At 49.2% G+C, this 70,312-nt stretch overlaps 1 protein-coding gene across 1 annotated transcript; it reads left to right on the top strand.

Moving 5' to 3' along the window:
• The first annotated feature begins 10,800 nt into the window (after positions 1 to 10,800).
• Positions 10,801 to 58,871, top strand: SMAD6 (SMAD family member 6). Its single transcript, XM_064157909.1, has 4 exons — positions 10,801 to 12,527; positions 14,629 to 14,685; positions 16,817 to 16,894; positions 57,771 to 58,871. Exons 1-4 carry the CDS (start codon positions 11,744 to 11,746, stop codon positions 58,310 to 58,312), a joined length of 1,461 nt encoding a protein of 486 aa, XP_064013979.1. The 5' UTR covers positions 10,801 to 11,743; the 3' UTR covers positions 58,313 to 58,871.
• Positions 58,872 to 70,312: the final 11,441 nt, after the last annotated feature.

Genomic DNA, 70,312 nt, shown 5'->3' with positions numbered 1-70,312 from the left:
CCTAACCTGGCTGTGGGGATTTGTTTTTTTTAATGAAACACAATTTTTTACAATCATAGAAACATCTTAAAGGTCATCTGTTCCAACTGTCCTGCAGCCAGTGGCGACATCTGCACCTACAGCAGGTTGCTCAGAGCCCCAAACAACCTCACCTGGAATGGTTCCAGAGGTGGGGCATCTACCACCTTTCTGGGCAATCTGGGCCAGGTCTCACCACCCTCACTGTGAAAAAATGTCTTCTATCTAGTCTGAATCCCCCTCTTTTAGTTGAAACCAATCATGCCTTGTCCTGTCACAACAGTTTATCATCTTTCCTCCCAAGTGACTCTTGTCTTTAGCTGACCAGCTGCTGGCCCCTACCACACAGCTGGATGAAGCTCAGTGAAGACAGAGATGGTACCATGTGGGACAAAAGTTGGACAAGAATTGCTGGGGGTACTCAATCCTCAGCTGAGCTCTTCTGCACTCCTCCTCTCTCTCTCTTGTTGCCTTTTTGGTGTTGGTTCACCACATCTGATCTCCACACGTTAATCATTATTCATTCACTAGCTGAAGAAGAAGAGGCTGAGAGTGCAAAACCACTGAGCTAAGATCAAATCTGTTTTCTTTCAGATAATGTCACCAGGTGTCTTCTCCAGTCAGTGCTCCATCCTCTCGTTTTCATCCCAAGTCATGCTGGGACAGCTTGATGGGAAGCCTTCCACCAGTTACAGAGAGCAGGCCAGTTTTGCATCCCTGTGCCAGGTTGGCTCAGGTGTGGGCTGGACTTGGGTCTGGTGGGGAAGAGCCAGCACACAGGGTCAGGCAGGCAGTCGGGCATGGTCCCAGGTGAGAACTGTGAGAAGGTAAATAAATGGTCAAATTTTGGCTGAGATCTGTCCACTGAGGGTGATAGGAGCTACGCCAGTTGTCCTGGTTTGAGGACCCTTGACACCAGTTTACACCCTCTGTGGACTTGGCTGCTAGAGACGGCTGGCACTGAAGTACCAGAGCAAGCCTTTAGTGCCATAAATCCATGCTGAACTCTGAAAAACCCTGGCCATGACTCCAAAGGGGTGATAAAGGGTCTGCAGAGGAGACCTGCACCTCCAGATCTGCCTGACTCAGGAGTTGTTTTCTCCAGGTAGAAAACAACAGGTCTGTGCCCACATGTGGCCATGCTGGTGGCTGGGACAGTTGCCCAGCAGGCAGATGTGCTGCTGGCATCCAAGGGAAGAAGCTGATGCTTCTGATCATCTCACAACATCCTGAGATGTTTGAGCCAGCAGTTTCCCAGACAAAGATGACTTCTCAGCATAGTTTAAGGTAAAGTAGGACCTGAGGGGTGCCTGCTCAGAGAGGGGGTTTCTCATTCCATGATGTGGCAATGGGATGGAGAAGATCTGCTGGAGAACCAATTAGCTTCCAATCAGTGTCTCCTTTCTCAGCAGAGCCAGCCTCATGTGCTGGGCGTCTAAGAAGTAGCTGTGCTGCTACTGGCTCAGACTGCAAACCTCTGTGTCCTCGTGTCTGTTTGAGATGATTTGCTTTCAGTAACACCCAGCAGTGCCAATGACTTCAGGGTCAGCTCCTTTCCTCTCTAGTCCTGCTTTCTATTTGCACATACTTCTGCATGAGCAAGCCCTGGAGATCCTGCAGATAGCTGCCAGCAGAGATGCTCAACATCCAGTTGCAACACAAAAAGAGATGCAGTTTTGGTACTTCAGCAGTGATTGCCTCTGGCTACTTTCGGTGCAGGCTCAAAAGAGAAGACAATATTCTCTTTTTCCCCTAATGATTTTCATATCCCCACTTTGAGGTTGAAAGAAATTTGAGGAAGCATCAGACCAGTGCATGCTGATCTCACAGACATGTCCTGGGACCAGCCTTTGAAGCCTGCTTGGTTATTATTTTGTATGTGTGTATGTGCCCATGCTACATTCAGCCTCCCCAGCCAATGACTCAGTCTCTATTTCTATTCTCTTCCCATTTCTGTTCTTGCTCCTCTGAAGTTTTGGTCAGTGGCAGCAGCTTTTGCTAATGTCTTGTGGCTGCTTCTCTCAGAGGTATTATTGGAGATGCCTACAGAATAACAGTGCTGCTCTTTAAGACACTGCTGCACCACTGCAGAAAGTATTTACCCAAGATGTGGTAAGCAGCTCTTACTGGAGTGAGTGGCGTCTGCTCTGAAGCGGACCAGACGCCAGTCACTTCAGCAGAGAGCTGCTGCAACAGAACAAATTGCCCAGGGCAGCAGATCTTGGGAAGGGAGAAAAGCCAGCAGCCCAGTCTGTCTGTCTTTGTGTTTTCTAAGGGAGAAAAATTATCTTTTTACAAGCCTGCCCTAGTTGGCTCTGACCAGCTCTTCCCAGAAAATACCATTGTAAATAGAAGAGCAAACTATTGCATAAATGGACAGGTTGCCATTTATATCTGACCTTTCTCAGAGCTGCTTTGATGTCTTTGTCAACCTATGCTTCCTTCTTCTCCGTGGTTTTAGCTCCTGCTTCTGGGAGAGCACCACTGGACACAGCAAACCTCTGTTAATATTCATTTTTGACATACACATAGACTCCCTCTGTGCTCTGGACCAGTTCCAAGCAGAATTGTCTTTTCTTTAATCCTGTCCTTCCAGGGAACTTCCAGGTTTGAGTTTCCAGATTGTGAGGATGAATCTCTCCTGGGCTGCATCCCCAGCAGCATAGGCAGCAGGTGGAGGAAGGTGATTCTGCTCCTGTACTCTGCTTTGCTGAGACCCCCCACTGCAGTGCTGGGGCCCTCTCTGGAGTCCTCAGCACAGCAGAGTCATGGAGGCCACAGCAATGCTGAGAGGACTGGAAGCCCTCTGCTGTGAGGCCAGGTTGAGAGAGATGGCATTGTTCAGTTTGGAGAAGGTTCCAAGAGACCTTCTTGTGACCTTCCAGTGCTTAAAGGGGCTGAGAAGAAAAGATGGAGTGATAGGACATGTAGTGATAGGACAAAGAGCAATGGTTTCAAACTGAAAAAAGGGAGGCTTAGGTTAGATATGAGGAAGAAATTAATCACTGCAAGGGTGGTAAGACCCTGGCCCAGGTTTCCCAGAGAGGTGGTAGATGCCCAATCCCTGGAACTATTCCAGGTCAGGTTATTTGAGGCTCTGAGCAACCTGGTCTAGTTGCAGATGTCCCTGCTCACTGTTGAGGGGTTGGACTGGATGACTTTTAAAGACCCCTTTCCACCCAAACCATTCCAAAATGTTAGTTTATTTTAAGGCCACTGGGCTTGGCACATGATGCACTTTTGTTCCTTGATCAGTGTGGTGGCCCCATGCAGGGCTGAGCTGCTTATTCTTGACAGACCTTTTCCAGCTCCAAAATGACAATTCACCAAAACCAAGCAAAAAAAAAAAAAAAAAAGCAAAGGGCAGTTTCAGAGTGGGTGTTATCAGCCTGGAAAAGGCTCCAGAAAGGCAGACTGTCTCCACAGGCTGCTGAATAAATGCTGATAAAAATGACAAACTCGTGCATGTTTGTTATGGGTGGTGTGGGTTTGAGAAGTATCTGGTGGAGCAGCACAGCAGGATTTTAGTGGCTGCCCCTGGAAAAGAGAAGAAGGAGGCAGAAGTAGATGTTATGGATTTCTGTGGGCCTAGAAATCCTCAAACTGCTCTGTGTGGAGACAGATGGCTTAGACTTGCCAAATGCATCTCTCTCCCACTTGGGTCTCAGAGGCTGCACCATCCTTGGACTGGCTGCGTGTAACTTCTCCTCCCCATCCACTTCTCCATTTTGCACTGGTACCTCCTCTCCTTGTGTGAGTCCTGGTACCCAGTGACAGTGTTCATACTGCTGCAGGACCCATTGGAGGGAGGTTGCTCATAATTGAGCACAAGACAGAACATCCTCCTAGGTAGAGCTCTAGATTAAGGCTCAGGAGTCAATGTTTTCATCCTCTCCATTCACATGTCTCATTTTTTCAGATCACCAGTCAAAAAGACATAGAAAATCACATAAAAGGCATCAGGAAAGACTCTGAAAGGTGTCTTGGGCAGCAGAAAGCTGTATAGGCTACAGCAGCATGCCCTCACCCATCTCCCCACCATGCCTGTGAAAGGAAGTCTTGGCCCACTTCATGAAGCTCTTCTTCATTTCAGTGTGCAGCTAGCTATGCTCTGCTGAAGGGTTTTAAAGGTGTTAGAGACTGTGTAGAGATAAGTGGTCTTCTGGGAAGGGCTTTTCACCACCATTGGGAAAGACAGGAGATGTTGCTGCCCCTCCTTCATGTCTCCCCATGTGCCCTACAACTGACCCAAGAGCCAAGGTGTCCCTTTGGCTTGTTCTCTCCTTTCAGATCAGCAGGTGCAAGTGGCTTGGATGGTGTAAGAAGTCTGTGTTCATTGCTGGGATACATGCTACTGGTCCAGGATCCCGTGGGAAGCTACACCCTGCAGCTCTCTCTGCTTCAGCATCCTTTGCCCTCATTAAGGCTGGCAGAGAATTACTTCAGGCTGTGTAGCCACCACTGGTCCAGCCCAGCCAGCTTCTCACTGTGAGTGAGATGCACTTTCTGCAATACTCCCCAAAACTTCTCATTTCACTTTAACCTGCCTGGGATGTATAATAACAAAACTTCACAGCAACTACATGGTCCTAGCTGCTCTTTATTCCAGATGGATCAAGTGTGTGAGTATTTGTCCCTGGGTGAAATGACTCCACATGGCAGTGGGACCAAACAAAGTCTCTCTGGCTGTGTTTGGGGAGCAAGGCAGCTTGAGATGGAAACACAGCTTTTCTTGAGGGGAAACACCACCTTTCTATGCTGTGGAGCCTGGAACTGGGCTTGGATGAAGGCAGATGTTCTGTCTTACAGAACCTGAGATGCCAGTGCTTTCCCTGGATTGCAGCAGGACTTTGCTGGGATGGCTGAGTTTGCTTTCCTAGGGAATGAAAGCAGCATCATGGGATGATCTTGTACTCACGGTACTGGTCTGACTTGTGGCTCAGTCCCTGCTCCTTCTGCTCCATGCCAGGGAACTGAAAATAATACCTCATGTCTCAGAAGGGTGCTGTCATTTCCAGGGTTAAAGTTTAACTCTTTCTCCTTGAATTATTTACACAAATTGGTCCAGCTCCATCCAGAAGAAATTTAAAGCCCATAGAGCTGGGTCATCTCCTGCAATGTGAGAGTCTATATCCCTGCTCCCTAGCAAGGGGCCTCTCCTGGAGAAGTGACCACAGGGATGAGTGGCATCACCCACTAACAAAGACCTGCTGGGAGATGGTTTTACCTCTGCAGGTTTGACTAGAAATCCAGGCTTGAGCCCAGGCATCCTTTCCAAGCAGCACTTCATGGAAAGTCGTAGTTTGCTACTAAAAAGAAAGAAAAAAAAAAAAGAATGCAACAACAAAAAGTTTTGGTTTTGCCAAACTGACATTTTCTGACACAAGAAAACATGTTGTCAGAAAAGCTTCTCAACCACTCTGCTGGGAATGTGCTCTTTGCCATCAGTCCCCAAGGCTGCAGCGCCGGGGTGTTGAAATGTTACTACAGCCCTGGAAACTGTGAGTCAGCTTGTCCCCACCCACAGCAGATACTCGTGGGAAGGGCCTTGAAAAGTCTGGAAACTCAGCAGCTCTTGCCTTGTGCAGTTTCCATTAACCCATTAACTTTAATTTCAGGTCTGGTGAAATGCAATATTTGGTGAATTTCTATCAGATTTTGTCCCTTTTCCCTCCATCCTCTTCCTGATTCTGATCAATTTTGAAGGGTGTTTCATTTCAACTCATCACTAAGCAGTTTGGCTGCATGGACTCAGATCACCCCCTGGAGCCCTGTGGGACAGGCTGGACACGGGCAGCAGATGCAGCACCTGCCATGGTATCATCAGCTCCACTGTGGATTCAGATGAAGGCACTGGATGGGAAAACTTTCTTGCCATGGTGGAGGCAAAATCCCAATGCAGATGTTGCTGACTGTATTGCTGTGCAGGGACATAAATGTCTTGGGCATCTCCTGGCAGGGAGGAGGGTCATGCAACAGTGTCCCTCTTCACCAGACGTGTGGCTGCTCTGCTTCCTATGGGGATGCAGACAAAGGTCCTATGGGTGCCTGCCATCCCTGCCAGCAGCCTGTCTGCCCACACCAGTGGTGGCCACAGCATGTTGTCACACACATTGGGGCTGCCTCTAGTGAGTCAGGATCTGGGTGTGATGCATTCAGGCTCCATGTCCAAGCCCTGCTGTGGTGGGGCATGCAAACCCACTTCCAGGGTGTGAGGTTGGTGGGACATGAGCTATACTCAGGCTGTCTCAGAGCCACATGCAAGCTGCATCTATGGCCAACCAGAAAACAGGAAGGTGTCAAACCCCAGGTCTTATTAACTCAGCATACAGTGCTGAGAAACAACCCCTGCATTCCCCTGACACACAGCCTCACACAGGGCCCAGGAGCTATGGGCAAAGCTGGCCACCACCCAAGTCTGGAGGAGCTGGGATGGACTCTGCGGGGGTACACACACACCAAGGTGATAGGGGTAAGATCACACCTTCTGCACAAAGGGATTTGAGATGCCAAGGTCTAGAAGGAGGGAATCCAGCAACTGAGAAATTCTCCATGAAGGAAAATTCTTCAAGCTTTTATTTTTTTCACTCTAGATTTATCAAAATGTCATATTTTACCTTTTCCCTTTTTTTCCCATTTTGAAGATGATCCAAAGTGCTATCAGAGGATAACATTTGCAAGAGTAAATTGAAAAGTCAGTCTGAACTGGAAAATCACAGCCCTGTCATTAAAACAAAGGAAATGGGACATTCTGATGTTGTCAGAACTTCTTTTTTTCCCCCTCTGGTTCCTTTCAAAAATCAGCTTCCAGCAAAGCCAGCCTGATTTTATGAGGCTTTTTCATTTCTTGGCAGAGCTCCTTGCTCTGGCGCAGCAGTTTTGTGGTGGTTTCTCTGGCTGGGCTCATATGATTTGTGCTCCCATTGCTGGGGTTGAAATGAGGGAGGGATGTGTCCCACAGCCTTCACACACCCTCAGCAGCAAGTCAGTGAAGTCCTCATCTCAGCCCTATTGTTTGAGGCATTAAAGTAATCTACAAATTATTGCAGGACCCCAAGGAGTTGGCAACATGTTCCCCAGGAGCAATGCGTCCTTGTGGCCAAGATGGCAAATGGCCTCCTGGGGTTCATGTAGAAGATTGTGACCAGCAGGTCAAGGAAGGTTCTTCTCCTCTACTCTGCCCTATTGAGGCTACATCTGGAGTGTTGTGCACAATTCTGGGCTTCACAGTTCAAGAGAGACAGGGGGCTCCAGTGGAGGCTACAAAGATGCTGAGGAGGAAAGGCTGAGGGACCTGGGGCTGTTGAGCCTGGAGAAGAGCAGCCTGAGGGGATCTGATCAACATTATGCAAGAGATAAAGGCTGGGGGGCAAGAGGATGTGGCCAGACTCTTGTCAGTGGAGCCCAGTGACAGGACAAGGGGCAACAGGGACCCAGGAGCTTCTACCTGAACAGAAAGAGAACCTTCTTTGTCGTGAGGATGCTGGAACCCTGGAACAGGCTGCCCAAAGACGTTGTGGAGTTTGCTTCTCTGGAGAGATTCCAAACCTGCCTGGCCATGCTGCTGTAGGTGCCCCTGCTTTAGGAGGAGAATTGGACTGGATGATTCCCAGAGGTCCCTCTCAACCTCCACCATCCTAAACCATCCAACTGTTTAAAACATTTTATGTGGCAATTATTCTGTGTTTTAACCTCTGCATCCTCCTCCTTACCCAGAAACATATAAAATACTAGAGACTAAAAAAAGAGCAGAAAATCAGGAGATTATTTTTCCTGACTGAAAATCTGGAGCACAGTAATCCATGCCTGCAGGTCTGGGCTCTGCAGATGCCTTCACAGAACTGCAGAATCACCATGGCTGGGAAAGACCCCTAAAATCAGCAAGCCCAAACAACTTGTTACTATGGAGAAGAGACCCACCCCCACCTCACTCCAGCCTCCATTCAGGTGGTTGTAGCAACCATGCTGGTAGCTCTGGCCTCTCTCCCCACCACCCCAACTGCAGTTGGGCTTTGGGAGGAGGTCAGTGCTGGTGCCCTCCCGGCCACCCACGGTTCTGCTTGGGCCCAAGAGGATTTGGCTTTATAAAGTACCTGAGAGATCCATGTCAGATAAGCCTGGCAGGCTTTCAAAACCTTTGTGCCAAGACCTATAGAATGCTTTCCAGAGCATCTCCCAGGAATGTTTGCTTTAATGACAGGCAGGGAAAAAAATTAAAAATAAAGGAGGGAGGTGGGGAAAGGGCAGAGAAAGAGCACATTGCTGTTAATTACTAGAAATCCTTTAATAGCCAACATTACTATAAATTATACGTGCATTATGACAAGTACAATTGAGGGCTCTGTTTTTCTTGCCCACGTTACAGCATGGAACAATGTCCTCTTGTTGCAGGAGCTGAAATGGATGGCACTGTGGGTGAAACTGGGACCTCTCCATCACATACCTGTGCCCGCAGAGATGGTCCCATGAAAGCTCCATTGTTCTTCTGCCGTATTGCACACGCTGTGATTATATAGCGTGGGGGTACGCAGTCAGACGTTGCTTGCTGAAATAATAACCTGTCCTTAGTCCCAGCAGTGCTGTGTTTAAGATTTATTTATATTTAAATGCTGGTAATTGCACATCGGTGATATAATTGTGATGGCAGTTTGCAAATAGCAGACTGGATGAAAAAGCATCAGCTGCATTTAGAGAGGTAAATTGTGGGGTCAAGCAAGACAAGGTGATCCATGTGGATTTTAGATGAATATTAGAACCCCTCTGGAGCAGCCTGGGGATAGGTAGGGATTCTGCATGGCTCAAAGATCCAGGAAACCCTGATTTCTGCTTCTGAAAAATGAATGATTTTTGCAGCCCCTCCATGCTTTTTAACTAGAAAAGGGGGAAAAAAGCTAGAGAGCATCTTCCAACCCCAGTAGGATGCTGGCTGACTTGCACAGAGCTTCAAACTGTGACCCAGGCATGAAATGCTGCTGGGCTTCAGCAGGGCCGTCACAGAATGTTGTTTCCACACAAGTTGAGTCTGTACCCAAGTAGCAAAAAATCACAGAATAATGGAATTGTTTTGGTTGGAAAAGACCTCTAAGATCATCAAGTCCAACAGTCAACCCACCACTCTAGCCATTAAACAATGTCCTAAAGTGCCATGTCTACACGTTTCTTGAACACCTCCAGAGATGGTGACTCTATCCCCTTCCTGGGCAGTCTGTTCCAACACGCAACCAGCATCACCTGTTTTGCTTCCAGTTTGGTCTCTAGGTAAGGAAGAAGTAGATCTAAGGTGGACAGCACTGCAGAGATCATAACAGCCAGGCATGCCAATGGCAGAGGCAGCAGGTGCCTTCCAGGACACATGATATTTTTGACATTGCATTTTTAACAAAGCAATGCACATGTATAAAAAAAAAAAACACCCAAAAAGGGCAAGGGAGAAAGAACTTTGTCCCTGGTCCTACCAGGACCAAGTCAGCAGGGACAAAAGTAACCCCAAAGTCAAGGATTGTGGAATCATAGGATCACTTTGGCAGGAAAAGCCAACCATTCACCTAACATTGCCAAGTCCATCACTAAACCATGTCCCTCAGCACCACATACACGTTTAGTCCTGCTAGTGCAAACCTGAGAGGTCTTGACTTTGTATGTAGTAGCTTGGAATCCCTTTTGCACACTACTCCAGATTGCCATTAAAAATACGGTGCTAATTTAGCCAAGTGTATTTAAATGACGTTCTGGGCGTGCTAGTGTAGGTTTGGGGAAACAGGGATGGCAACAGCTGCCCAAAGACACCAAGAGAAAACCGTGGAGCTTTCAAGTTGTCTACAGCGTTGGCTGAAATAATTTTATTGTTGTATTTGGTTGGGTTTTTTTTTTCTTTCAAGTCTTGAGAAATAAATGGCCAATATTGGGAGTTGCTCATTAGTAAATCAGAGAATCACTTAAGTTGTAAGTGACCTTCAAGATCATCGAGTCCAACTGAAGTTCTTCAGTCGGTTCTTGGGCTGATCCTTCAAAGCTCCTTCAACTCGGCGGCAGGTTCCTGCAATTCACACCAAGTCGCTGCCCACGACTCTAAAAACGCCGCATTTTAGGCGGTCTAATTTAATGTTTAACTTCTCGGGGGTGCACTCCCACCCGCAGCTCCCCACCGCCACGCTTCTTCCACCGTTCTCACCTACCCCTTCTTCCACGGGGCTCCGCTGCCGGCGACCGCCCGCGGGTCCGCAGCCGTAGCACGCCGCTCCTAGCCGCCCCGAACCCCCGCGGCGGCGGCGGCAGTGAGCACAGGGACCCGAGGCGGCGCGGCCGGCTGCGCCCGCGGAATGTCTTTCATTCACGGGCACGCCGCGCTGGGGCGGGGAGGGGGGCAGTGGGCGGTACCGCTGAGGATCGCTAGCCAATCAGCTGCGGCGCTGGGACGCGTCACGCGGAGACGAGCCAATGGACTCGCTCCGGGCCTGAACTTTTGCCACGGCGGACAAGTTGATACATCGCGGGGGTGTGTCCCGCCGCGGCGGCTCCGGTGGGGGGAAAGCGACCTTAACCCTTCCGCCGCCATGACCTACTTTCCCCCAGGCGGGCAAAACTCCCCTTTAACTGCGGTGCAGGTCGCCGTACCCTCCTCTCCCTTTGACTATCAGGCGACTGCAAGCAGGGCGTGAGGAGGGATAAAGCGGTGGGAAGGCGAGGCGGGATAGCGGCGAGGAGCTGTGGTGGGAAGGGGGCGGGGGCGCTGGCGGCGTGCGTGGCCCTTTAAGAGTTGGGAAAGCGGAGCCGGTGTTTGCGCAAGGCCCGGTGCCGCTGGAGCCGCCAAAGTGTCTAGACTGGCACATGATGGGCGCCAGCCAATCGCGCCGCCGCTCGCGAGGGGGCCCCTGCGCGCGCGCCCCCCGGCCACACAAAAGCCAGCGGAGGGCCGGGCGCGAGCCAGCCGCGCGCAGGGGAGCGCGGGGGGACACCGCCGGAGACAGTCGAGTGGTGCCGAACCGAGCCGGACAGAACCGGACCCAGCCGGATCGGACCCAGCCGAACCGCAGCAGAACCGCGTTGTTCTGTGCTCTGCGCCCCCGCCGCACCGGTCCCCCGCGCCGCTGGGATACGTACAACTCACGTGTGCTGACACCGGCCTTGGCTCTGCCTTCTGCTGCTGGGTTTTGCGGGTTTTTGATTGGTGTTGCTCATTTTGGGGCTTTTTTCGTCCGTTTGCATTTTACCGATTTTTTACTTTTTTCTTTTTAAACCGGATACCTCCCGAGCGCTGGTTCCCCACAGGGCTGCACCCGCCCTCCACCGGGGCGCTCCTGCCGCCCTCCCACCTTGTATGGTGGGACCAGCAAGAGGCGCAGCCGAGCGCTGCCCCGGGCTCTCCCCGTCCCGCTCCTTCGCCGCTCCCCGCCTGGCCCCGCGTTGGCAGCCGATGTAGGGCACGGCGCGGCGCGCCCGAGCCCCAGCGCCGCCACGGGAGCGGCCCCGCAGCCCCCGCGGCGCCGTCTATGCCCGAGCCGCGCTCCCTCCCCGCCGCCTCCCCCATGGTGCGGCCCCGCCGCGGGCCGTCGGCGAGTCGCTGGGCAGGACCGCGGAGAAACCGCCGGTGCTGCGGACAAGCCGCAAAGGCGGCGGGTCTGAGATGAGATAAAAGCAGCGGCGGCGGAGCCAGGAGCCCCGCGGAGGAGCGGGGCCGGGGGTTGGCGGCGGAGAGCGACGCGACCCCCGGCCGCCTGCCTGTCGTATGTTCAGGTCCAAACGCTCAGGGCTGGTGCGGCGACTTTGGAGGAGCCGCGTCATACCGGACAGAGACGGCGGAGATGGGAGCGCCAGGAGCGGCCACGACCTCGGAGCCACCGGTACTTTCAAGATCGCGGAGAAAAACCCTTCGGCGGAGATCCGCGCGGTAGCGCGCAGCCTGCTGCGGGAGGCGGCGGGCGAGGCGGCGACCCGCGGGGACCCCATGGCGGAGGAACGACGCGGGGCCCGGCTCCGCGCCCCGCCGCGGCGGGAGGGAGCCGAAGGGGCGAGCCCGCGGCGAGCTCAGGAGAGCGACGGGAGGACGGTGACCTGCTGCCTCTTCAAAGAGCGAGAAGCGGACGGCCCCCAGCCCTCCCCCGCCGCCGTCCTCCTCGATCCCTCCAGCCTCGACGGCGCGACTGACGGCGGTTCCCCGGAGCGGCGGGGCCGGGAGGCGCGGTCGCGGTTGCTGCTGCTGGAGCAGGAATTGAAGGCCGTCACCTACTCGCTGTTGAAGCGGCTGAAGGAGCGCTCGCTGGACAGCCTGCTGGAGGCGGTGGAGTCCCGCGGGGGCATGCCCAGCGGCTGTGTGCTGGTGGCCCGCACCGAGGTGCGCCTGGGGGGCCAGGCGGCACCCCCACATCTCCTCCTGGGCAAGCTTTTCCGCTGGCCTGACCTGCAGCACCCGGCCGAGCTGAAGCCCCTCTGCGAGTGCCAGAGCTTCGGTGTCGCCGACGGACCCACTGTGTGCTGCAACCCCTACCACTTCAGCCGCCTCTGTGGGCCAGGTGAGGAGTGAAGAGGGGGTGGGGGCGAGGGTCAGGATCCTTTCTCTCCCTTTGATTTGGGACATTGGAGGTTTGGCCTCTTTCTCTGTTTGTTTGACCCCTTAACGGGCAGGATTGCCTTGACCCCGTACAGTACCGGGACGAGCCTCCTCCGGGGGTCCCCCAGGCCGGCACATTACCTCCTTTTCATCCCGGAGCGATTTCCACTTGTGCTTTAAAAACCCTTTCTAATCCTCCCCACCGCCCCCCTTGCTGCGGAGGTTCCCCTGCTGTTTAGGTGCAGAAAGGGCGATAATATGCGGTTTGCATCCTGCTGGCGCCAGCCTGGCTCGCCGGTTATCGGAGCGGCCGCGGGGCCGGGCAATTATCGCCGCCGGCTTAAAGCCGCAGAGCCCCGCCGGTCGCACTGGGACCCGGGCCGGGAGGGGATGCTGGGGATGCCCCGGCCACGAGGGACCGTGATACCCGCGTGGAAGCGGAGGAGATGCAGGTCATACATTCCTCGGGGTTTTCTTATTCTGTTACCGTGGGCAGAGGGATCCCGGAGGACACAACCTCCTGCTGACGGTCCTTGTCTTGGCAGGAGCTTGGAGTTTTTTTGTTTATTTTGCAATCCGGGATCCTGCCTCGTTTTGCATCACTTCTTTGAAAGAAACTTCGTTGCTGGGCGTGCTTCCCTCGAAGATCGCTAGAGGCTGGAAGCAGCTTTTTTTTCCTCTCCCTTGCAGCAGATGTGCTTTTGTAGGGAACTTAACTCTATAAATTTGTAGGAAATTTATCTGAGAAAGGGACAAAGTTTCCAGCTGGCTTTCTTGCAGCGGTGGTTGTTTCCCAGCCGTTTATTCGTACGAGCCCTGCGCAGGCAGTAGTAGAGAGCAGAGCTTTTATCAAGTGGCTCCTTATCATTTTTGATAGTGGGTGTCTGTGTCAGCGCCCCACCCGCTCCAACTGGGCGCTGGAAATGACAGCAGGAGCCTGGGAAAGGCCTTGATGCCCATTACTGCAAGTGTTTGCACAGCTCGCTGTAGAGACCATCCCTGTTTGTCACCCACTTCATACCCTGTGAGAAGTGCATCTTACTGCTTGCTCAGGGGAGGTGAGGAGCTTTTTCTTAGAAGCAGTAAGTGACCATAGGTCATCCCAGAATCATCTCACGCTGAATGTTAAAGTTGTTCTGGATGTGCTAACCTAAGCTGGGTTGCACACCATCTAGGTGTGAACTGAGGAGCAAACCCCTGTGTCAGTGGTCCAGGGTCAGTGTTATTATGCCTTTCACAGATTCTCAGGGCAGCTTCTCACTGAAGTTCAGTGCGCAGTGCTGGTGCCATGACAGAGCCCAGCTGGCTGCACACCCCTCAGTTTTAGTAAGTTACAAATCAAGACCCATATCACTGCCATAATCCAGAAAATTCTCTAACCAGTGTACAAAGTGGATGGAGGACCTCTGGGAGCCTTTCACGTGGTCTTGACTCTGAGAAGGGCATCAGAAGCCAGTTACATGACCTGATTCAGCAAAGTGCTGCTGAGGGCTTTCTTGACTTAAAGCGCATGACTGCTGATGCGCTGCTGCTTAAAGCCCAGCATGTGCCTGGGAGCTTTGCTGGATGGAAATCATGGCAGGAAAGGCTGGGCACTGTTGCAGGATCATGGGATGCTGGTTGGAATGGACCAGAGCTAGTTTTGACGGCTTGCTGTCTGAAGCTGGCCTGGCCAGTGTTGTCAGGCTTCATGTGCTAAGAAAGGAGTGCCTTTTGGTCACCCATCACCCTTTTCAGTCTAATGGAGCATGTGAAGAGCTTCTATTAAGTCTATTTGAGCCATGGTTGTCATCACGAACGGTGAAAGAATCCTCTGGGGAACAATGTATCAACTTGCGTGCTTTCTGCCATGGGTGCAGGGATGTGGGATGGGGCTGTAGTGCAGAACTGCAGCACTTTGAAAGATCAAGGTGGAACCCCCATCCTTCAGAGGTTTGTAAAACCCTGATCTTGAGTGGCTTCCAAGTGAATCTTTTTCCAGTGGATGTTTGTAGCTATGGAAGAGTTTCTGCTTTGGTTAATAAACCACACACAGCACTAATACACAGTTCTGTCTCTTGCAGAGTCTCCACCACCTCCCTACTCTCGGCTGTCTCCTAATGATGAGCAAAAGCCACTGGGTATGTGTTTTCTCGCTTTTGATCTCCTGGCAACTTTTCAGAGTGCAGTTTTGGTACTGGTTCTAAGACACGTCCCTATGTGGCAGGTCAGGCAGAAGCCAGCAAGTTGGGATTTTGTGGCTGCTCATTATTTCTGAGCAGGCGTCAGCTGATGGGCTTTCAGAAGTCGCTGATGGCAGTTTAATCCTAAATGACCCTGTGGACACATGCAGATTTAACTAAATAATAAGAAGCACTGTTTTGAATGAAGGCCTAATGAAGGATTTCCAGACGTCGTGTTTTGTCTGTGTGTGTAATCTGCGGGGTGCCTAGAGGGAGTGGGAGCTCCCGGGGCCGTTTCCGTAGGGCCATGGCTGCACCATGGTCATTACAATGAGGTGTAAACCCTTTGAAATGCAGTGCTGTGTGGTTTCTGAAAGGCCTTTCACTTTTCCTCGTGGATTACAAAGGGTGTTTTAAAATGAAGTTTAGCTTTGGAGTCCTTACCACCCGAGAGGCATGGACCTGTTGGTGTGTGTGGGGAAGAGGAGGCCACAGCAATGCTAGGAGGGCTGGAGGGTCTCTACCGTGGAAACAGGATGAGAGAGTTGGGGTTGTTAGCCTGGAGAAGAGGAGGCTCCAGGAAGATCTTCTGATGGCCTTTCAGGACTTAGAAGCAAATCAGAAAGTTTGGGTATGTCATGACAGGAGAAGGGGTCATAATTTTAAACTAAAAGAGATGGTTTAAACCAGATAGAAGAAAGGTTTTTTTACTGTGAACGTGGTGAGACCCTGTCCCAGGTTGCCCAGAGGTCATAGCACCTCAGCCCTGGACCCATTTTAGATCAGGTTGTTTGGGGCTCTGAGCAACCTGCTGTAGTTGCAGACGCCCCTGCTGACTGCAGGGGGGTTGGACTAGATGACCTTTAAAGGTCTCTTCCCACCCAAACCATTCTATCATTCTGTGAAAGCAGCTTGGGGAGGCTGGGTACGAGGTGAAGGTTGCTGGATAACCATAGATCCTCATCTTGTGTGGTGCACCTTGGCTTGGAGATGTTTTGAATTAGCACCAGTGCGTCCTGATGGTCTTTTCTCAGCACCCACTTCCTGCTCAATTAAAGAAGCAAAAGACACAAGAGGGTATCCCGCTAACATCTTCGGTTTCTTGCTGGGCTTGGTGTAGCTGTGGCCACAAACAGAGCGTGGGATTCCGCCCTTTGTCCCTTAGTCATTAGCTCTGATTTGCAGAGGGCAGTGACCGCGGCGAGCCAGGGAGGAGCCAGCAGGGTTTGCCAGGGTGATAGGAGCGGGGCAGCCATGCCTGCCTGTCCCACCCAGCCCACAGGGAAGGCGGGAGCTGCCCGGTGCCAAAGGTGAGTCCCTGCCCTGCCAGCTCTGGGTGCAATGCAGCTGCTCCTGCACCCAGTGCCTGCTGGAGGGACTAGCTCCATCACTTCAGCCTTGCAGTGACTGGAGTGTCCTGCAGAGCAAAATTGGCTGGTCATGGAGTTCTCCCGTTTTTGCTTTTTCATTTTTCTTAGATGTGAAGTTAAAAAAAAGAGTTGTGCTTGCCTGTGCTCCCTTTTCTGAGTTAATTCCCTCCAGAAACTGCTTGTGCTGCCGGGAGAGATGGTAGCAAGTGACACGTGACATTACTGAACCAACAGCCAGGATTGAAATGTGCCTCACTGGCTTGTTTGATTGGAAAAATAATAGTTAATCTGTGAGCAAACAGTTGAGCACTTAATTAGAGGGGTGTAAGCAAGGGAGAATAACAAAGACTCTTAACTTGTTAAAACAAAGTTTCCTTTGCTTCAGCAAAGAGGAAGGAAGGAAGCAAGAATAAACAGCTTCAAGAATTTTAATGGTGATAATTAAGTATAGTAACTATGAGTTGTTTAGAGGCTTGATGTAACTTTATCCAGTAAGCACCAAGTTCCTACTTGTTTGATCAACTTAACTGCAGTTATTTTTGTGGTCGGAGCAATTCAGACTTTGCATTTGCATGGTAGAGGTACAAAGTTAATCCTTTCTTTCTGGCCCAGTGGAGAATTCGCAGATGATGGGAGGCTGAAGAGCCACCGGTGCTCATGTAGCACTTGTAGCAGGAGGACTAAAAGCACTTTCTAACTTTTTATTTTCCCTTTTCCAGATCTATCAGATTCCACGTTGTCCTACACTGAAACGGAGGCTACAAACTCTCCCAACATCACACCCGGAGACTTCTCAGGTTGGCAGATGTTTGCACCTTCCCACGCCTGTCATCCGTGCCGGGGAGCTGGTGGCTGGGGTGGGAAAGGCTGGAGGAGATAGAGAGCTGCGGTCCTGCTCTTGGTTTATCTTCTCAGTGTGAAAAGGAGCGGTTACTTGAGTTGATTGTTTAGTCTGCACTCAGCGTGTTGTGATACGATGCCGTTTGTGGAATGAACGTGTTGGGACAAGCAGGGAGGTGGCCATGAGGCCACTTGTATACCCTCTTGAAATCACCTAGACCTTGCTTGAGCTGTAGAATTGTGCTCTGATGTGGAACTGAGCTGTACTCATTACCCCTTCGTGGCAGTGAGGTAATTTCAAACGATGCTGCTTTCTGGTGCTTCTTGATGAGTCTGTCCAGCTTGTGCTACCTGGCAGGTCCTGACATTATGGTACAAAAACCTGCTTTCATGTGAGCAGAGTTCTCAGCTACGATGCCATTGAAGCTCCCGAACAAAGCTTTGCTTAATTAGGTCCTGGTTTTAGCTCTGCCCCACCCCTGCAACCTTTCATTCATTTAATGGTACTCTGTGAGGCTTTACCTGCAAACAGGCAGAGTTGAGTCTTTGATTTGTTTGGCACTGGCGTCTTAGTGATGGTTTCACATCCTTTCCCTCCCGGTGTCCTGTCCTAGACCAGGGGCTGGGTGCAGGGAGAGGAGGGGGGATGTATCTAAAGGATCAGGTTTCATTTCTGTGGAAGAAGCTACCTGGTTTATGGTTTCAGAGTTCAGATACAGGCAAACCTTCACCCAGTGAAGCCCCAAATGCTTTCTTCAGTGGTTCAGGTGGGTTTTGTGTTGGGGTAGGACTCGGGCACCTCAGAGTTGAGTTGCTGGATACTGATTGGTTTATTGCTTTCTCTGGGGGATGCTCTAAGTTGATGGTGTTGGAGATGACTCTTGGTGAGGTCTATTAGCCACAGATTTTCTTTTATTCTCTGCTGGTTTGGTGGGACCAGCAGCTTCCTTGTGGTGTTGAAGCCCATCCTGGCTCTGCAACACTTTAAAGCCTGTTTAAACAGCATGGTGCTGCGGTGTCACGGCATGGTGATGCGTTCCTCTGGGGACTTTTCCTTCTTACTGGTTGTCCCGCCGAGGGCAGCCTGCATTCCTGCCTTGCCTTTGTGGTGCTGCCTAGTGTCCATAGCAGGGGGGACATAGCTGTCGATAGCCAGGAGTTGGATGGGGCTGTGCTGTAATAAATACAACTTTGCAATTCCTGGGGCCGGATATGAATCCGTAATGCTCCCCATACCCATGGCTTTCATTGTCACTTGATAATTGCCCTTAATTGTAGCAGCCCAGTTGGAAAACTGGAGTTCCTGAGGATGTAATGGTTTAGCTTCTCTCGCAGCAGAGCCCTTTATGGGACATCTGGTGGGTTTTCTGCAATAGAAAGGAGATGTTAGCTTTTCCTTGAACAATATAAGGGTAACACGTGACCAAGCTCCTACTGCAATTGGACACCTCCTCCCCCCCGCGCAGTTTCCAGTGGTGTAACTAATTTTAATAAGAGTCTGGGGCTCTGTGATTTATTTTTCCCTAGTGCTCATGATTGCTGAAAGAGGATAAGAGCGTTGCTGAAGTTAACCCATACTTGTCGTCATGGGGAAGTAAAAGGAAGGAGACTACTTAGGCTGTATTCTCTCTGCCCTGTTTCAGTTTGTTCTGCATTTCGACTGACTGAATAGATCTGCTGGAGGTGTAGGGCTGTGTAAGTGATACACAAAGCATGTGGTCTGCCCTGCCTTTTCTTCTGTGTACCAAAGGAGCTCAATGTGTGTTGAGCTCCTGCTCAAAAAATCGGTACATTTTGGATCCAGCATCAAGCCATGATTATTTATTGCTTCAGCTTTGATTGTCAAAAAGGTTTTTCCTACTAAACCCACAAAATTCAATTTTGGGAAACAGAGAACCATTCTTCTGCTGGTACTCATTTTCTTGAACTTCTAAACAGGAAGTTTTAGCATGAAGTCGAAGATCATCTCTGTCATGTGTAGAAGTTTAAAAACCCCCAACTTCCTCTTTTTGAAATAGACCTTTTCATAGCTATAATGCTGCTCTTAAAAACAGGAACAAGTCTTCAATGAGCTAGCAGCTCTCTAGAAGATTTGTTGTAACAGTGCAAACTGGAAGCAGAAGTTGTGAGCAGTTGTGTGGATGCAGCCTTCTGTATCATAAGCTGGATTGGTGGATGACACTCCAGAGTCCTCTTCTGAGGTTGGAGGTGTTAGGGTCAACAAAATGAAGCTGTCTGTCTGTGGACCAGTGTCCAGCCACAGCATTTCCCTAGAGAGCAGGTTTTAGGAGCACATGTAGTTGGATCGAAGGTGATCTTGATTGCTCAGTGAGGCGCAGTGGCTTGGGAATACATGGGCGGGTGGGAAAAGGCACTTGGAGACGTTTGATCCCAAAGTTTGTCTTCTGAGTGTTCACATTCAGGCTCGTTGGAGTACAAAGGGGGCTCCATCTTTGCCTCATTAGAAGTATTTCTGAGCTGGAGAGTGGGAATGAGGCAAACCTGCTGCTTTGGGAGTTGTGTTTTGAGCCCAGGTGGTTCCCATGCTTGCAGCTTGTGTTTGTCCCCCCAGTACCAGCAGAGCCTTGGCTCAACATCCCCACCACTGCTCCAGTCAGAGCTGGGGAAATAGCAGGGAAAGAACAAAATCCAGCAAGGCAGAAACAAAAGCTCAGCCCTATGACTCATAATTGGTGGAACATTTGTAGTAATTTTTTTCTCCCTTCTCCTCAGACTTGGCTCCTCTACCACATGCCAAGAAGCTGCTGTACCCGTTAGACTTGCCAGGCTTGTAGAGGGCTCTGCTGCTGCAGGAACTGGTTCAGTAAAGTGGGGACGTGCTGGAGCACACAGTGTGGGACCATGGGCTTTGAGATTCCTTGCCTTTCCCTAAAGTCCACAGGGGTATCCTTCACCTTCCCTGGGAAGTACCCTCTCTTCAAGACCACAAACCCCATTCCTCGGTGCTCCCCTTGCATGGCAGCACACTGTCACTTTGTTTTTTTGGTTAAAAATGCTCCATGAATTCCTGTAAGTAGCAGCCAGAGTTCTCCTTAGTGCTACTATTAAATTAGGGTCAGAGAATGGATTGAGTTGGAAGGAACCCTCAATGAGTGTGGACATCTCCAACTAGATCAGATTGCACAAGGTCCCATTAATCATAGAATCGACCACATTGGAAGAGACCTCCAAGCTCATCTAGTCCAACCTGTCACCTGGTCCTATCCAATCAACTTGGACCATGGCACTAAGTGCCTCATCCAGTCTCTTCTTGAACACCTCCAGGGACAGCAACTCCACCACCTCCCCAGGCAGCCCATTCCTGGGCTGGAGTGGTGTCAAATCACTCTCTCTGTGAAGAACTTCCTCCTAACATCCAGCCTATTTAGCTGGGCCTTGAATGTCTTCAAGGGTGGAGTATCTACTACCTTTCTGGGCAACCTGTTCCAGTATTTCACTACCCTCATTGTGAAGAACTGCTGCTTGAAAGCCTTCTCTAGGTGATGACTTGACCATCACTCATGGCTTCTGCAGGTCTGGAGCAACTTACCACCCTCTAGAGAGTGCAGAAATGTTGGGACGTGGGTTTTCTTAGGAGCAATAATAACTGAGGATGAGTAGTGAGCTGTAGGAGCTGAAAGGTCATGGTGGGTGCATCTCTCACCGCTGCCTTGCAGCTAGGTCTCCAGCCACAACGCAGAGGTCCCACACTGGCTGGTTGTCTACTGAAGATCCTTAACGACAACTGTTTCTGAAGCAATCAGTGCCAAGCTCTGGTAAGAGCTCTTTTTTCCTCAAACTGAGCCACCTGTCACTAGAGCCTACCTCATGCGTCTGCTTATTACTCCTTGCTGCATTGGAACTCACACCAGTGTTGGTATCTCTTTGTTGGTATGGGAATTCCCCTTCTACTTGGCACAGGTGAGGCTGTGCATTGAATCCTATGTTTGAGCCACTCACTACAGGAAGGACATTGAGGTGCTGGAGCAGGTCCAGAGAAGAGCAAAAAAGGTCGTGAAGGGTCTAGAGCACAGGTGTTGTGAGGAGCAGCTGAAAGACTTGAGGCTGAGGGGAGACATTCTCACTTACAGCTTCCTGAAAGGAGAGTGGAACCAGGTGGAGCTTGGTCTCTTCTCCCAAGGAACAAGTGATAGGACAAAACAAAATGGCCTCAAGTTGTATCAGGGAAGGTTAAGGGTGGACATTAGGAAAAAATTCTTCCCAGAAAGGGTTCTCAGGCACTGGACCAGGCTGCCCAGGGCTGTGGTGGAATCACCATCCCTGGAGGGATTTTAAAAGATGCTGAGGAATACGGTTTAGTGGTAGTGGTTTAGCAGCAGCAGCGGGATTGTGAGCTCTAGGTAGATGGTTGGACTCGATCATCTCAAAGGTCTCTTCCAACCTCAGTGATTCTCTGATGCTATGCTTTTATGCCTTTGTGAAGCGCTGTCTGTGAGGCACAGCCCTGAGTTTGACAGGGCTTTCCAGAGGGAAAGGGTTCCTTCCTGAGTGGGGATGTCTGTGTTCAGCTTGCCTCCCTTTAGTTTTACAGCATGCCAGAGGACTGCATCCTGTATCTGACTGGTCAGGCTGACACCTGGAATTAGGGGATGCTATGCACTGGGCAGATTCAGGTAGGAGAAGTGAGGGCAGATTGGTGCTGAGCAGGGCACCCAGGAGAGAGCAGAAATATGCTGCTGGAGAGAGAAGAGAGCTGGGAACATGGGAAGAGCAGAATGGGGACAGTAGTGGGGTTTCACCATCGGCTTTTCAGGAGGCCAGGGAAAGTGCTTTAGATTTTTTTCTAGACTTACTAACTTTTTTCAGACCTTGAAATCAATTCACTTCCCGTGTGCTCAGATTGCTTAAGAGTTTCAGCTCTGGTGAACCCATTTGTAGCTGGAAACATGCATCTGAAAGAAGAAATCATGAGTTGATGGTTTGCTGGAGCAGTGATTATCTCCTCTCCGCACCCCAGAGCTGTGAGAAGCTGTTCCCAAAAGTGAAAGCACACAGGAGTCTGCTCCGAGCAGCAGTGCTGAAGCCTGGAAGATGTGTTCCATGAAGCAATGGGGTTTGCTTAATGACTTACTCTGTTACCTACTCTGAAGTTGGTGGAACATAGCTGTGAATTAGTAGAGGAGAAACAGCCTGAATGCTCTGGAGTTTATTTTAGTGATCTTGGAGTTTTATTCCAAGGCTTGGGAAGATGGAGAAAGTCCTCGTGGAGTGTTGATGGTGCTGGGAGTGTTGGATCTGGGAGCAGGGTCCCCATACCCTGAAAAGGAAGAGCGTGCCTACCCATCCTGGCTGATGATTCAGCCCTGCTGGAGTGGTGCCACAGCTCCAATGGGAGAGCTGGAGAGCCAGAGGGTTTTTTCTGCTTCCAGCAATATTTAGGATGAACTTAAGGAAGCATATTTTAAAACCCACTGAATGGAGAAAGTGAAGGTCTGTCTTCCTCTTCCCCCCCCCCCCCCCCCCCCCGGAATAACAGTCTGCACAGATTTATGCTAACAAGGAAATTTATGAAGATCCTGTGTGTTAGGAGTAGGGGAAGAAAAAGCCCATTAAATATTTAAGGCGGATATGTGTGGAAACTGGGCAAACATCAGCCTCTCCAGATAGGAGCAGGGGTGGGGAAATTACCTGTTAGCAGAGGAGAAGAAGATTTATTTTCCCCCCTCTCCTTGTTAATAGGGCAGCAGTTTCTTCTGGGAGTGAAATGTTGGGTGTGAGGAGTCTGAGGGAAGACCTCATTGCTCTCTGTGACACTGTGAAAGCAGGTTGGAGGAAGGTGGGGGTCTGTCTCTTTTCCCTGGTAGCATGTGGTAGGGTGAGAGGAAATGGCCTGAAATTGCGCTGGGGAGGCTTAGGCTGGGTATTTGGAAAGACTTCTTTCCTGCAAGTGTGGCCAGGTGTTGGAACAGGCTGCCCAGGAAGATGGTGGAGTCACCATCCCTGGAGGTGTTGGGGGGGATGTTTGGACCTGGCACATGAGGACATGATTTAGTGGCTGGGGTGGTTTTTATTTGATGATTTTCAGAGATCTTTTCCAACCCAAAGGATTCTGTGATTACTTCTGGCTTCAGTATGTCTCAGTGCTTGGGCTCTTTCCACAGCCCTGGGTGAAGATGCTGGGTTGAGATGGCAGGACCATGTGCTGGGGGCTGCAGTTTTTGTCTGACTCAACAGCACCATGGAGTATTTTCATCCTTTCCTCCTCCCATCTAATTGCAGGAACATAAATCCATTTAAAAGGCAAAAAAATAAAGCCCAAGCAGAGCATATCTGTGCACCCAGTTTAATCACAGACAGATGTTTGTTTGGGCCGGTAATGGTTTTGGTTTCCTCCTCCTTTCATATTTAACTTTAAATTCTTTCTCTGGCATGTCTTACCCCAATGCAGTCTAGAACAATCAGGGTTTGGCTAAAAACTTTTCTTGTTGGAGGAGAGAGCCTGTTGCCAAGAGCTACTTCTTTGATGCAAAAAACTACATCCTGGAGGTGCTTTGTCAGATGTTTTTATATTAAACATTTTTCCTCCGTAGTTTTAGTTTGCCAGTGGGAAATAGTGCATCTGTTTTCCAGTGTGCACAACTCTTTGCTTGGTGTCAAGGTTTTCCCCACGTGGCCACGGATGGCCACAAGGATCTGCTTTGGAGAACAGCATCCTTCCCAAAGGTTGAAATTCAGAACGATGACCTACCTTTGCTTTGGGTTTGTTCATGTGCAGCTTCTGGTCCTGCCTGGGGTGGTCATCAAAGGCAGCTTTGGAAACGACAGAGTGAAATACAGAATTAATCCCCAAAAGGGAACATAAGGAAGCTCTTGGAGACAGCATCCCTGGGCTTTCAGTGTCTGTCCTTTTCAGAGAGGCACAGGTGTGCTGTTTTATTCCTCAGCAGATGTCTTTCTGGCTTGATGATAAATCCAGTGGAGCCTGCAGATTTACTACAGGAGGGCTGCAGGTCTTTCTCATTACATTTGTGCTTAGCACAGCAGGTGACTCAGGTGGCAGCTCCTGGAGTTCCAACACTTACTTCTTTTTGGAGCCTAAGGGGAAGGAGTCATTGATCCTGCAGCCTGGTGGGCTCCGGCTCCACCTTTTGTCCAGAGTCTATTGTTGATGGCTCCACTAGCAACATCACCCAGCAGAAAGAACTCTGCTGGAGTTGTGAATATGCAGCTGTTGGAGATGTTGAATTTCTGGAGTGTGCCCAAAGAAGGGCCACAAAGCTGTTGAAGGTTCTAGAGCACAGTTCCTCTGAGCAGGGGCTGGGGGAAATGGGGTTGTTCAGCCTGGAGAAAAGGAGGCTGAGGTGAGACCTTCTGGCACTCTACACCTCTCTGAAGGGAGGATGGAGCCAAGGTGGAGGTTATCTCTTCTCTCAAGCAGTATGTGATAAACAAGAGGAAATGGCCTCACATTGCCCCAGGGGAGGTTTAGGTTGGACAGGAGGAACAATTCTTTCCCCTTGAGGGTCATTAAGACCTGGCCCAGGCTGCCCAGGACACTGGTGGATTCCCCAACTTCGGAGGGATTTAAAAGCAATGTAGCTGTGATGCTGAGTGACATGGTTTAATGGTGGCTGAGTAGTGTTGGGTTTATGGTTGGCCTTGATCCTAAAGAAAAAACCTGAAATGGTTTTGTGTTGCCCAGAGCATTGATGCTTAGCTAATGCACCTGTATTAATTGAAGAGAGAGCACCCTAGATCAAAACTAGCAAAGTTATTCCCTGCATGTGGTTGTGTCTTCACTTAAACCCTGCAGGGCAGCTCAGATTGGGCCACCAAACCCAACATTTGTAGTGCTGAGGTCTTCAGAAGCTTGCAGGTGAAGATGGTTGGTGATAATACACCTTCATGCCAGTGGTACCCTGTCCCCTTTGGAGAAGCAGGAGAGCTGCTGATGACCCAATCTGTGCAGAGTGTGAGACTTGGGAAGGAGAATGATGTTTCAGCAGTGCCCATGCATCTGTAGAAGGGTTTCTAAAACAAGTGACACCTGTTCATAAAATATACCCTACAGGTTATGAGCTTGCAGTGGAAGCCTTTTGTTTGTGGAATTAATTCTGGGCTGAGCCAGGGTAATAAAGTGAGGAGGAGAAATTAATTTGTGAAGGATGAGGGGCCACTGGGGAATTGTCTAGAGTTGGGAAAGAGACGGTGTGTGCTGAAAGGCTCTGCAGGGCAGAAAGGAAGTTTCTTCTGAGGCTTTGCATCCCGTGTAGTGACAGCATCACCAGCCTCCAAAAATAGTCTTCCAGGAGGGAAGATGTCTTCTGGACTGGGAAGTGAAGTGTCCCTTTGTTACTGACTGCACAAATGACTTGTGAGAACAATGAGGTTCTCAAGCACATTGATGGTGCTGAGCAGGGAGGGCAGGAGGATGCTCCCATGGCATCCTATGTTCAGCTAGGGCTCCTGTGTCACAAGGACCTGCCTACTCCAAGGGACATCTTTAGTTGAGACAGTGCTAGTGGTGTTCATCATCCAAGCTAGTGGAACAGTAGTCAACCCCTGTCTTCCCATGTGTTTTTCCCCTGTAAGGAGCCAGGGAGTCAGTGATTTTTCCCAGGGTGGATGTTGCAGAGCTGTGAATGGAGCTGGTCTCCCCTGTCACCATCCATTGCTTCATGTCCAAGAACATCTTTGCTCTTTGATTATTATGATGCTGCTGCTTTAACCCACCAACACAGACAGCGCTTATAAGCATAGAATCAGTCAGTCAGGGTTGGAGGGGACCACAAGGATCATCTAGTTCCAACCCCCCACAAAGATGTGGACAGACATAGCTGTACATAATCCCAGAAGAAGGTAGAAGAGCAAAACTAGCTGTTGAAGCCTTAGGATCATGTCTGGAGTACACAGATGGGCTGCTGTACGAGGGACGGAAGAAAGTTGGTCTTGTCAATATTTGGTCCTGTGCCTATTGCAGAGGTTAAAGCTGCTTTAGAAGTGATCTTTGTGCAGGGACACAGCTCCCCAGCTCAGGATATTTCAATGTTGGAGCCAGGCAGGATGAGGACCTGAAATGGAGATACTATGAGCAGTGTTTGGGGAGCACCAGTTCTCTTTAAGGGAATACACTGGATTTCTCAGTATGTTCTGCAGGGAAGGAGAAAGAGTTGCTCTTTCTCTTCTTCCCTCACCTGGAACTGGGCTGGCTTTTTGCAGCAAACCAGGCTGTTTTCAGCCAAGAAGTTCTTGGAGTAAGTGCAGCACCCAGATAGAACATGTTTTTGTCTGTGGTTCATTGAGTAGTTATGATGTTTGGCCTGGAATCACAGAATAATCGCATCCCTCACTTCTCCAGGCACCTAAGCATCACACTTTAGGAAGAAAAAAGGGAAAGAAAAGAAAAAAAAGAAACATCAGGAAGTAAGCAAGTTACTTTAAAGTAAATTAGTTTAATCTTTGTAGCCAAACCATTACATTCTTGCACCCTATTAGGAGCTGGAAATGGCTTTCTAGGTAGTAAAAAGTTCTTTTGATGTCACTCTGCTTGTGTCTTTTAAACAGTGTGTATCCGAGGGTACTTCTTTGTTTGAACTTCGCTTTTTTTCCCCTCTGTGCCTGTGTTTTGCTTTTTATCCAGATCTGCTGAATACTGGGTGCAGTGTATTTATTGTGACCTTTGAAAACGACGAATGTTTTGAAGGAGGAATTTTGGCTTCTTATAGGGACCTGTAGAGAGAGGTTTGTATTCACAGTTACAGTAAGAGATTATTTTTTTTTCTTGGTGGCACTTTGATGAGCAAGAGGTGTTTATAGGCTTGATTCATAACCGAGTTACTAAGGTTTTCCACGGAAATAACTTATTAAATCGGTGGCACTCGCCGAAGCGATTGAAGTCTGTAGATGTTGCTGCTCATCAAAGGCACCTCCTTTCCTGGCCTTCCAGTACCTAACTCAGCGTTTTACCTCTGGAGAATGCTTAGGCCTGAAAGGGCTGGGGGGGTGTGGGAGCCTGGGACGTGTTTTGAGTAAGGGATAATAAAATAAATAAAAAAACACAAAGACAAACAGGGAAGGAGGAGGAAGAGTGTGTGTGTGGGGAAAACCCTTCAGGAAAAACATCCCCTGTGGTTCGGAGCCGCTGATGGTTAAACCTGGTTTTCTGGAACACTGCTTATTTGTATGGATTTGACTTTGCTGCTCGACAGCTGAAAAGTACATCCCTTTACTGCTGCTGGCCAGGCTGCTGCGGGCTTTGAAGTGCCTCGAGCCCCTGGAACCACAGGTTCAATTTACTGGCAAAGGAGACTCAGCTCTTTGTCCTTCCAAAGTGCTTGGGATTGAAGGGGATTAGGCATGTGGCTGCCGTGATTCCCAGCCCTGCCGCGTGTCCTGCCGTGCTGTGAGCTCTGCGAGGGAGGAGCAGAGCCTGCTGCCTCCCTGTGCTCTGTGGGGATTGAGGTGTTTGGTCGCTGAGGATGAGGAGGGATGCTGGGTCATCAGGGTCCCACTGCGCTCGTGGGGTTTGGATGGTGCTTGGCCCAGCAGCAGGCTACACTCATTCCCTCCTGTTTTACACCATTCCCTATGTTAATTCCACTAGAAATTGGGTGTTCAGCCTGGAAAAAGCATTACTGTGGGAACTGAGCACTGAGAGGGGTTGATGAGGAATTGTACAACACACTGCAGAGCGCTGGGGTCTGGGCTTTGGATGCTGAGAACTGTTGGAATTCCTGTTTGCTTGGGTTGTTTTTTTTCTGTAAGAACAAAAACATTTCACATGGAAATGCCTGTCTTGGCTGACCTCTGCAGAGCTGCTAAACACTGACTTGTAATGGCCTTTGCAGCTCCTGGGGCTGGAGCAGGGATTAAACGGTCTCCAGCCTTGAAGCTCTGGAGCACATTGCTGCCCTGCTGCCCCCTTCCCAGAGGTGCTTTTCCTTTGGCGAGAAGCTGAGTGTTGCTTCAGTTCCTCATCTCTGGCTTTGCTTATGGGAAAGCACCAGGAGATAAACGCAGTTAAAACCCAGGCCCTCTTCCCAGCTGAGCGCCTCTTTCATCAGCCCCTTTTCAGACATTTCAAGGCAAGCAGCTTGCACTGTGTGGTTGGTTGAGTTCCTTCAGCCATGCCTCGCAAGGCTCGAGTTCTAGCCCACCCCATCCTGCTCCCCATTGTTCCCAGTGCAAACCTCAGACCAAAGCCTTCCTTCCCTCCCCAAACGGCAATTCTTGCAAGTGTCCTTGTGTCACATTTGCTCTCCCAGCTGGGCACTGATGCTCAGCTGGACCCACTGCAGCTTGGTCATCTCCCTGCATGGGCTTTGAAGAGCTGGGTGCTGCACTCCCCTTCCTCTGCCTGCATTTGAATTTTATGAGTTCAAACATGTTTCTCCTCCTCATCAGCTGAAGAGGATCAGTTTCCTTTTTACTCAGTTTGCCTGTGGTTTAGAGAGAATAGAGGAAGAGTTGGAGGGTTTACCCTGCTGCTGGGGCATCTCTTCATGCAAGGAGGACCACACCGGGGATACCTGGGCAGGATTTCTCACAGCAGCAGCAGCAGCACTGCGGAAGGGTTTGAGACACAATGTGTCAGTTTTATCTACATATTCCATTAGCAGGAGTGAAATGTGCCAGCAGAAAGGCTATTTTTCAGCTCTTTCCATTTATTAAGGGCTCATTTGCTAAGAGTTTTCCATTCAAAGAGCCAAAGAATGTTAAAGACTTCTAAAAAAATGCCAGTGCTTTGTGCTTTCACACATGGTGATGCAAACCACTGTTGTCTAGTTAATAAAGAAGAAAAAGCACTGAGTAAAGGGTTTGAAAAAAGCCCTCTAGACATGTGCAGGGAGATGCAACACTTGGGCGCCTGGCTGGGGGCTGATGATAGTGCTGTGTTGTCTGTACATTTGGTCCACCTGTCTCCAGAGGGTCCTAGAGGAATGGATGTGCTGCTCAGAGCATGTCACTTTTGTTTCCTTTCTTTCCTCTTTTTTATTTGCTTCTGGCTGTTACAAAGCGTGGCCTATTCGAGGGTGAGCTCCTGGTGCTGCAGTCAGACAACAGACTGTTTGTGAGAGCCCCGTTGGCAAAATGAGAGTTTGTCTACTTGAAAGAATGAGGTGGTTGACTCATCTCCTCAAGGAAGGGATGTGGGGTCTTGGGAGCATCCCTGCCTCCCTTCTTCCACCACAGAGGGAAGACAAATACGGACAGTGGTGGCTGGTAGTTCCCTTGATGCTTTCCCTTGCTTTGGAATTGAAGACACTGGTCCCTAGTGATGCCTCGGACAGCACTGTCACATCTTCCCCTGAGCTCTAGCACACACAGTAGTTGTGCCCTGAATTCTTCTTATGAGTTATCTTCATTACTCTTTGAGCTCTATCTGAAAATGAGTTATAATAGGTGATTTGGTTGGTTGGTTGGTTGTTTTCCTATTCTCATCCTTAATATCCAGAGAAGCCATCGACAGAACCTGACTTTGTGACCTGTTGGTGTTTGAAGGGGGCAATAGGAAAGATGGGGACAATCTTTTTAGCAGGGTCTGTTGTGACAGGTCAAGGAGTGATGGTTTAAACTAAAAGAGGGAGATTTAGATAGAAGGAAGAAGTTGTTGACAGTGGAGGTGGTAAAATACTCTCCCAAATTGGTCAGTGAGGTGGTAGATTCCCCATCCCTTGAACCATTCTAGGTCAGGCTCTCAGCTAATGTCTAGGGGCCCATCTCAGTGCACTGTGGGTGTGTGTTGCCTTGTACAGGCTGTGTTGGGATTTTGGATGGAGTAAAACTATTGCGGCTCTTCTGATGCTTGCAGGATGTATTGCCGTGGTTGCCCTTGACCATCAGAAATGAGGAGCTTTTGTCCATGCAGGTGTTGAGAGCAGTGAGCACCACTGAGCTGAGTCTCAGAGTTAACAGTCACTACTGCTTAAAAAAGCTTGGGCTCCAAGATTAGATCTGCTTGGGTTTATCTAGTGCAACATCTTGGTACCTTCAGCTCTGGAGAGAGGGGGCAGATGGACTTTCCATGTCTTGGCCCCAAACCCTCCTGATCTGCTGCTGCCATTGGAGTCTTGAGCTCATTCTGCTGCAGGGCTAATAATGGTAAAAGTCAGTCCGTGGGGTTTTGAGTCTTGCCCCACTCTGGAGAGTATTTCTAGTAAGATTTTCAGAGAGCCCTGAAAACAAGATGCTGTAGTTTTTGAGGGGCATGTAGATGCCCGCAGCAGGGTGCAGGAGCAGCCTTTCGTGAGAAGGCCAGGCCTTGCTTTTCCTCAAGTGTCTCAGGAACTGCTTTCTGAGATCTGCAGAAAACCCAACTGAACAGAAAAAAGTATCCACCAAGACTTTATGAATCAAGCGGGAAGCCAGTAAAAATTAGTAGTAACAAGCTCATTTCAATAGAAATGGGTTTGCTGCTCTGCTGGCTGCCAACCATTTATGAGACTGGCTGGGTGCCGGCGAGCAGGGTCCAGCGCGCTGCATCCTTCCACCCTCCTGCTGCTGGAAATAATTTGTGACTCAAAAAAAATAAATAACACTATTGTGGAGCTTGTTTTATGGTTGGGGCCTGAGTCGGGCAAGGCCAACAGCTCTAGCTAGCTCCAGAGTTTGAAAAACCCAGGTGGGGGCTTTCTGCTCCATCTCAGGTGGGTTTCTGCTGGGTTTCCATAGTGCAGGTGAGGACACTGCATGAGTTACGTCCATGGCACATTCAGGCTGCTCTCCAGATCCCAGTGCAAGCAGGAATCCTGGGTTGTGGTGGCCATGCTGATTCAGGGATGTCACAAGGAGAGTTAGGTCATGTTAGATGTATTGAGTGATTCAACAGCACTTGATAAGAAACTGATCCAAGACTCTGACATTTTGTTGCTCCAGTAGTCTACTGCTCTTGTAGTAGGGAACTACAGGCCAATGTGAAGCTCCCTAGGGGTCCAAGCTACAAGATTGCTCTGATTTTGGTTCCCCAGCACTGGGCAGGACCAGTCTGGCTCTTAATCCATCACTAGATCCCTGTCCTTCTGGTTTGACCAGAACTATCAACGTTCTTGTGGTGTTGGTGATGGTGGGATAAGGGATGGGCAAGAAGGCTCTGAGGCTATGTCATGTTCCTCAGTGAGCTGCTGATACACCATGTGCTTTACTTCTCAAGCCCATGTCAGTGGTGGGGTCATCGTGGCCCCATCAAAACCCAGAGCTGTTTGCCATTGAGCCAGTTGATAGCTTGTCCAGAGAAGATCCCAGACTTCTCTTAGCTGAGCTGATTCATAGGCAGCCTTGAAAGCTTTATGGCCATCTCCTGGGAAAAGGGAGTGAGCCAGTGTCTGGGATGCCACAGGTCACTCAGCTGAAGCCACTTGCGTGTGACTGTAGAAGGTTCCAGCCCAGAGGAGAGTGAGGAAATTCCTTTGTGAGCACAAAGTAAGGTAAAGATCCTATGTGCTTGGTGAGTTGCTCTTCCCCTCATTGTTGAGCTATTTTGATGAAAGGGAAATGTCAGCAAAAGTATGTTTAAAAAAAAAAAAAAGTCATTCACATCACTGGTTTTAGAGCCCTGGGCAGCTTCTTCAGTGTTGAAACAAGAAAATTAGAAGAGCTTTTTCATTTCCAGTTAATTCCAGCCACATATTTTGAAATACCCATGGTCTTTTCCACATTGAATCATCAGTGTAGACCCTCAGAGCCGGATTGAATTCAGCTGTACTTGAAAGGGTTGGCCATTTGAGACTTTAAACATTAAAGATCTTTGCAAATTAGTTTTGCTCTTGCCATGCTGAATTTGTTTGTGTAAAAAAAAAAAAGAGAAGAAAACCTCAGTGGATTTGGTACGTGTCTGTCTTTGAAGGGCTTGGCTTCAAAGGCTGCTTGCTCTGGGTGTTTCATACGCTGAGCTCTGCTGTCTCTGAAGGTCTGCTGCGTCGTGGGGAAGCATCAGCTAATGACTCTGATGGCTTAAAACGTGCAGGAAGGAAGAGCAGAGTGTAGCTGTTGGGAGCCATCAAGGAAACTGGATGCCCAGAGCTCATTCCTGATAGGAAACTGGTGCTGGAGCTCAGTCAGGGACTCGCATGTGCTGCAGTACAGACTCTCCCCTGTCCTGTAACACACACATGAGGATCACAGAATCATGGCATGGTTTGGGTTGGAAGGGATCTGTAAAGGTCACTCAGTCCAACTGCCCTGCAGTCAGCAGGGATATTTTCAACTAGAGTAGGTTGCTCAGAGCCCCGAACATCCTCACTTGCAATGGTTACTGGGATGGGGCACCTACCACCTCCGTGTCTCACCACTCTAAGCATCAATAATTTCTTTGTTCTCTCTAGTCTGAATCTCCCCATTTAGTTCAAAACATCACCCCTTGTCCTGTCCTGACAGCCCCTGATCAACAGTCTGCCTGAGTGTCTTTTCTCAGCACTTTTAACTCCTGAACGACCACCAGAAGGTTGCCTTGGAGCTGTATTTCTTTCAGGATGAACAGACCTGACTCAGCCTGGCCTCACAGGAGAGGCCCTCCAGCTCTCCCGTCACTGTTATGGCCTCCTCTGGCCCTGCTCCAGCAATGCATATCAGCCTTCCCATGTGCTGGCTGCGTGGAAACAAGGGATACCTCATACACTTGTGTTGATGCATTGGGGCTAGAGCTGTGTTTTTAGGCTTGCATGCAGACCTGGGGCAGGTTGGCCACCTGACCCATGAGGTGTTTGGGATGAGGAGTTGGGCATTTTAGTGCCAGGAGGTTTGGAGGGGTCACTGGGAGCTTTCTTTGCTGCAGTGTTTGCTGTAGTCAGATCTTTGGGTGGTTGCTGTCATCTTGGGTTTGATCTCTGTGATTGATGGAACCCTAAACGTGGTTCCCTCCCCACCCCTTTCCTGATTGCTTTGGCAGCAGATGAAAGGAGCCTGTAGGTGACTTGCATGGCATCTGGAGATTTAGGAGAAGTTGGTTCTACACAATTCTGTCGAGATCTTTGCAACCCAAGAGATGCAGTTGCATCATAGCTATAGAAAAAAAAGGTAAACAGTGAAAATAATTTTGCAGAGTTTCCAGATTCTTGGCTCAAAATCTAATTTTTCCAGAAGTAACCTCAAAAGTAAACCTTCAAGAGCCTGTCTAACATTGGGGTGTTTTGCATGTTTGGATCTCATCTGTCACCAAACAGGTTCTGTTCACAGTGGGGTAAGAAGCCCTTTCCCCTCCAGCCTTGACGTGAGCGTGTGCACCCTAACATGCTGCAAACATTGTTCACTTGAAAATGCATAAGCAGCAGCAACAAAAAAAGAAGGTGTTGATGGAAGGGCTGTCACCCAAAGTTCTGGGCTGTGAAGAGAGCTGCTTGATGTGAGCAGAGAGCGTGTGGTGCATGATAAAAATGTCTTCGCAAACAGATTGTCAGGCACTGGAACAGGCTGCTAAAGGTGATGGAGTCTCTATGCCTGGAGGGATTTAAAAAACATGTGGATGTGGTGCTTGAGGAACATGATTTGGTAGTGATAGTGGTGGGGTTGGGAGCTCTATGTGAGCTGTTGGACTTGATGATCTCAAAGGTCTCTTCCAAGCTCAACAGTTCTATGGCTCTGTGAACACAGAGGCTTCGTTCCTTATGATGCTTTTGGGCTGCCCGCTCATTCTGATAGGAAGGGACTGCCCTGGCTGCATGTGTGCAATGTGATCAATCAGGGTTGAAACGAGGACAAACTATCCAAGACCAGCATGTTCTGAGAGCCAGAAGATAATCTCACATCAGCCATGGCTCCAGTTGCCACCGCTCAATCGTTGCCTTGCAGAAAACATTTGTTCCTCTCCCCCCTCCTTTTCTCCCTCTCATTGAGATTTCTACACAATATTATTTTAATCCCATACTCCGGCCCCTCCTTTTCCCTCTCCCCTTCCCTGCAGGCTCTCTTCCCCCCATGCCGGCTGCAAGAGGCACACAATGAGAAACATCTGGCTGGAGAAGTGAGCTTCCCCTTGGAGCAGGAGCAAGCTGCGCGGAGGGGCCAGCCGAGGGCGAAGCTGGCACCGCATGATGCTGGGGCGTGTTCAGCCCCTGCTCCTCGCTGCTGCCTGCCTCTCTTCCTCAGCATCCAAAATGTCTTTTCTCCTGGCACTCTCCTCTTTGAAACACATAGTGGCTTTATGCCTGGCATCTTGGGCTGGCTTCTGAGCCACTCCATGTCAGAGCATTTCCTGGCTGCCTGTGTGGAGGGAGTACTGGGATGCCATCACAGCAAAAGCTTTCTTTGGTTAGAAGGTTGTTAAGACATGGAACTGCTTGTTCCTCAAGCTATCTGTTCAGGCTGCTTTCTGCAGGTCCCTGGGATTGAGTGCTTCTGGTGTGTTGAGCTCAGGAACCATCCACTTGGAGTTTTGAGCTGTGTTTTCCATGAACATCTTGGGTATTCAAAGGCTGCCTTCAAAGCAGGTGAGCAAGCTGAGGATTTAACAGCAAGCAAAACTGGCTAAAGCAACCTCTCTGTGCTTCATTATGTACCAAAATGCTTGCTCAGGTACAGCCTTCAGTGCCCCAGAATGGTGCAGGCAGCACAAACTAGAGAACTGGAGAGTGTAGCTGGAACACAAATCAGGATTAACATCCTGAACAACTCAGCCAGGCAGGGATCTCTGCTGCCTTCAGTTGAGCCTTGTAGATGGCAAAGGAACTGCAAATTACTGCCCTGACAGAGGGAATGAACATTTTTTCCAGTGTCCGAGTGAGTGCCGTCATCTGCAATAAGCAGCATGGGCTTGTCTTGGAGCTTTTGTTACTTATTTCTCATTTAGAGTTGCAGTTAATGCTTGTTTCATGTGAGGAAGCTGAAGCACTCTGCAAGGTGTGTAACATGCAGGAAGCAGAAATGGTTTTTCAAAGTGCTGCAGCTTTGTTCCATCTTAAGCGGGAGCTCTTTGGGGTGATGCATTTGCACTGGTGCTGCGAGTGTTCTGGAGTTGTGCAAGACCAGAGACTTCTGTGGTCTCCAAATTAGTGTTGCAAAAGCAACAGTGAATGTTGAATGCAAATGAACTCCCAGACTTCAAGTATTGGGTCACTCTGATACCTTGAATTATTTTCCTTCAGTGCAGTGAAGGAGATTGTGATGGAAGGGATGATGCAGTGAGAAATTCTCAACAACTCGACATTCCAGAGCTTCAGGAACATGATTTTTTCTGGCTAGTATCAGCAGCTCACTGTGAAAGGACTGCTGAGAAAACTCTTGTCTATGTGTTACTGGAATGCCCTGTGTGTCCCTGGGAGTGCTCTCTCAGTTGCTCCCTTCCCAAGGTTCTGTCCAGCCCTGCAGAGTTCCTGCAGCAAAGGAGGAAAACTCAGGGCTGGGTTTTTGGGAATATGACAACTCAAGTACTCCCAGAGCGGTGCCTCTCTGTTTTGAGTAAGGTTGTGGGTGTTTATTTGAGGGAAGAGCAGCTCAGCCAAACATCCTGCTTTTAAACTCAGCTTTGCAGCAGTCAGAATGATGCCTGCAGCTAAATTTGTGTGCAGCCTCTGACTGCTGCAGAGCCTGGCCTCTGGGCATGGCTGGGATTGCAGTGAGGGCTTAGCAAGGGGCTCCCATCCTTTTGGAGTTTCTATTGCAGTAAAAGCTGAGATTGCCTCATCTTTGCACTGGGTGTTGAAGCATGTGTCCACTAAGATGTCCTGTGTCAGGCAGGGAGCTGGATGTCTTACAGGGCTCTGAGAATCCCACCCTTCCCCAGAGTAGCAGGCTGTTTTGAGCCTTGATTTTAAATAAAAAGCAGTGGGGAGTGCCAAGTTTTGCATGGGAGATCTTGGGCTTGGGTTAGAAACACTGGGTTGTTTTTTAACCCATGTTTCAATCCCAAGCACAGCCCTACCAGAAGCTTGGCTCAGCTCCATTAGCAGAATTTGGATCATATTTGTTTCGTGGTTTGTAAGGAAACCTGAAACCAGGTGAGCTTGGCCAAGGCCAGGGAAGGTGTCTGGGGCTGTGTCGCTCCTCACCCTGTCTTCTACAAGATCTCCATGCTGTGGAGTGGAACAAAGATGTGCCTAAGGGAGGGTATGAGCAGGACTTATTTCTGTAGATGTCTTTCTTAGCAGCAGGACTAAAAAAGATTCAGTGTTGTACCCTTTGCATTGTGTACATGAGAAGAAAACCTTTTCTGCTGGTGCAGAGACCCTTTCATGGCTGGGATGGGTCTCTCCAACAGCAGCCTGGGTTTGGCCTTTAGTGGGTCCTTCAAACGGCAAGAGAAGTTAGTGGCAGCTCTGATATCTAAGAATTGATTTTCAGATAGGGGATGTGTTCTGCCTTTATCATCTCCAGCGCTGTGCTTTTTCAGCTCCATGTTCCTCCTAATTGTCCATTTAATCTCTATGTCAGCCTCTGTTTTTTGCCAAGCTGGACCATGCAGTTTGTAGCTGTAAAAGACTATCAGGGAGATCTCATTTACCTTCTTTAAGGCATAGGGATGTGCTTTGCTTTTAGCAACACTGGAAAATACAGAAAACATCCTTCAGTTACGTAGGTGTAGCTAAATGCTACCCATTACACTTCAATTTTGTGTATAGAGGTAGAAGGATCCACAGTGTATTTATATTCATAGTCTGTTGCCAGCTCGATCTCGTAGGCAGGGTAATGTAGGAGGGTGACACATTACCCCTAAGATTTGCATTCTTTTAGTGAGGTGTTGCTTTTGGATGTGATTTAAGAGCTGAGAATATTTGGGGGCCATTTTAATGTTGTCTGGGTAGCAGCAGTCTTCAACACTTCACCTTAGATTAATACAGATGTCCATGTCTGAGCTGTTCTTTTAGATACTTAAACTGCAGTCAGCAAGGAGAAAGAGCCACTTGAGGGGCACAGCTCTTCTTTGTATGAGAGAAGTCTAGAAGTTGGATAAGTTATGCCCCCCAAAGTATTTCTTTCTCGTCATTTGCCTTAAAGGAGCTTGTAATCAGGTGGAAGTTGGTCTCTTCTCCCTATTATCAAGTGATAGAACAAGAGGAAACACTTGAAGCTGTGCCAGGGAAGGTTTAGCTTGGGTATTAGGAAACTTTCTTTCCTCAAAGAGTGGTCAGGCATTGGAACAGGCTGCCCAGGGAGGTGGTAGAGTCACCATCCCTCCCTGGAGGTGTTCAAAAACTGTGTGGGCATAGCACTCTGGGACATGGTTTAGTGGCCATGGCGGTCTTAGGTTGATGGCTGGACTGGACTTTTCCAACCAAAGCATTTCTATGATTGCTGCTGGGGAGTGCAGCCATGATGGTCTAGGTTTGCTCACGTGGGTCTGGGTCGTCTCAATTTGTCCTCTTGTCATCTGAGAGGATTTGGGTGGTCATGAGGCATGTGAAAGGCAAAAAAACCCCCTGAATATCTCTATTTCTTAAAGAAGGAAACGAACCACACTGGCCACTGAAACAAGCAGCAGAGTTCTCCACGACTTCAACCAGCGCTGGGCTATCTCCATTGTTTAATAGCGGTCGGGAGCATGATGTCATGGGCAGAAAATAGCTCCTGTTGTTATCAGAGTAAAAGTTTAATTTCTTGTAATCCTTTCCTGGGCTGCCGCCCCTTCCAGCCCTCCCCGCGGGAACCTGTGAGCAGATCTCCAGCCCCTTCCTGATTGTTTTTCCAGCCCCATTACACAACGCACGTTTGTTTGGTTTTGCAAATTGGTCATGAGCAGTGTCAATAGCTGGAGATACACAGAAAGGGGAATGGACTTTATTTGGGTTTTAGGGCCTTCTAAACGGCTGGTGCCAAAATAAACAGGGAGTTTTATACTGGGATGCGCTAACTAAACAGTGCTGTGAGCTCGTGGGGAGAGGTTCAGTGGAGTACAGCGGGGATGAAACCATCAGGGCACCCCGAGCCTTGAGCGGGACGTGGGAGTCGTGAAGACTAATGTCCCCTTGGGTCTAGGTTGTTGTTGTTTTACTTTAATGATGGATTTACAAGGAAGTAAGAACATGAGGGTTGGTAACAGCATGCTGGGTGACTTAGCCCCGTTACCTTCTGTCTTTGGAAACCACACTGTGTTTATCAAGAAGTCTTGTAAGAAACTCAGATTTCCATTGCTCTGCAGCTGCTCTCTTGTCCTGCCACAAAAGCCTTCCTGGTGTTTCTGCTCTGAATTGCCTCACTGCAAGTTCATCCTCATTTATTTTGGGTCTCTCTATAGCTTCTCATTCCTTCAGGCTTCGTAGTATAGGCTGGGAGAGGGCAGATTAGAGCTTCATTGCATCGCAGTGCTTGAGTGTTGTGCTTCATGGTTGTAGAAGTTCTACTTTCTCCACAAACTCAAGGACTTGAGACGAGCACCTCAGTGAATGAAGCATCCCAGGTCAGCACGGCCTGAGCATGGCTCCATAATGGCTTTAAAGCTTTCCCAGCATCTCCCAGCAGGGTGGCAGCAGGGCGCTGGTCTCTCAGCCATTGCTGTTGTCTTCAAACATTGAAATTACCTAGGTGAGACACTCGCTGGGAAGCAGGGAGTGGCCAAACTGTCTGTGGGCAGACCCTTCCAGTAGCCGCAGCTGTAGCATTAAAAGAAGGAACACACGCAAATTGTAAGCTTTTGGGGCTGTCTCATGGTGCTGGTGGCAGCACTGCAGTCCCTGTTTGGATCTGTGAGGCTGACCTCATCATTGACAGCAGACAGGAACAGCCTAAGTGCTTCTAAAAAAGACAATTTGAACACTCAGGCCAGTTTCTGTCCTGGCTTACACCTGTCTAAATACAGCCACAGTGAAGTCAGTTGAGTTACTTTGACTTTCTAGTCAATATTTAGAGCAGGACTGTGGCTGTCCCCATTTGCAGTGTGGAAGAATTTATTTGTAAGAAAAAGAGGAAAGTATGATGGTGGTTGGAGAATAAGTGAGGGTTGGAAAATTAAGAGTCAAGGCTACTCTGCTCATCATGAAGTTTTACTGTCCTGCAAGAGCTTTCCCTGCAGAAAGCAGGTTGCCTCAAATAGCCGTGGTTGCTCGCTGAGGGCACTGGGTTATGACAATAAATAGAAGTGAGCAGCACTTCTAGAAATGCCAGGAATGTGAAAATGTTTAAATGATTTAGTATGAGAGAACTTTATTTAAACATTTAATCGAGGAGCACGCTTTCATCTTTACAGCATTGCCGTTTGAACTCCCATCCAAGTTTTTTCAGGACTTTCTATGCACTTCATCATATACAACAGAGAGCTGTGCTCTGCAGAGGGAGTAAACTTCCAGTTCCCCTTTCTGATTTGTTGCTGTTCTTGCCTCAAACACACCTAAATCAAAGAAAGCGTTCCAAGGAAAGAGAAAACGGGTAGATGTTATTTCCTGCTTTAGAGAAGAAGATCTGTGTGCACTTTGAAAAGCTGGAGCTGGGAAACACCATCTCCAAGCAAACCTCGTAAAGCCAGACGGTTTTCCAATGTGGAAACCACCCTGAGCGCAGACGTGTCAGTCAGCACAACGTCTCTCCCCTGATGCAAGGCAGTGTTCGCCTCTGAGAAGCACGTCTCGGGGAGCACTGAGAGGGGGTCTTAATAATCTTCACAGGTATCTGAAGGGTGAGTGTCAAGAAGAAGGGGCAGTCTCTCTTCAGTGCAAGGGGCAATGGATGCAAACTGGAACCCAGGAGGGGCCACCTCAGCATGATGAAAAGCTTCTTTGATGTGAGGGTGACAGAGCCTTTAGACCAGGGTGTCCAGAGAGGTGGTGAAGTCTTTCTCTGGAGACTGTCTGGATGCATTTTTGTGTGGCCTGCCCCAGGTGGTCCTGCTTTGGCAGGAGGTTCGATTCAAGCACCTGAAGAGGTCCCTTCTGACCCCCTACTGTTCTGTTTTCTCTACATATAGCACCCATGAGAGCTGCTGTAGTAGGGTGGTTGGTGCTAGTTTGGTTGTGCTCATCTGCACCAGAGAGGAGGGCAGAAGTGGGCTGGGGTGAACTGGGCTTTGTTTTGAACCTACCCCATGTCATGCCAAAAAATATTTAATTCTTGAGATAGATGCATATTAGTGGATGATTTTGGACTTAGATCATTTGTGTCTGTATGACACCAAATCTGCATTTCAAAGAGAGGAATATGAGGACTTTTATCCATAATTCCGACCACTGCACAGCAATTGGAAATGGATCTTTTCTAAACCAGTGACACTGGAGTTACCCTTCTTGCACTAACTTACTGTGGCACAAAACCAGTCTCTGTTTTGGGGTGAGTGAAGGGGATCAGCTCGGTGATGATTGCTGCAGGATTGTGACCTCGGGGCCCCTTGAGTCCAGCATTAGCATTGGAAATGTCCCTGTTTGTGTTCTTAGAAGCCTCTGAGCGTGTGCTGTGGCGATGCCTGCTGGGATGGGATGGGGAGATTTATGCTTCCTAAGGACATTGTAAAAAAATTTATAAAGTAGCTTAAATATTTACACAATAAGCATTTAAGGAAACAGTTATGTCTCTAAAGGAGCTGCTGTTCCTTTAGGTCCATCAGACCATGGACATGGAGTTTTTTTTAACTGTCTGACCTCCAGAAATCTCTTCTTTTATTTTTTTCACCTAACTGTTTTTGAGCAGGCAAACAAATGGAAACTCATACACAGGAACCTATAAATAATGTTAATGACCTGGCTTGTATCCTCAAAAGCCAGGAAATTTAGGAACATGACGGCAAGCTGGCCCTTCCCTCACCGACGGGTGGAAGGCATGGCTGGGAGGAGGTGCTGATGAGAACAGCACAGGTCCTGGGGTGCCACATGTGTCCCCAAACACAGGGAAGTGCAGTGCCCACAGCCACTGAGCCCTGACAGGAGGCACCTTGCTGGAGGCGCAGCAATGGTATGTGCAAGATCTTGTCTTCATACAGGGTTTGATTGATGGCTGTCCTTTTGCCCTGGGCAGCTTATGGCTCAAAACTAGGACAGCAGCCTTGGATTTTGGGGGTTCAGCTGCTCCTGCAGCTTTTATTTCTTGCTTCAAGTGTCAGGAGGCTGTGAGACTGCCTGTTCCTTAGACACATGGCACCTGCTGTAGGAGAAGGCAGCTGCTGGTGTCATTGGGCTGGGCGGCCTTTTGCCTTCATGGAGGTATTGAGGAAGAGGTGAGGGTTTGGCTCGGAGTTCTGGGCCAGATCCCTTGTGGTTGCTGTTCCTTTTTTTCTTGGGATGGTGTAGAACGGGTGTCCCTTGGATAGTAAAGGAACCATAGAATCATTTGAGTTGGAAATGACCCTTAAGATCGAGTCCAGCTCCTAACCCAGTACTGCCAGGTCACCACTAAACTCTGTCCATCAGCACCATATCTCCATGGCTTTGAAAGCCCTGCAGGGATGGGGACTCCACCATTGCCCTGGAAAGCCTGGGACAGGCCTTTGCAGCCTTTTCCATGAAGAAGTTGTTCCTCAAGTCCAGAGTAAACCTCTTCTGCTGCAACTTGAGGCTGTTTCCTCTTGTCCTATCACTTGTTCCTTGGGAGAAGAGACTGGCCCTCACCTGGCTTCAACCTCCTTTCAGGGAGTCGTAGAGAGCCAGAAGGTCTGCTCTCAGCCTCTTTTTTTCTCCAGGCTGAACCACTCCAGTTCCCTCAGCCCCTGCTCAGAAGAACTGTGTTCTAGACTCTGCAGCAGTTTTGTTGCCCTTCTCTGGACATGCTCCAGCACCTCCATGTCCTTTTTGTAGGGAGCCCGGTATTTGAGGTGGTGCCTCACCAGTGTGCTCAGGTACAGGTGACAATCAAAGGTGGGGAGCAGAAGGGTGGGTGCTCCCAGCTCTCCTCCACACTGGCACCCACCACCCCTTTCCTTGTGCTTCCTGAGATGCAGGGAGGGTTTTTGTGTTGGTTTTTTGTTCCTCCCGCTTGCACGGCAAACGGATGTTTAGATGAGAAAGGAAACTGGATCGCTGTTTTCTCGGCTCCTCTCGAAGCAAACAGCCCTTCAAAATAACTCCGGTGTCGTAAGTGCCAGGAAAAATAGCAAAGCCAAAACACTGTGAGCAAATAATTGCTCTTTTTGTTAAAGGTCTCCTCTTCAGCTCCTCAGTTTGCATATTGGAATGGTTTGGTTTGGGTTTTGGGTTGAGATTTTGCAATTATTTTCATGGGAAAAAGGTTCAGTCTGTGCCAGACAAGAGATTCTGCTCATCCCAGAGTGCTGCTTCCAGGTGATTTCACTGGGGCAGCAGAGCTTTTGAGTGGAAAACTAATTCTGGAGATAATACTTAGACCCTAAGTGCTGGGTGTTACCCTGGAGGCAGTAGCCATTGAGGATGGTGCCCATTGGGATGTCCCCATAGCAGAAGCCCACCAAGCAGGGCAGTGTCTGTCTCCATTCCCTGCGGAATGTCCTGCAGAGGCTTTTGGCAGGCGCTGTGGGAAGAGCCCAGTGTCCCCAGCCCAGCCCTCCTGAGTCACCCCAGGCAGGAAAGGCGCTCGGCAGGTTTGAAGAACTGGCTGGAAGGGCAGGCAATGCCCTGGCCTGCTCCCTGACCCACCAGGAGATGCTGCTTAGCCCTGAAGCAGTGGGGCTGGTGTTGCACCCTGAGTTTGTGCACTTGGTGCCAACGACCACCCTGAAACAAAACCAATTCCAAAGGAACCATCCTGCTCAGTAGTGGCCATACATTCTGTCCCTTCAGGGGCCCCTCGAGATATCTTCAAGGGCTGGAACCCCTCTGTTGTGAGGCCAGGCTGAGAGAGTTGGGTTTTTTCAGCCTGGAGAAGAGAAGGCTCCAGGGAGACCTTCTGGTGGCCTTGCAGAACTTAAAGGGGCCAAGAAGAAAGGTGGTGACAGGGGCATTGGACTAGGTGACCTTGAAAGGTCCCTTCCCACTCAAATCATTGTATGAGCCCAATTACTGCCACAGAATTTTCCTCACAGCATCCAGACCCCATGAGTACCCATGAGGACCAGAGTGCCCACACAGGATGTGGTAGGTGCCACCACCCTTCCCCAGATGCTGGCCCCTGGCTGGCTCCTGGTGTCCTGCAGAGGAACAGGGTGTGTTTAAAATGTAGAAAGTGACAAAGTGTCACACAGACCGAGCTGTTTCTCAGACCCACAGCCATCTAATCCCAGTTTTCAGCTGCTCAGCTTCCAGGCAAAGGGCCTGCTCAGCACTGTCTTGGAGACCCACAGGAGCATACCCAAGCCCACTCGGCTGCAAGGGCTCCACAGACATTGTCCCCCATCGCCTCTCACCACCATCCAAGCATCTGCATGCTCCCAGGGTGGAAAATTCTAGATTTTGAAGTTTGATGGGTTCAAGAGGAGGATGTGAGGTCAGGAACAGGTCCTGCACCCTCTTCATCTCCCTGAGGAAGAGCTCATTAGCCAAGTGACTACATACATTGTGGTGTGCTGAGGTGAGACACGAAGGGGACAGGTACTGGGTTTTTAAACGTTGTTTTTTGGTGGGGAAATGCAGCCTCTCACAGCCATGCTGTCACAGTTAAAATAAGGTTTAAATTACGGGGCTGGCTGTGGCTTTTTCCCTTTCTTTCAGAATTTTTGCCAACTTGCAATTTACTTAATGAAATCCTGCTATTTCGTTTAACAGGGATATTTTTTGCAGATGTTGATTTAACCCAGCTTTGTAAAATATGTGAACAGTGCAGTTTCTTTCCTATTTTTAACAGTTTAAGGATTCTAGAGCAGGGACTCGACAGGGTTGGTAGTGTAAATGGTGTTGGTTTGCTCTTACCGTGCAACTGTGAAGCTTCCACATCAGAAAAAGGCAGAAATGGTGAAAATACTGAGTAGAAGTTGTCCAAAGTGGGAGCTGGATTGCTGCTTTGAGCATGTTTCTGCAAAATAGCTGGCCCTGATTTTACACTGAGTTGTTCTCTGGAGTTTGTGCAGGGAGGTTCTTTGCATCCATGTGGATATTTTTTATGTGTGTTATATATAGATTGGGGAAGAGAAATGAGTCTGCTTTAGGCTGCTGACAGGCTGCCTTTTTAATGTACAATACCAGGCCTATTTCCCCTAATATGCCTTTATTTTTTAATGGATTTCCCTTGAGGGAAGGAGAAGAATTTGGTGTTTCTCTCTCAGAACTGGGCTGCACCGAGGGTATGCAATCTTGAACTCGTTAGCCATAACGAAGCGTTCACATGCTCCGTTAATCTCCCTGTCCTTGATTTACAAAGAGCCCGACCTGCTCTCCTTCCCATTTTCCTCTTGATGGGAAGGTCATTTACTTTGGCACTTAACTTGCAGAGTTTATGACTGCAGCTTGTGCATTTCCCTCCCCTGAAACACCTCATGGAGGAGTTGCAACCACAAACCCTATGTCAACCAGTACTGAAAGGGTTATTTTCAGCTTTAGATTTCATCTGCCCTCCTAAGAAAGATGAGAGCTTGTCCAAGAAGGGTGGAAGGGTCTCAAATCTGAAGGAAGACTCTCGTCCACTTAGGGATTTTCTCTGGATTATCCTGAAGGAACATTGCTGGAAATCAGACGTGAAGCAGACAGTCCTTGGCATCCCTTCCAACCTGGCATTCTGTGATTCTAATGCTGGCAGTGTCTCTGGCTGTGCTATATGTATAAAATATCTAATGTTATGTATAATAACTCATTAATATTTTTCTCTTTGATCATCCCAAGTGAGGCTGGAGTATCAGGGTGTCAGAGATTCTTATTAGTGCTGCAGAACAGGATGTATCTCATGGAATTCTGTGTGTATTTTGGTGTTTTCCTATTTCTCCCCTCTCCCCTTCAATTTTTAAAAAGAAACTGTGGTTTTGAGAAATGAAAACAGCTCCTCCTTGGCCAGGGAGGGTAATTAGCATGAGTCACCTCCAGCCTTCATGAGCAAGTACAGGGTTAGGAGTTTTGTCATCTGGGAGATGACTGTGAAGATGCTTTCAGGGACTTTCAGAGGCCACATATTGCTGCAGCGATGCTTGCAGATGTGGATTTCACACAGACACGTTGGGTTTTTGTCCCACATCACCTTCTTATCCCTTGCACAAGTTTTCTTGCTGTTTATCCACACTTTAATAGGTTTGTGGCATAGAATCATAACATTGCTTTGGTTGGAATAGACTCCCAAGGTCATCAACTCCAAACGTCAACCTAAGACCACCATGGCCTTTAAACAGTGTCCTGAAGTATGTTTGGTCGCTGGGGATGATCCTATCCCAGGTCAGCAGAAACGCATGTTCCGTGCCACATCTGGTACCCTGGCTTGCTGATTTGTGGATTTTGCAGAAAAAGGGCCAGGAGGCCCCTCCTGGAGCATCCTCCATGGCACACAGATGGCACAAGGGTTATTTTCTGCTATGTTCGTGGTGGGGTAGGTCCTCCTGCAAAGAAGGAACTGCCAGCGTGGCATTATTGCTGTTTCAGTGGTGGATGTGAGGAACCAACTAGAGGGCTTAAGTCCTGAGGTGCTTAAGTCATTGTTTAGTCTTTGCTTTCAGTGGGAGTAAGAAGCCATGGATGCTGGCCACAAGTGGAGCAAGCTGCTTGCTTGGAGTATGGGCTGGACTAGACCCAGAAGATGTTTACACATAAATAGATGAACTAGCTATTGGAAAATGTGGTGGGTGCACATGCATGCACGCATCCCTCTGCACGTTCCTCCTGGCCTGGCTGCAGCCCTGCAGACATGCATGAGCAGGAGGGCAGGAGCCGTCCCCATGCTCTCTTCCAGCCCTGAGATCCCTGGTGCTGGCCACTTTCCTCTGGGTTCTTCCCATGGCCACTCACACTACTTACAGACTCTATCCCCATAGCTTTTCATTCCTCTCCAACAGATAAGAGTCCCAAGACCTCCCCATAAAGGTTTATCCTTTCAGCATGACCAAATTGGCTTGCACACTAGAGAGATTGTTCCCTCACAAAGGCCACGCTGGCGCCCAAAATCCTTTAATTCCCTCTAAAACTTGGGCAAATCCACCACGAGCAAGGATCTGAAGCAACTGCAACGGCGTGACGTGTGGTGGCAGCCATGGAGCCGTGGCTCCCCGGATTGCTCAGACAGAGAGGCTCAGGGAGAGCTTTGCCGGGGGAAGGATCTTGGGCTTTGGCCAGCAAGAGCAAAGCCTGACTTGCCATTTCACTGTCAGCCTCTGTAAGCTTCCCATGTGTGTGAGGGCACCATGCTGGAAAAAAAAGGCCTCTTTTAAGGATGCTGGGGTAGAATTGTGCAGCGAAGTTTATCAGCCTGAGTCCTTGAGAGCAGAGGATGGATTGGGTTGGGGAAGCCAAAGCCAGTCCAGGTACCAGCAGGGTTTGAATAGGATGAGAGGAGAGTTGTGCCAGAGGAGGTTTGGATTGGCTATTAGGAACAATTTCTTTCCTGATGGAGCAGTCAGGCATTGGAACAGGCTGGCCAGTGAGGTGGTAGAGTCACGGTCCCTGAAGGTGTTTTAAGTGTGTAGATGTGGTGCTTCACGACGTAGTTTAGTAGTCAGGGTAGTTGCATTATGGTTGTGCTCAATGATCTTAAAGCTCTTTTCCAATGTTAATGATTCTGTGAATGAAAGTCCAAGATTTGTTTTCTCCCAGAGGTGCCAGGCTGGTGTTTTAGATCTTCCCAGGGCCAAACTCTGCACCCAGCCATCCAGGGAGGAGCATAGTGGCTCGTTTGCAGCCCATATGGAGAAAAACACTTGATGGAGTCCTGCTCATGGCCCCTAGGGAGGCTCCCCAGCCCGGCACTCCTCCATCACAGCTTGTTTTCTAGGTCGGTGATAGTTTCCTAAAGCTTTCACAGCACTTGATATTTGCAGTGGTATTGGCATGGAGCCAGCAGACATCTGCCTCCAGCGCTTCATTCTCCGGGATGCTGCTTTGCAGCTACGTGGCGTCCTGGCTGCAGAGGAATCAGGGTGGCCTTGGGATTTTTCAGCCTGCTCACTGCTTCACACCATCATCTGCTTCTGCTCTGAGTCCCCACAGCTCCATCTCAGGACTAAATCCCATGGAGCTGTGATAGCAGGGTGAGGATGGCTTCAGGCTTGCTCCAGGGGGAACTGAGGCTGGAGTGCAATCGCAGCTCTCAAAAGCTATCTGACAGTGATGTTTTTATCTGGTATTGCTTTCATCTGCCTCCCAGGGAAGTGTCTCCACTCATTTTCTGCCTTGTTCAAATAGAAGAGCGTGGCAAAGCCACCACAGCCACAGCTCTTCTTTGTTTTCCTTATCTTCTGCAAGCTCTGAAGCCCAGAGCTTCCAGCTTGGCTAGCGTTCTGGGGAGTGGGTTTTGCATCACCAGCCTGGGACTTCTTTGTTCAGAGGACCCCAGTGCCCTCAAATTATCTAACAACCAGAGGAGAAAAGGACCCCTTTTTTCGGTCTGCTGCTTTTCTCTGGAGGGTAAGGCATCCTGTGCTGGTCAGTGATCCTGCTGCCTAAGCATATGCCTATGCTGCTCTGATGCTTTTAGCAAGCGTGGCAGCAGGGAATGGGGGAGCTTGAATTGTTCCTCATGTCCAACTTGAACCTCCTCTGGTGCAGCTTGAGGACGGTTCCCCTTGTCCTATCACTTGTTCCATGGGAGAACCAACCTCCATCTGGCTCCAGCCTCCTCTCAGGGAGTTGAAGAGTGCCAGGTCTTCCCAGAGCCTCTTCTCCAGGCTGAACTACCCCAGTTTCCTCAGCTACACCTCAGCAGACCTCTTCTTTAGACCCTTCACAAGCTTTGTTGCCTTTCTCTGGACATGCTCCAACACCTCAAAATCCCTCTTGTAGTAGTGAGTGCCCCAAAACTGAACCCAGAATTTGAGGTGTGTCCTCACCAGTGCTGAGTACAGGAGACAATCACTGTCCCAGTCCTGCTGGTGACGCTGGTGCCAATACTCAGTCAAGATGCTGTTCTTTTTTGCCACCCAGGCACAGATGGCTTTATGGGCATCTCTGCAGCCACCTCAGTGATGCTGCCACCAGCCCAGCATCTGGCTTTCTAAAACATCACCATCACCTCAGTCCCTTCTCCACCTTGGCAGAAGCCCTTTCATTTAAAGCTACCGTGAACCAGTTACAGCCCAAGCCTCTGGGCTGTCACCCCCTGGTAGGATGATTCCCAGGCTCAGCCAGGAGCTGAATCCAGCACTCATCGTGCTCTGCCTGAGAGGCATGATGGAGGTGGAAAGAGGTGTTATTCCTGTTTCTCTTCAGAGGGACCTACTAATTAGTTTCTGCTTTTAAAATGCTTTGAAGCTCTCAGCCGAAACTTCTCTGTGAGCAAAAACGGTGATTATGTCTCTACCCCGCTTTGCAGAGCCTCCGCTCCGCCACGGGGTGCTCCCGTTTGCCGCAGCGCTGGTCCTGCAGCAGATCATCCCACTCCCTGAGGGCAGCACTCAGGATTCTTAAGGGCACCTAAAATTACTCCGCAAACCCAAAGCAGCTTGGAAAAGCAGAAGAGATCTCAGGAGGTCCCACAGGATTTGAGCAGCTCAGCTCCTGCCCACCAGCCCAGCCCGAGTCGGATGTGGTTGGCATCACCGGGATCGCAGCCGGCGGCCCCTGGATTAATTAATAGCCAGGGCTGGAGCAGGGCCAGGCGGGAGCAGCGCAGGGAAGGGAGTGTTGGACGATGCAGAGGCTAAAAGGGAAACCTGCCACTGGGTGATTGATGGGGTGGTTTCTCCTGGATTCTCAATGTTTTTCAGGCTCTTGGGAAAACGAGCAGGGATTGCGTGCGTGGTTGTTTGAAGGAGCTGGGAATGTGCAAGTTCTCCACCTAGAAAGGATGCAAAGGGGTTTTTGCTCTGTTTTTTGGTCCCAGCATCCCCCACTCTGCTGTTCTGCCCTGTGGAAGGCACTGAGGGAATGAACTGGAGATGAAAAAGCTGAGGGAAGATCTGATCAGTGGTTAAAAATACCTTAAATGTGGGCATCGAGAAGATGAGGTCAGTCTCTTTTCACTGGTGAAAAGGTAGGACAAGGGGCAGCAGAGACCAGCTGAAACACAGAAGTTCCACTGCAACAAATTTCTTCAGTGTGAAGGTGCTGGAGCCCTGGAGCAGGCTGCCCAGAGAGGTGGTGGAGTTTTATTCTCTGGAGAGATTCCAAACCTGCCTGGATGCATTCCTGTGTGTTCTGTTCTAGGTGATTCTGCTTTGGCTAAGTGCTTGGACTCAGATCATCTCCAGAGTTCGCTTCTAACCCCTACCAGTCTGTGATTCTGTAAACCTTCTCCCCTCCAAATATTTTCCATCTGACAGAGTAAAATGTCAACCCCAACTAGACACTGCTTGGAAGATGTTCAGCCCCCTGATTTTACAGAAAATCAGAGGGTGGAGACCTTGAAGGTGTTCAAGAAATATGCAGACATGGCACTTCAGGACATGGTTTAATGGCCATGGTGATGTTAGATTGATGGTTGTACTTGATGATCTTAGAGGCCTTTTACAACCAGAACAATTCTGTGGTTCTGTGGCCTTCCTCCTACTTTATCCCCCATGTTATTCACCAGCTTTTCACTTTTTCAGCTGGTTGAGCACAGTGTAGGGATGCTACTGGTGGAGACACCAGGCATGACCCCTTAATTTTACCCAGCCTGAAGTTACCCAGGGCTGGTTTCCAAGAGTGGAGAAGTCTCACCCAAATTCTGGTTGATGATGGGTCTGGTGCTTTCATAACTGGCAACTCAACATAGGTGATTATGTTTTGGGCTCCTTTTGAAGATGTACTTACATTGTTGTGTTAACTTTTACACACCAGCTACAAAGGCACAGCCCTGCAACTTGAAAGTGATGAATGTGCCTGTGAAAGCTGTGAGCAAAGGAGGCTGAGACTGCATGTAGGCTGTTCTGCTCAAAACCAGCCCAAAACTCACCTAAATCTCTGAAAACATTGGCTTTAGGAGTAACACATAAAACTGTCAGTAAAAAATACCTGAGTTGGGCTTTTCCAGGTTGTTTTTTTTTCTTTCTAGGACTTTTCACCCTCAGCTGAAAAGGCCTTTGTAAACCATGCAGGGGAGATGGGAGGGGGAAAAAAAAAGGGGGGAAAAAAAAACTACTAAAATGCCATAAAATCATGTTCTGGGCTGCATATTTAATGGCCAGAGAAGGTGCATTAGAAGCAAACTCCTTGAATGTAGCTTGAAAATAAACTAAGTGATGATGACTTCGAAATTTCCGGGCAGGACTAAACACAGGCTGTGTTTTTCTTTGAAGGATGTGAAAAAAAATAAGTGAACATGAGCTGGTGATTTTGCAGAGTGGTTTCTTTTTATGCAGAGAAAATTGTTTTCATCTTAATTCTTGGCATTGGCTCCTGTCCTGTGTTGCTTTTGTTTTCTTGGGCTGCCATGGAAATGTCCCCCTTTCCCCCCCAGACCTCTCCACGCGTCTCTTCCACCAGCTCTGTTACCCGTCAGACCCTCTTTTTCAACTAATTTAATTAATTAGCCCAGCTCAAGTGTTCTTCTAAGTTAATCATCTACTGGGTTAACAAATTAAATCGGCTCACAGAGGAGGCTGGGGAGCACCAGAGCTCTCCTGCAAGGTAAAGACTGAAGGAGGAGGACGATGCCTCCTCCGTAGTGTACGTGGTGGCTCGTTTTGGTCTGGTGGTGTTTTTTTCTGGGTGAGTGAACTGAACTAGTCCCCAGAGCTGCATGAAAGCTACATCCACTGTGAGGAATGTGCCAGGAGCTGTGCTGGGGTTGGAGGAGTTGGGACCCTAACACAAGAGCAGTGACACCAGATTAATCATAATATGAAATCACACTCTTGTAATTGAGGTGTGAGCTGGGCTCAGCCTTTCTGTCCTCTCTCAGCAGGGCAAAAACAGAAGTCTGAGAGAGAGTCCAATACTCTGCAGCATGGGGAAGGTCTAGACTGCTGTCCTTGAAGCTGACCTTGGGCATCGGCTGGGGAGCTGGTGACAGCTTTTCAGGGCTTCTGTGAGCAAGGGAGAGGGTTTCTCTGGGTAAAAACAGGGACATTAAAGACTCCTTAGCTGATTCTGTGTGTTAAGGAAGAGGTCCAGGAGGAAACTTAGGAGTTGGCAGCCTCCTGCTTGTAGCCAAGTGTCATCTTGCACAAAATCCTAGTCCTGCTGTAACATACAGCTTCTTGCTTCATCAGTGAAGCCAAGAAATAGTTAGAAAAGGAGATTAAACAGAATTAAACAGAAAAGGAGTCCTCATCAGATCTTTCCCTGGCGTTAGAATGGGGAACCTTCTGCTGCCACCACTGCTCCAGTGTCCCTGGAGTTACTGCAGAATGGCAGCTCAGGTCTTACCCAGCCTCCCATGTTCATTTGCTGGTGGGATTGCGATTGTTGCCTTAAATTTAACGAAACCAGTGCTGGAGCCTTCTCATGGGCTGACAAAGTGGCTGCTGGCCAAGACATGGCTTACCGACAGCTGCAGCTCCTCCGAGGACTGGGAGATGGCTTCAAAGTCCCACCCCATTGCTCGCAGTGAGGGTGGACAGACAGATGGTGGCCATTCTGTGGTTGTGTGTCCCCAGAGGACAACGCTGAGCTTCTCCCCACTGAAATGGGCAGGATCTCATGGCAGGAGTAGATGATGGCATCTGCCGTGGTGCTGGTTGCAGCTCAGGCGGCCACAGCAAGGCATTCCAACTGAAAGTGGTAAGGCAGTGGTATTTTAAATATATTGGCTTAAAGAAAATGCTTGTGAGCTCTGCTGGGGCAGATTGACAGTTAATTTATTTTTTTTATTTAAAGCCATAAAAATTCCATTTCTGCTGTGGAAAGTTTTAAGCCCTTCCTTACCCTGTAGCCTGTTTCTAAGGTTATCAATGGGTGATTATTTTAACCTAGGGCTCTCCAGTGAACTGTTAAAAGATGTTGTGGAAAAGTCTGTGTTCTCTGTGCCAGGCTTTCTGAGTCCATCATAGAATGGTTTGGATTGGAAGGGACCTTTAAAGGTCATTCAGCCCAACATCCCTGCAGTCAGCAGGGGGCATCTGCAACTAGGGCAGATTGCTCAAGACCCAGCCAACCTGACCTGCAGTGGTTCCAGGGATGGGGCATCTACCACCTCTCTGGGCAACCTGGGCCAGGATCTCACCACCCCAAGAAGGTCTCCTGAAGCCTCCTCCAGGCTGGACAGTCCTGTCTCCACCTGGCCTCACAGCAGAGGGCTTCCAGCCCACCTGTCATTGCTGTGGCCTTTTCTGGCTCCAGTCCAACAGGTTCATGTCTCTCCTGTGCTCAAGGCTCCAGAGATGGACCTCGTTCATAGGCTATAACCATCCTACTTCCATGCTCCTGTCTGTTAGGTGATAGCAGCTATGTAGAGCAGAGAGGAGAGAAGAATACTCAGCACATATCCATAATAGCGTCTGAAGTGGAATAGAACTGGGACGATGTTGAGAAGGGTTGTATCAGAGCTCCATGGCCAGAGGAGCCTTAGGCTGCCTGTGATGCAGGAGTACAGGAGAGTCGGATGTAAAAATGGAGGGTGAGCTGAGTCGTGGAGACACTGCTGAATATCCTGCTTCATCTCTTATCTCGCCCTTCTTTCCTTCTGTAGCAAGATCTGGCTTGCAGCTGCGTGTCATGGAGGTGATTTGACCTACTGAGAAAAGATTTTGGTGGCCTCAGAAGAGCTGAAGCATGAATCAGAGATACTTCATGCGTTTTGTGATCTGCCAGTGTTTTCCATCCTGCTTTTAAGTGCAACATCAAGCAGTAGGAGTGTGCAGCCTTTTGTTTGGGGAAAAAAGCATCTTTCTTTTCTCTTTGAATGCACTGCTTTGAACTTCACTGGCTAAAAACGCCGTCCAATCACAAATAACCCCAAAACCTCAGGTTATTTTCTTTACCTCCACCCTCTGCAGGGAGCAAAAGCAGCCCTGCTTCTAACACCACGAGGCTTCATAGTATTTGCTCTTTGCATTTATTCCTCTACCCGGATTCCTTTTGCCTGAGCTGTGCAGCAGGGTTTCTGTTTGGATTTTTCTTTTTTCCCCTGTGAAGTTCAGCATTTCGTTCTGTGTTTTAATGTCTATCTTTTTGGTTTTTCTTTTTAATCTTAAATTGTTTGAATTTCCTTTTGGCTGTGTCTGCTGTAAGCCATCGGAAATGGTGACTCCGAGGAAGGAGTAAACAAGAGCCAGAGTTTCAGCCTGACCATCTGATCAAGGTGGCTTTGATGGAGGAGATAGCCCTGACGCCAGCCTAAATGTAGCTGTTGGAAGTTGTAGCTGCCTACAATGGTGTGGTTAAAAATGCCTCCTTACCATCGAGGGAGGCACTGCAGGGCCAAAACATTTTCCTTTCTTCCAAGAGAAAGCTAACAATCCTGCTTCTGTTCCAGCAGAAAGAGGAAAAAAAAGATTAAAAAAAACCCAGATTTTCTTGTCTGTGCATAAAAGGGCAGTGTGAAAAAAAAAAGAGAGAGAGAAAACCGGAGTGTGTGTTTAAAAGGCAGAGGAGATCATTCCCTGCCGGCCGCCCCTGCTCTCTGCCAGTGGTAGTGGCTAATAGCTGGAGGCGAAACTAATCCTTGGCAGGGGATAAGATACAGCCCAGGCCCCCCTGTCAGAGTGCCTTGCTGAAGCTCTTGCTTTATGTCAGGGCTGCACGATGAGTTCATCTCGGCAGGGTTTGCTTGAGTGCGCTGGGAGATAAAAGAAGGGAAAGGAACCCACTGTGGCATGGGGAGTGAGCCAGCCGGCAAGGACAGCGAGGGATGGGGCTGGGGGAGAAGAGGGACCGGCCTTTTACATGTCTCCTTTTAGGGTGTTTGATTGGCTTTTGGGCCACTGGCAGGTTGATTCGGCCACTGGTGCATATCTTTGAAAGCCTTTTTTTCCACCCCTGGCCAGGAGAAGAGGAATGGGAAGGAAGCTTTTAGCTCCTTGATGTGAAGTTACCTAAACCGCGTGTCCACGTGAAGGATAACTCCAGGAGTGCTTTGAGCTAGCAGAGCTGTCACTGCCAGGCAGGAACTGATGGTGATGGAAAGGGAAGTTTCACCCCTCGAGATGGTTAATTGAAGCTCATGCCATAAGTTGCATGGAGGTGCTTTTAATGATGCTTTTTCAGATGCATGCAAGCAGGAGGTGTAAATAACCCTTCTTCTGTGTTCAGCATGGTGGTTTTGCCAAAGCACTTGCCAGTTCTTGGAAAGCAAGGATGGTGGCACCTACAGTGAGATCATGGAATGGTTTAGGTTCAAAGAGACTGTAAAGGTCATGTAGTTCCAACCCCCCTGCCATGGGCAGGGACACCTCCCTCTAGATCAGGCTGCTCGAGGCCTTGTCCAGCCTGACCCTGAACCACCTCTAGGGAGGAGGGGGCATCCACAGCCTCCCAGGGCATCTTGCTCCAGTGTCTCACCACCCTCTGTGGAAAGAATTTTTTTTCAATACCCAGTCTGATCTGCCCTCTTTAAACTTAGATCCTTTCCCTCTCATCCTGTAACAGTGTTCTGCTCTTAACACAGGTGTTCTGGTAGAACAGATACTGTTTTCCTCCTGCTTTGCTTTTCAGCACTAGGTATGTTAACTTGCAGTAAACCCTGGGAAACACCTATTTAAATGTTTATTGCTGGCTGCTCCTCCAATTAATTCAGCCGATGGAGAGACCTGAGGTTTGAAGTTATCCCCTTCTTAGTGTGTAAGGGAAATTTGGGGGCCGAGTGGTAGTTTCTACAAAATGTAATAACAAAACCAACTTAGCTAATGGGCATGCAGGGCTTTGTGTAGGTTGGGAGGTTAAACAGATGCAGAGCTTGGTAATTGCTACCAGCCCCTGGGCTCGGCAGATGAAAAGCTCTAAGCTTGCCTGTAACCTCCCAGTGTCACTTGAGTGGGACAACAGCAAGCCTGAGAGCTGGAGAAGAGTTTTGGAAAGGCATTGGGGTATCTCAGCTGCATGATGTCCCACGGGAAAGATAACTGTGGAAACTGGGCACTGTGGAAAGAGATGAAGCTGATTTGCTTGGTACCTCTTCTTTCTGCTGCTGTGTCCTTTATGAGCTACATTTTGTTTCACCTCTTGGAGTCTGAAACTATTCATCATGCTGCATGTGTACTGTCTGCATGGTGGTAGACCAGGAGGTGTTACCAGAAAAGGTCAAAAGATTTTAGTCTGTACCAAGCTCTTGATTTCCGGGGCTTGTCGAGATGTAGCTAAGGATGATCTTGCTTCAGTGAGGTTCAGTTAGGTAAAACTCTTTGGGTCAGACTGGGTTAGCATCATTTTCACAACTGATGCAGAAATACTGCAGAGAGGTTCTGAGACTTTTTCTGACCAATTTCATCAAAGTTTCCATTGTTGGTGGACATCTTAGTGCATTACATGGGAACCGGGCAGATGGGGCAAGATTCTAACCCAGAATTATGTTTGAGTCTTCCCTTGCTTCCCTAAAACTTTATTTGCATGGCTAGTGCTTTTGAAGGCACCATGAGGTACTTCAGGAAGAGCCCAGTCTTCAGTATTAATGATGTGCTTGGGTACAACATGCCATTGTGCACTTGCCAGTGAGGTCATTACCATTTTGAAGCAAGTTGAACTCTTCATTCAACTCCTGGTGATGCAAATCACACAGTTATAGAGCTGCTGAGATTGGAACAGACCTTTGAGATCATTGACTCCAACAGCTTGATGGAGGATGGTCATTGGCCAGAGTAAGGATGTGGAGAAGCCTTTGGTTTTGCTGATTTGTTGTCACTACCAGAGTGCAGTATTAGGGTGATCTTATCACTGTGACTCCCAGTGGTCTTCTCTCAGAAGCACAGAGACACAGAGTGCCATTGGGATGTAGTGGAGTGTCACACTGCACTGTGGTACAAGACCTACTCCTCAAAGGACCAAGTTTGACTTGCCCATCTCCAGCATGTGGCCATTGCTCTGACAAAGGTCTTCACCCATTTCCTTGCTGTACAAAGCCACTAACTCTGAACTTGATGGGTGCATGTGGCCCAGCTGTGTTCAGCAAGGTGTCTCACATGCCTTCAGGAGTCTCAGGGCATCGCTGCTCTGTTTGTTTTCTTAATGGGGTCAAAGCATCTGGTTGCTGTAGGGTTTCCTTCTCGGTTCTGGATGTGTATCAAACTGTAAGGGGGCAGTGGGTCCTACAAATTATTTAAACAGACGAGGTGGGAGAAGGAGGCCAATCTGGGATTTTCACAGTCACAGAATGCCAGGTTGGAGGGGACCCCGAGGATCATCTGATCTAACCTTTCTAGGTGATAGTGTGTTTGAAGTGAGCTTGCCCAGCACCCTGTCAGGCTAAGTCTTGAAACCGTCCAGTGTAGGGAAATCCACTGCTCCCCTTGGGAGATGATACTGTGACTCCAATGTCTAACTGTTCTCACAGGGAAACATTTTCTTCTGGAGTCCAGTGGGAGTCTTCTCAGCAGCAACTTGTACCCATTGTCCCTTGTCTTTTCCATAGGACGCCTTCTAAAAAGGGAGTCTCCATTGTCCTGGTAGCCACCCCTCATGTACATGGTGATAAGATCTCAGCCAAGCTTTCTCAAGGCTGAACAAATCCACTTCTCTCAGCCTTTCTTCATACGGCAGGTACTTGAGACCTGCAATGTGCTTTGGGCCAGTGATGAGTGAAGGGTACAAGATGGTGAGCATCACCCATGACACAAGGCATCTCACCAGCTGTGCTAGTTCGAAGCACACCAAACTAGCACACCAGCCCTGCTGCCTCCTCACTTGCTCAGTAACCCCCCTTCCCCCACCTCCCTCCCCTCAAATTTGTATGGTTCCAACTCAAGTTAAACTCTAACAAAGCCGCTGAGCTCAAAGATCGTTAATGGGGAGGAGAGCCCCTTCCCCTCCAGGGTAATTTGAGCCTGAAAAGGAACGGGGGCTGCAGGGCCGCGCTCGAAATCCGGTGTGTCAATGGGGTCTGTGAAGCAAAATAATGGCATCACCCCGCGTGCGAGCTAATCGGACGTGATGGCACCAAGGCAGAGGGGTCAGCAGGCCACGGGCGTGTGATAGATTGTCAGGGAGCTTAATGCCAGGCACGGAGCAGAGCTCCTTGCTTAAAATCCCAGGGTTGGCTTTCTGCTAACTGGTGGAACTATGTTCAGGGAGAGGTTAATTTGCCGTCTTTGGGGCGCTTTAAGAACTGAGAGTTTCCATCTTCGTTCTGGAGGCATCATAAATTCCACGGTTGTCTGGCAGTCTGTATCTTTCCCATCTTCATCGAATATAATTCCTAGAAAGAAGAGACATTTCGTAGTGTTCTGATGGCTTCATAGGAGGACATGTACAGCTCATAGCAGCTTCAGATTTCATGTTCCCTGTGGGAACATCAGCATCGCTGTCAAAGAGTATTACATAGCAGAGACAACTGTTGGGTTAGTCATCCAAGCGCTTCATGGACACAAGTTGGCCTTTGAAAATGAGGGTACACCAACACCACCAATGCTGGAGGAACCTGGGGGCCCACCAAGCACAGGGGTGGCTGAGTTGCAGTGGTACAGTATCCATGCCAGCTCTTGGTGGTAGAAATGTACATCTTAACTGCGTAGGGTCTTGGCTGCTGGACACAGGATTGAGCATGAAATTAGAGAAGGGAATGGTGCTGAGCTCCTTGGGAGCTTGGGAGTGGCCCATTGGGTCACCAGCTTTTGCTTGAGCCTTTTTTCTTGGTGGCATTTGATCCTGGTTGAAGATGAGTTCTGTTGTAGACAAGCTTTGCACTGAACACAAGTTTTGGGTTGGAGATGGGCTTTGGGTTGAACACAAGCTTTAGGTTAGAGGCAAGCTTTGAGTTGAAGGTGGGCTTTGCGTTTGGCATGAGTTCTGATCATTAGCTTTAAGTGAGCATGAGCATTGGGTTGGAGACGGGCTTTGGTTTGGAGATGGGCTTTGGGTGGAGCACTGGCTTAGTTCCCATGTGAGCAAAGCCACTGGGTGGAAAGAGCCAATTGCCTACCCTCCATACCCACCCTTTCCCCGGTGGTCACAGCACACCCTGATTCCTCTTCCACTTTCCCCGCAGACGCCAGCACGTCACCCGATGCCGTGAAGAGGAGCCATTGGTGCAACGTGGCCTACTGGGAGCACCGGACGCGCGTCGGCCGCCTCTACACAGTGTACGAACAGTCTGTCAGTATCTTCTATGACCTACCTCAAGGAAACGGCTTCTGCCTCGGACAGCTAAACCTGGAGAACAGGAGCGAGACTGTGAGAAGGACTCGGAGTAAAATCGGCTACGGGATTTTACTGAGCAAAGAGCCGGACGGCGTCTGGGCCTACAACCGCAGCGAGCACCCCATCTTCGTCAACTCCCCGACACTGGACATCCCCAACTGTAGGACTCTGATAGTGCGCAAGGTGATGCCAGGCTACTCCATCAAGGTGTTTGACTATGAGAAGTCCTGCCTCTTGCAGCACACGGCCGATCTGGATTACACCGACGGGCCCTACGACCCCAACAGCGTCCGCATCAGCTTCGCCAAGGGCTGGGGGCCGTGTTACTCCAGACAGTTCATCACCTCCTGCCCGTGCTGGCTGGAGATCCTCCTCAGCAACAATCGATAACGCTCAAGCCTCTGACAGCATAAAAACAACAAAACAAAACAAAAGAAACTAAAAGACAAAAAGGAGAGGAGGGAAAAAAAAAAAAAAATTACCAACCAACCCCCAACCCAGAGACACAAACTCTATCCCAAATATCATCTACCTAGATTTAATATAAAGTTTTATATATTATATGAAAATATATATTATACTTGTAATTATGGAGTCATTTTTACAATGTAATTATTTATGTACGGTGCAATGTGTATATGGACAAAGAACAGAAAATGCACTTTGGCTTATAGAATCCTTTCAATACAGATTTGTTTTGGTTGTTTTGTTTTGGTTTTTTGTTGGTTTTTTTTTTTTTTTAAGAAAAAGGAAAAAAAAAATTATACAGCAAAAAAAAGAAAATAGGAGCAAAGTCCTAATTTTTGATGTATGGTTTTTGGTTTTTGTTTTGTTTGGTTGGTTTTTTGTTTTGTTTTTTTTTTTATTTGGAACTATTATTACTACCCAGACAAAAAAGCTAATACCAGTCACTCATTGATAATAAAGTATTCACATTAGAGGGGGGGATTTTAATTGTCTCTTTTATTTTTTGACTCTCCCCCCCCACCCCCCAACCCAAGACTAAAATCTGCAGCAGTGGATGCTTGGGCTTGTTACAGTCAGGGGGGTTGCCAGAGGGGATGACCACGGTCCCCCATCCCAACCAAGACCCATAGGAAAAAGGTGAGTGAGATGCTGGAATCGTAGAGAGCATTGGAACAGGCTGGCCGGAGAGGTTTGTGGACTCTCCATCTATGCAGGCATTCAAAACCTGCCTGGATGTGTTCCTGGGTAATGTACCTGTGCTCATCCTGCTTTAGCAGTGGGAGTGCACTGGGTGATCTTCAGAGGTTCCTCCAAACCCCTTCCCTTCTGTTAATGAATGTCCCTCCCAACCCAAACCAAAGCTCATCTAGTCCAACCCTTCTGCAGTCTGCAGGGACATCTTCAACCAGAGCAAATTGCTCAGAACCCCAAACAGCCTGACCTGGAATGGTTCTGAAGACATGGCTTCAAACACCTCTCTGGACCACCTCGGCCATGGTCAAGCCATCATCAGTGTAAAGAATTTATTTGCTCTCTCTAGGAAAACTGCACGTTATCTCCAAGAGAAAGGTAAGTGAGGACAATTTGAGATCCAGGGAGCAAACAGAAGGTGGGAGGAAATCTCATATGGCTGTTCTTGCTCAAGGCTCTGTGATCTCTCTGATAGCACACAGTGTGATGGGGACACCATGAAGATGAATGTTTATGTTCATGCTTCTGCAAACTGATGGGTATCAGTGCTGGTGGGAAGGGCAGCCAAGGAAGACCTTGGCTCTAAAAGCTGCCCAGTAGGACCAGTTTTCACGGGGCTTGTCTGTGAGTCTGGTATCTCCGAGACATGTTTGGTGGTTGAGACACAAATGGTGGTTTTGGACAATCCATGGGTGGATAGCATGGCCTGGATTTTGGGAATCTCTCTAGTAACTTGTGATAAGACAGAGAATTGGATGAGTTGCCTGCAGGTTTGTCCTGTTGATCTCCCAGTGCAGGCAATGAGCTGACGAAGAATTGTTTGGGAAGAACATAGCTGCTGTGAGAAGCAGCTGCAGCCAGAAGTCCTGTCAGACAAGCTTGTCTTGGCTGATTAACTCTCTTTGGAGATCTTGGATAGAATGAGGCCCTTTGCTGACTTCTGCCTGAGCTTCGCTGCTGTCAGCACCACGGCAGCCACGTGCCTGCATGGGCAGGTTGGACGTTGTCTGGCTTTGCTTGGATAGGGAAGTTACTGGCAGTGAGGAGCACTGTGAGCAGTGAGCATTGCACATCCCTCTGCCTTGGTTCTCCTTGAGTCTCCCAGGGTCTGCAGAAGCATCTCAGCCTTCTGTGTTAGGGAGGAGGTGTTTGTAGCACTCATGTTTGTGGAGAGAAACATCATGGGACCTCCTCAGGGTAAAAGGGGACAGAACTGCCTGATAGTTCTTATGCTTGTCAAGGTTGTTCATTTTGGCACCGGGACTTGGTGTTTTTACAGCAGGCACGAGTGAGGGTGGGGAAGGTGGGAACCACATCCCTCCAGGGATGGGAACCATCCCACCAGGAAAAGGGACCTCATCCCTTCAGGAATGGCCCTCATACCTCCAGGGAAGGGAATTGCATGCCTCCAGGGAAGCACACAGATAAAGTAGGTGGCTGTTGAGGAGAGGCACAAGCAGGGAATGTCACAGTGGCATTTCCTCAGCCATTTGTCACATTATAACCATACGCAACTGGGACCACACTGGTGGAGTTCCTGCAGCATCAGCACTAATACTTGACACCATGAGGCTTTGTTTGCACTGCAGCCATTGTTGTCAGTGAATAGTGTGTCACAACATGGCACCGTGGTTTAAAGGCAGCTCCCCAGAGCTTCACAGGGTGCGTTTTGTCCCTTCAGGCTTAGATCTGGTGAGTCCTGTCCTGTCACTTGCATCCCCCACCGGCATTTTCAGGCAGTTAGTCTAGAGACCATTTTGAGGAGCTGGGGTTTTATTTTAAAGAGATTTTTGTTAGCACCATCCTCACTTGGAGTGGGAAGAACCAGCCAAACTTGAGTTGTTTCTTCCTTTTCTCTCACCACCACCCAGGAGGTTTTACATTCCCATCTCGAGCTGCTACCTTCCTCCTCTTCACATGCCACACAGATGCAACAGTGCCATCATTCCCCACTTTTTACCAGCTTCTTCCATATTTCAGGCAAATTAACACCAGGAATTTTGTTCATTGTTCATGCCATCCACAGAAGTTCTTGTCGCAGTGCCCACAGAAGCTGTTGTTCAAGTCCCTGGCTTATCTCCTATTTGCAGTGTGGCCAGGCTGGTTGGTCACCTTTCAGCAACACTCTGGCTTTGCATCAGCAAAAGGATTTTTGTGGGCTGGAGTTTGAGGGTTAACTTCTGGGTTTCCCTTCTCCAATCCACATAAATTTTCCTTCTTTTTATTACTCATGCACTTCCCCAGAAATAAATCTGGGGGTTTATTTTACTTGACAGCGAAGCTTTAAAGAGAATAAAAAAGGATTTGATGGTGAGGCAATGGAGCAAGACATTAAATATTCTGTTCTGTCCCATTTCTTCCCTTTAATTCCTCAGGGTAATCATTCAAACTTAGAAGACACTTTAAAGAAGCTTTAGGACTTCCAAGCTCTTGAGCTCCACACAGGACCCTGGTGCAAAAGCTGCAATCTCTAGCTCTTAAGTTTGAACCTGGGTGGCTGTTCGGTGACTGCACTTGGAGCAGCCCTTGGGGTGGCTGATGATTGAGAGCTGCTTCTGGTGCTTCCAAGGGCTATGAAATGAGCCTTGAGAGCCAGAAAGGGGCTTTTGTCTCTGACAAGTGCCAGGACCAAAAGTCAAATGTCTCATTCAGGTAAGTGCTGCTGTGGAAGGAGCCAGGGCCGCTGGTTCCAAGCATGTCCTTGGACTTTGAGAGTGGGTTTTGTGGTGAATGTGCTGCCTGGGTGCCAGGGCTGGGGTTTGAGCTCAGCTTTATTATAAGTGGGTGTGGGTTGGCTCTGGGGCTGTGGTGGTGTGCAAGTGAGGTCCTGGTGCTTGCACTCAGTTGTCTCCCTTCTATCTCTTGACTGAACAGGAGTTGTCGTGTGTGAACCACACTTGGGTAAAAGTCATCCAGTCCACCTCCCCAGTCAGCAGGGACATTGTAGCTAGACTGGACTGCTCAGAGCCCCGAGGTCTGGCCTGACTTAGAAAGGTTCCAGGGATGGGGCATATACTTCCTCTGGGCAGCCTGGACCAGTGTTTCACTGCTCTCAGCATACAACATTTCTTCCTTCAGCTCCCTCGTTTAGTTCAGACCATCACCCCTTGTCCTATCACAACAGGCCCTGCTAAAAAGTCTCCTAGTTTTCTTTTTGGCTGCTTTTAAGTCCTGAAAGGCCACCAGAAGGTTTCTCTGGAGCCTTCTTTCCCCCAGGCTGAACGACGCAAACTCTCAGCCTGGTTTCATAGCAGAGTGGATTCCAGCCATGAAGGGTATCTCAAGTCCCTGAGGGGACACAACCTATGGCTGTTCCTGAGCAGGACCCCACTGCTCTGAACATGATTCTGACCTGACAGATGGCCAACATGGACCATAGCATTCCCAGAAGGCTAAGATAGAGCTTCACCTCCATTTGAGGTGGGCTGGGGTGATGAATTTGGCTATATTCCAGGAAACATAGTTGAGGCACTGGCACAGGTTGCCCTAGGGAGGTCATGGATGTCTGGAGGTGTTCAAGGCCAGGCTGGATGAGGCCTTGAGCAACCTGCTCTAGTGGAAAGTGTCCCTGTCTATGGCAGGGAGATTGGAACTGCATCTTTCAGGTCCTTTCCAACCCAACCATTCTATGAATCTATAGATCTTGGGTTCATCCATGCGGTGTGCTGGGGTGCATGGCACTGCAGCAATGGGGGCTTGCAGCATCGAGGGGGCTGGAGCACAGCCCTGTAGCGAGTGGCTGAGGGAGCTGGGGGTGTGCAGCCTGGAGAAAAGGAGGCTCAGGGAGACCTTACTGCTGTCTACAACCACCTGAGAGAAGGTTGTGGCCAGGTAGGGGGTCAGTCTCTTCTCCCAGGCAATCAGTGACAGAATAAGGGGACATAGTTTCAAGCTACCACAGGGTACTTTTAGGCTGTCTGTTAGGAAGAAGTTCCTTGCAGAGAGAGTGATTGGCATTGGAATGGGCTGCCCAGGGAGGTGGTGGAGTCACCATCCCTGGAGGTGTTTTTTGAAAGAGACCAGATGTGGCACTTGGTTGATTAGATTATGTTGGATGATAGATTGGACTTGACAATCTTGAAGGTCTTTTTCAACCTGAATATAAGCTGCAGCACAGGAGGTTCCACCTCAACACAAGGGGGAACTTCTTTACTGTAAGGATCCCAGAGCACTGACACAGGCTCCCAGAGAGGCTGTGGAGTCTCCTTCTCTGGAGGCTTTCAGGGCCTGTCTGGATGTGTTCCTCTGTGCCCTGAGCTAGATTGCATGGTCCTGCTCTGGCAAGGGGGTTGGACTCGATGATCTTTTTGGGTCCCTTCCAACCCCTGGCATCCTGTGATCCACATCCACATAGAATCCACATAGAATCAACCAGGTTGGAAGAGACCTCCAAGATAATCCAGTCCAACCTAGCACCCAGCCCTAACCAATCAACCAGACCATGGCACTAAGTGCCCCATCCAGTCTTTTCTTGAACCCCTCCAGGGACGGTGACTCCACCACCTCCCTGGGCAGCGCATTCCAATGCCAATCACTCTCTCTGTGAAGAACTTCTTCCTAACATCCAGCCTATACCTACCCTGGCACAACTTGAGACTGTGTCCCCTTGTTCTGTTGCTGGTTGCCTGGGAGAAGAGGCCACCCCCCACCTGGCTACAATGCCCCTTCAGGTAGTTGTAGACAGCAATAAGATCACCCCTGAGCCTCCTCTTCTCCAGGCTAAACAGGCCCAGCTCCCTCAACCTCTCCTCATAGGATTTGTGTTCCAGGCCCCTCACCAGCTTTGTTGCCCTTCTCTGGACATGTTCCAGCACCTCAACATCTTTCTTGAATTGAGGGGCCCAGATGATCCTGTGTTTGATTCTGCGATCACCTGGTGTTGCATAGCATGCCAGAGCTGATCCCTGCAGCCCCTATCCCAGCCCCCCCGGGGCTGAATCCAGGAGCCTGAGTGGTTAAGTGCGGCGCATCCCGAGTTATTTCCTGTAAATAACTCGCGCTTCCCTCCGAGCTCTGATTTTCCGCTCGCTGCGTGCCGCGGCAGGGCTGGCTGCTGGCTGCATAATCCCTTCTGTATTCCCCAGTTCTGGATGTGCTGCTGGGATGCACAAAGTCGCATCTGTGCTGTGTACACACTGTGGGAACGACCCAAAAATTGTTCTGCACAACTCATCCTGGCTTGACAATCCGATTGGATTCTATTAAATTAAAACACATAGCACATCTATTACACAATAAACCACAGCTATTTCATGGATCAAATTAAGTTTTATTTGGGCAAATTACAACCTTTCTTACAGTTGGGCCTTTGTGAAACCATTCCTTTTTAATAAAAGCAGGCATTTTTGGCAAGCCCTCTTAAAGTGTGCATTCCCAATAATTGCATAGGCTGGTGCTGGAGTTTCTGGGATCTAGGGGGCTAATCATCTTCTCCAATTTAGGAGAGGTCCAAATGAGTGGTATCTTCCCTCTCCTCCTTGCCCCTACATCTCCCTTCTGCTGGAATTTCTAATTGCTCTCCTTCTTTATTAGCTTGGCCATGGAAGATCTTCTCCTTGTTAGAAGCCAGAGTGCCTCTCTCAGAATGTCTTGGGGAAATGTGAGTCTTGCAGCCACCCTCTGACACCAGATCAGGGAGGCTTGGGGAACAAAACTGAAGCCAAGCCTCTCAGAAGAGAGATGGAACCTGGTGTGTGCTTGAGGGGAGCGAGAAGTGCATCCTGGTTGTGAAGGCTCCTAATTTACAGACTCATAAATGGCTTAGGTGGGGAGAAACCTCTAAAGCTCATATAGTCAAACCCTCTGCAGCCAGCAGGGACATCTTCAACTAGGACAGGTTGCTCAGAGCCTCAACCAACCTGACCTGGAGTGGTTCTAGGGATGGAGCATCTCTCACCTCTCTGGGCAACCTGGGCCAGGGTCTCGCCACCCTCAGTGTCAAGGATTTCTCCCTTCTCTGCAGTGTGAATCTCCCTCTTTTAGTTCAGACCATCACCTCTTGTCCTGTCACAACAGGCCCTGCTCAAAAGTCTGTCCCCAGCTTTCTCATCTGCCCAGGACGTGGCTGGTGCTGGGCTGTGTGCAGTCAGTTTTCATCTGCTGTAGGGGTTTGTTTCCGCACGTAAGGGGCAGGCTGAATGGACCTGCGAGATGCCGTTTGGGATTGCTCATCTCAGGCAGGTTTTGCTAGCATCAAAGGAATGGCTCAGGAGCTGTGGGGTGCTCAGAGGGCAGCTCACTCCCATGGTTGCTTAGAAAATTCTCTTGAAAGACAGCCCCCATCACCCGGTCTCCAGCTCTGCGAGGCTGCTGCTCTGTTTGCCATGCCTCCTCCTTTCCCTTGGCTGTCAATCCAGCTTCAGAGTTACCTTTTTTTTTCCCTGGGAATAACTTTTCCCCGCAGTGTTTTCAACCAAACCAGGTCTGAAGTGCAGCTTTCCTTGGGTAACATTGGTGTGGTTTCCAGACCATCAAGATGGGGACAAACAGCAGGGCAGCATCCAAGCTGCCCTGCTCCTGAACACGCAGAACAAGGCTGCTGGAGGCTGCAAGGCATTGCTTGACTCAGCAGCACCTCGGGGTGTGGAAAGGGTGCTCAGCTCCTTAGCTGGGTGGGACAGGGATGGTGGAGCTATTGCTGTGGAGGTTCTAAGCACATTACATAAAAGTTCAAAGCTTTTTTGTCAGTTTTCCAAATCCTTCTGGGCACCATTGTCAGAAGATCAAGAACTATTATTCAGCCTCTCAAGTCACATCTGGATGCTGTTTATGGGATTGTGTTCAGCATGGTCACAGCTGCAGGAGGGGATTAGCACTGGCACTGGGAACTGGTCTCTGGGATGCCAGAGCATCTACTGCCAGGGCTTGTGGACTGGTGGCATCTCCTCATCCCACACTCGGCCTGTGGTCCTGATAAAAGACCCTCAGAACTTTACAACTGCTGCCAAAGGTCTGCTCAGAAGTTCCTTGTCTTTTTGGTGCTTCCCAGCTTCTTCCTTCCACTGCTCCCTGGTGTGAGAGCCCTGTGTGAGTCGGGTGGCAAGCTGATGGCCCTGTGGAACACATGATGGAACTGTCTGGTCCTCCACAGTTCCTGCAGAGAGTGGCCATCAACTTGTGACACAAAGGAAAGAAGAAATGGGATTCTTCTGTCCATACAAAAGACTCCCAGAAGTGGCTTTATGGATTTTTCTTCCCCTCAGATAACAGAATCATAGAATCACAGAATGGTTTAGCTTGGAAGGGACCTCAAAGCTCATTCGGTTCTGATCCCCTGCAGAGACACCTCCCACTAGAACACATCACTCAAGGCCTCATCCAACCTGGCCTTGAGCACCTTCAGGGAGGTTGTGGAGCACAGAAGCACCCAATGTGATCTTTGATTGGGTGCTTCTGTGCTCCACAACCTCCCTGGGCAACCTGTGCCAGTGTCTCACCACCCTCACTGGAAAGAACTTCTTCCTAACATCCAGTTTCAGTCTCCCCTCTGCCAGTTTAAACCCATTATTCCTCATCCTGTCATTACAAGACCTTGTAAGTAGTCCCTCCCCAGCCTCTTGTAGTCCCCCTTTAGATACTGGAAGGCCACTACAAGGTCTCCTCAAAGCCTTCTCTTCTCCAGCCTGCAGAGCCCCAGCTCTTGTAGCCTGTCCTCATAGCAGAGCAGCTCCAGCCCTCTGATCATCTTTGTGGTCTCCTCTGGACTCACTCCAACAGTTCCATGTTCTTCTTGTGTTGGGGCTCCAGAACTGCACACAGGACTCCAGGTGAGGTCTGACAAGAGCAGAGTAAAGGGGGAGAATCCCCCCACCCTTGCCCTGCTGGCCACACAGCTCTTGCTGCAGCCCAGGACACAGTTGGCTGTCTGGGCTGCGTGTGCACACTGCCAGCTCAGCAGTGCTTTTTACCAACCACATAAATGGAGATCATCTCTGAGCTGTTGCCTGCCTCTGCCCATGACAGCAGGAGGATCTGACATGGCACTGTGTGCACTTCTGGGATGCAGCATTGAAACCACAACCCGTTGCTGGGGGAAGATACTTGGTGAGTGTGGATTGCCTTCCCCACAGGACACTGAGGGGGAAGGGTGAGAAGAAAACCCCCACTAGTCTCTGGAAATGACTTCCCTTCCTTTTCTCCTTCCAAAATAGCATAATTAACAGAAATAAGCTTTGCACTGCTGCTAATTTTGAAGGTCTCTCATGCCAAGCTCGAACATGCAGAGCTCCACCGAGCAGGCGCTGAGCGCGGGGAACGGTTAATTATTACCCAAATGGTGTCTGAGCCAGTCTGGAAGGGCTGAAGAATTATGAAACCCTAACCAGGGAGGCCCATTCTTGGCACATGCTGATGTGATCCCAATGCTGGAGAATTCTGCCTGGTTTTCTTCTGACTTTTTAAGTCAGCTGATGGCACAGATTGCGTGGTGGGGATCGAGGGTGACCATCAGCGCAGGAGATCTGATGCTGTAGCAGCTTCTGCAGTTCTTCTGTCACAGCAGGGCTTTAAAAATAGCTTCAGTGAGTCACTGATTAACCCTTTGTTGCTTCTGAAAACTCCCACCTGTGAACTCCTGGATGCAATGGTTTGATGCTGGATCTGTAGGAAAGTCTATCTATGTTTGGCACTGATGGAGCTTGGACCTTGCAGCAGCCCTATTCTTGCTCACCTCTGCAGAGGTCTTTGTGTACTCTTTGGGTTCACACAGGGACAGTTTTCACAGGGAAGGGGTTTGCTTTCCCAGGGAGAGCTGATTTTTAGCCCTGATAGACCAGGAGCAAAGGTAAAACACGTGAGAAATTTTGTCAGAGATGCCTTAGATCTTCTGTTGAATGCCTGAATTCTACAGAATCCTCCTTTCCCTCACCTATGGTCCATGTCTGCTCTCTTGGATATTGACTCTTCTGTTTTTCCCAGCAGGCACAGTGCCATGGTGCCTCAAGCCCTTTGATTTACTCCATCACTCTCTGCACCATGGTCCATGCAGCCATGGTTGGGGTTCGAGAAGGACTTCAGTCCCACATCACAGCAAAGGTGGTGGAGGTAACCAGCAATGTCAACAGAAAGTAGTCCTTAACACTGGTCCCTGAGGGTGATTTGGTTTGGAGTCTTAGAAATGAAAGTGAAGACTGAAGCACATCATGGCGTAGAAATTACCTGCAGACAGGGTTTTCAGCAGGACAAGGAGTGATGGCTTTAAAATAAGGGCAAGATTCAGACTAGAGGGAAGGAAAATACTTTTAACACTGAGGGTGGTGACAGCCTGGCCCAGGTTGCATAGAGAGGTGGTAGATGCCCCACCCCTGGAAGCATTGCAGGTCAGGCTGTTTGGGGCGCTGAGCAACCTGCTCTAGTTGCAGTTGTCCCTGCTGACTGCAGGGGGGTTGGACTGGACGAGCATTAAAGCTCCCTTCGAACCCAAAGGATTCTGCAGTTTCTTTTGTGGCTTGTGTCCTGATGCTCCTCTTCAAGCTGTCCTGCAGACAGCTCACAGGATTCTCTCAGTCCTCACCACGGTGTAGAGCAGAGGAGGCTCCCTGCAGAGTGACACTTGGGGAGCTGAACCCTCATCACTGAAACCTGAAAAAGCTTTTGTGTTCCTACCGATGCTTTTCCTCTGTTCTAGTGAAAGGATTGTGTGTGAATGCCTTCAGAGCTCTAACCTTGGGGGAGCTGATGCTTCTCTTGCTAAAATGTCCCTCATGCTTCTCTCTCTGTGCTCCTCTGTTTTACAGCTGCTTTACTTGCAGCTCTTCAAGGAACAGTTGCATGTAGATGGTCAGTGAGATTGTTCTGCTTCCCTCCAGACGTGTCCCACCAGGGAAGTCCCTGCTGAGTTGTCTTTCTGCTGCGTGCAATGAACTGCACAAAGATTCCCCTCTGGTCATTGCTTCTGGCATTTCAGAAGGGCTAATTCTCCTCCTCCACTTGGTTGAATGTTTGCAGAGTAAACCCCTACATGGCCTACACTCTGCTCTGGAAAGTGGCTAGAAAGAAGCTTTGACATCATTGATCTAAAGTGGTTCTGAAAGCTTTGCTAGTTCCTGGTGGGTCTGTGTTGTCCCAGTGTCTGCTTGGGTGCCTGGTTGGGGCCTCTCAGACAAGTCAAGGAACCAGTTGCTTGGAAAAGCATGGCTGTGGCAGCTGGTCTCTGCCTCCATGGGTTAGGATACTTGGCAGGGGGATGTAGTAAGGGGTTCAGCTGCCTGAGACCTGGCCCTAGCTCCTTGGCAGAGCTTTCCTTCTCTTCTGACTGGAGACTGCAAATTGATGTAAGATGTGGCACGGGTTAGAGCAGGAGACAAATCCACCTAAGTCTTCTGCCTTTAGTGGTGTTGGGAGCAGGATTTCTGGCTGGGGTGCAGCTTCTCTGTGACCTGTCACTAGCTTCTGATGCATGTGTGGTGATGAGTTAACGAGCTAGATCAGCATCTAGTAGCACCACCAGACTGCTGTTGAGAGGTTTCACATGGGAACTGGAGGATGAGCTCCAAATTACTGCTCCAGAGAAAGGATGCTCAGAATGCTCTCCTGAATGAAGAGCAATTTTACCCTGTAGCACTGGACTTCTTGATTGTTCTTCCTGCTTTAATCAAACTGAGAACCTGAGTAGTCTGAAGAACACCCAGCTTTGTAGTTCCCACCTACACATAAAGTGTGATTTTGCACTTTGTTCCAGTTCCCTCAGATCAGAACTTTCAGATCAAGAAGTACTCTCTCAATTTTAAGAGGTCTGGGCTTCTCTTTTGGCTCAGGTGATGATTGTTTTAGCGTCCTCTGCTTTTGCTGTTCCCTTCCCTTGTGTCTCTGGGGAAAGATCTGTGCATAGTCAGTCTCCACCTTTGGTTTCTCCTGCCTTGCATGTGAAGTTCTTGCAAGCCCAAGAAGCAGGATGACAGCAAAGCAGAGGTTCCTCTTCCAGTGGGCTCTGGTTAGTATTTTTATTTCTACTACAGGCAGCCAGTGGCTGCTAACCTTGCTTTAGAAGCCGTGGCAAGCTCCTTGTTACCAGCTCCTTTACTCTGTGCCAGCAGCTGCTGGAGCTGTCCTCTGCTCCTTTAGAGCTCAAAAGTGGTCCCTTCTGCAGTTGGAATCTGGGGGCTGAGGTTTTGCATCCTTGCGTGGGTTTCCTCTCCCTGTGCTCCCCCACAGTACTGGGCACAAAGTGTGGAGGTCCCACTGGTGTCCTCCATAAACCTTCAGCAGCCTTCATAGGGATAATTTCTCTGCAGG

This window comes from Pogoniulus pusillus, chromosome 17, assembly GCF_015220805.1.
Source record: "Pogoniulus pusillus isolate bPogPus1 chromosome 17, bPogPus1.pri, whole genome shotgun sequence".
Classification (NCBI taxonomy): Eukaryota; Metazoa; Chordata; class Aves; order Piciformes; family Lybiidae; genus Pogoniulus; species Pogoniulus pusillus.
The sequence above is the reverse complement of the archived record's forward strand: the minus strand, read 5'-3'. Positions and strand labels throughout refer to the sequence as shown.

What these genes read in the sequence shown, in the direction of transcription:
- SMAD6 (XM_064157909.1), top strand. Translation starts at nt 11,744, where the DNA reads ATGTTCAGGTCCAAACGCTCAGGGCTGGTGCGGCGACTTTGGAGGAGC. An exon ending in CAGCCGCCTCTGTGGGCCAG is followed by an intron (nt 12,528 to 14,628) that starts GTGAGGAGTGAA and finishes TGTCTCTTGCAG; the next exon opens with AGTCTCCACCACCTCCCTAC. An exon ending in CACACCCGGAGACTTCTCAG is followed by an intron (nt 16,895 to 57,770) that starts GTTGGCAGATGT and finishes CTTTCCCCGCAG; the next exon opens with ACGCCAGCACGTCACCCGAT.